This window comes from Mustela nigripes, chromosome 14 (genome assembly GCF_022355385.1).
Source record: "Mustela nigripes isolate SB6536 chromosome 14, MUSNIG.SB6536, whole genome shotgun sequence".
NCBI lineage: Eukaryota > Metazoa > Chordata > Mammalia > Carnivora > Mustelidae > Mustela > Mustela nigripes.
This window is the reverse complement of record NC_081570.1, coordinates 48348660-48419252: the sequence shown is the minus strand read 5'-3', so window position 1 is coordinate 48419252 and position 70593 is coordinate 48348660. Positions and strand designations below refer to the sequence as shown.

Here is a 70593-nt window from a genome sequence, read left to right as displayed (position 1 = left end):
ACCATCTCTCCCCATCTCTCAATGACAGACCTGGGAAGCAAGAAAGGAGATCCAGTCCAAAGTGGTTCTCAGAGGTCATTAAAGGTCAAGACCAAGAATGTCAAGCCATCACGTAAAAAAGGAGGTAAAGCTATGATACTCACCCAAAGGGGGAGAAATTAGCTGGATATGGAAGGGGAGAAAAGCAAGATCAAAGGAGAAGCCAGGAGCATCCTGAGTGACTAAGAAGAGTGGGACCCAGGCTCTGAGAGCTTACTTTTTTCTTTTTCTTTTTTTTTTTTTTTTTAAGATTTTACTTATTTATTTGACAGAGATCATAAGTAGGCAGAGAGGCAGGCAGAGGGGCTGGGAGTGGGGGTGCGCGGTGAAGCAGGCTCCCTGCTGAGCAGAGCCCGTTGCGGGGATCAATCCCAGGTACCAGGATCATGACCTGAGCCTAAGGCAGAGGCTTTAACCCACTGAGCCACCCAGGCGACCCTCCTAGAGCTTACCATTAATGACCAGAATTTCCCAGTGCATAGAGAGGCTAGAATGGTGTTTAAGAAGCAGGGTGGGCTCATTCACATGTTTCTTCCTTCAGTATTAGCTAATTAACTAATACACTAGACCTCATGCTATATGATCCAGAAGATAGAGAGGCAAATAAGAAGCAACCCTAGCCACAGGGTTCTTTCAGGATTAAGTAAAAACCAAAGACACTGAAATACTAGACACTCACAAGTGTCTGATTTAGTTATATGAAATAGCGACCAGTTTTTTGTTTTAGTTTTTTAAAGTGAAGGACCTTTAAAGAAATGCCATGGAGGGTTGAGTTCAAATGCTATTTCAAGGTTAGAATAATAGATAAGGTCACATCTTTTTTTTTCTTGGGCCTTGAAAGCCACATGGAAATTGGACACACAAACACATAGTCAGGAAAAGCCTTAGGGATAAACGAAAGGAAACAGGTAAGGCAGTATTGTGTAAAGAACATAAACGTAGGGGTCAAATTGATGGGGGTCAAATTGATGGGGGTCAAATTAATGGGGGTCAAATCTTGGCCCTGCACTTCCAGTTGAGTGACCTTGGGAAAGTTATTCAACCTCTCTGAGTCTCAGTTTTCTCAGCTAGTGTGGAGACTGTTTTCAAAATGTGGCTGTAATGTTCCCTCCCCTACTCCCTATAAAGTATCTTTGCCTCTCTTCCCTTCTTAAGGAGCCAAGAGAATATGGCAAACGTGATCCTGTACCAATTAAGGCTTAGGCTTCAAGAAGCCTTGTGGCTTCCGCTTTCTCCTCTTGGAAGCCAACCATCAGGGAAAGATACTCAATCTGGATGACTGAGTGGGGGCTGACCACATGGAGAGAGAGGCCATGTGGGTGAGAATCAAGGTGCCCTAGCCGACAGCCAGCATCCATGCCTCTGGTGGTAAATGACACCATTTTGGATCTCCCAGTCTCAATCAAGCCACTGCAAACAGCACGACATGGAATTGAGATGAACATCCTTGCAGAGCTCGGAAAGCACAACGCCCTGACCCACAGAACTGGGAATGATGAAATGCTGTTCTTCCAAACCCCTGTGTTTTGGGATGATTTAGATACCTGCTATAGCTGGCTAACAGCCCAACTATCTAACTCGTTCCATACACCTCGATACCACAAGAGGTGGCTGAGTGTGGTCATTAAAACAGACTCAACTCCACATACTCTGACTCTATGGGAGTAAGGACTTGGGCATCCATTGCAACAGCTAGAGGAGCAAATGTCAGGGAGAGCGAATGTCACTGAAGGCTCAGCCTTGCATATTGCAGGGGTGGTTCTAAAGAGCTCAGCATAAAGCTGGTACCGATCTCTGGGAAGTTCCCACTAGCTGTGTCAGCCTGTAGCAGTAAAGCAAATGGTGCCAAGAGCTTGCAGGAAAACCTCTAAGAACCCCTAATCTGCCCTGGCTTGTGGCTGCAGCTGACCCTTGTTTCTTCTTTTGCTTGTCCTTCCAAATCTCCTGCTAGTGCCTCTCACTGGCCAGTTCTGACCTGAAACCCCATAGGAAGAGGACTCCAGCAAATGGAGTCCATAGCTGCCCAGGGTCCTTGGAGAGCACCTGGGACACAGAACTGACAACAGAATGTGCAGCCCAAGATGCTGGTCCATAATGGTTAGAAAGTCTTACTTGTCCTTTTTGGTTTCTAGAACTGGACCATGTCCTTCCCCTCTCCCCTCAAATCCTCTCAGGTTAGGTGATAGAGAACATGATGAAAGAAAGAAAAAAGAAAGGAAGGAAGGAAGGAAGGTGGAGGAATAGAAAGAAAGGAAGGCAATGGTGTAGGGAGGGTTGGAGAGGAAGGGAGGGAAAAAGGGAAAGAGAGAGGGAGGAAGGATTTGAGAGGAAGGGAGGGAGGGAAAGAAAGAAATGATCACCACACAGATAATAGCAGCCATCCTAGGGCAAAACATAGACAATGGAGCAGAATACTCCTGGGTGACTAGGGCCAGTATGAAAAGTCCCTGGCAAGAAATCTCCTGCAAAGGAACGACATATCAGATAAAGGACTAGTGTCCAAAATCTATAAAGAACTTAGCAAACTCAACACCCAAAGAACAAATAATCCTATCAAGAAATGGGCAGAAAACATGAACAGGCATTTCTGCAAAGAAGACATCCAGATGGCCAACAGACACATGAAAAAGTGCTCCATATCACTCGGCATCAGGGAAATACAAATCAAAACCACAATGAGATATCACCTCACACCAGTCAGAATGGCTAAAATCAACAAGTCAGGAAATGACAGATGCTGGCGAGGATGCGGAGAAAGGGGAACCCTCCTACACTGTTGGTGGGAATGCAAGCTGGTGCAACCACTCTGGAAAATAGCACGGAGGTTCCTCAAAATGTTGAAAATAGAACTGCCCTATGACCCAGCAATTGCACTACTGAGTATTTACCCTAAAGATACAAACGTGGTGATCCAAAGGGGCATGTGCACCCGAATGTGTATAGCAGCAATGTCCACAATAGCCAAACTATGGAAAGAACCTAGATGTCCATCAACAGATGAATGGATCAAGAAGATGTGGTATATATACACAATGCAATACTATGCAGCCATCAAAAGAAATGAAATCTTGCCATTTGCGACAACGTGGATGGAACTAGAGCATATCATGCTTAGCGAAATAAGTCAAGCGAGAAAGACTACTGTCATATGATCTCCCTGATATGAGGAAGTGGTGATGCAACATGGGGGCTTAAGTGGGTAGGAGAAGAATCAATGAAACAAGATGGGATTGGGAGGGAGACAAACCATAAATTACTCTTAATCTCACAAAACAAACTGAGGGTTGCTGGGGGGAGGGGGATTGGGAGAAGGGGGATGGGGTTATGGACATTGGGGAGGGTATGTGCTTTGGTGAGTGCTGTGAAGTGTGTAAACCTGGCGATTCACAGACCTGTACCCCTGGGGATAAAAATATATGTTTATAAAAAATAAAAAATTTAAAAAAAAGAAAGAAATCTCCTGCAAAGGAAGAGTAATGATATCTTTTACCACAGGAGATTAAGGTGTCTCACTACAGAGATTAGGATCTGCCTCTCCCGTGATTGGAGGTGACTGAGGTTTACTCATGATGAAATTATTTGGGAGACATATGGAGTCTGCAGACTTCATGGTAGCTATTGGCATTCACTCATTCACTATAAAACCGTTTTCGGAACTCCTCCCATGAACTAGGAAGGTTGTCAAAGATAGTTTCTTCCCTCATCTTGCAGAAAACTGGGCAAAAAAAATCAAACATCTATAACACACACACACAAGTGTGTGTACATATATGTATGTATATATCTGGGTGGGGGACAATGTAAAAATGTTATCTAAGCACCAAATGAGGAAGCAATTGATTCTAGGGTTCAGGGGTGGAATTTGGAAAAGCTGAAAGACAAATGACTTTTCTATGCATACTTTTGAAAGCTGTCTAGAAACTCACCACAGACAAAGGAGGTCAAGGGCACTTCATGCATATGCAAAAGCATGGAAATGTGCAAGTGTGCGGTGCCACCTGGGACCCAGAAGTTGTCCAGAAGGTCTGAGATCAAGTATTTCAGAGGAGACAGCCTTCAGAGTCAGGGTAGAAGAGTGGGTTGTGTCAAGCTTGAAAGACTCCTGAAAGCCATTTTGGAGAGTTCAGATCCCATTCTTTAGGTCAGCAGTTTCCAAATAGATTTTCATTCCAAATAGATTTTCATTCCCACCAAGTGTTGCACAAGACTCTCCACTGGGATACTGAAAAAATGTTTGAACTTCTATTATTATTGATGACAATAGCCATGAAATGGAGTCCCAATAAACCAAAACAGAATAAGGTGTTGAATAAAAAATTTCAAAAATAATCAAATATAACCAATCATATTGCTCTCACCATGAAATGTGACTATTAATACAGTGAGATGCTTTATAATGCTAATTAAAACATTATAAGAATTGTTCTTATTTTAAAGTTTTATTTTTATGTGTTTCATAACATATATGATTTATAACTATAGTTGTACCTAATAGGGTTTATAAATAAGTAAATAAATCTGTGTTGTGGGTGCATGCTGAAAAGAATTTTACTAATAAATGTGCATAATCAGAATATTCAAGGGGCACTCCAGCAAGTAACGGAAAGTCGGCAGAGAGTTTCATGTTACTTAGTAGCTGATATATGTCAGTTTTTGGACATTTCACTCTGGCAACTGTTCAGAGAATGACTGAAGGAGGAAAAAAAAAAGAAGCAGGGAAACCATTTAAGAAGATATTTCAGTAGTCAAAGTTGGAAGTAAGGGTGCCTGAATTAGTTCTTTCCATTGTTTAAAACTCTTAGGAAAAAATGCAGTTAAGACTATTTGGAAGCGAGGGCACCAATTTGCTTAGTGGGTTCTGTGGTGCTAGGTTCCAGGTTATGCAAGATCAAAGAAGCACTCCATCCCTTAAAAATAACTCAGGCTCTTGGTAGCAGGGACACAGGGGTCCATTGGAATTTTTTAACTGGGTTTTGAGAGGTTATGGAGATTTCCTCTATTATAAAGCGAGGCAAAGGGCTTTCCAGGCCATGGGATCACACATTCAAAAGCCCAGAGTGAGGAGTGTGCCTGGCCTGTGCAGAGAAAACAGAAAAATACCCTTACATGGAACCAAGGATAGAAAGGTTAGCTGGCCTCAGATCACAGAAGGCTAGGAATGCTATGCTCCCTACGGAAGTTTTATCTTGTGATGAATGTAAACAAGGGACGTTCTCTGAAAAAAATAGTGGCATAGCTAGATTCTCCCCAGTAGCCTTCATCAGGGAGCTTCGTGGGTGGAAGGAAACCAGGACAGAGCAAGAGTTCTCCCAGCAGCTGAACTTCTGTAATTTCACCGTATAACCACAGGGGGGCGGACTCAACCCATTGCATGTCGGATGTGCTCGGGCTCAGCTCAGAAGAGCCTTCCCACTGCACCTGAGCATCCCAAGAATCACGCACTCTCGAGCAGTTCTGTGTTGCTTGACTTGGGGAAAAAGCACTTTTCAGAAATTATGGGTGTTTTTAGGATTCTCGTGAATGTCCTTGGGATTCCTCAGCCCCAATTCTTCTCTGTTCTTTTAGCTTTCAAAGTGCACAGACGACATCTCCTAAGACTGGGTGTTGCAGCCCCAGACAGACCTCATAACCACCACTTGCTTCCCAAAATTCAGGACACCACGTAGCCTTACCCCATTCCCTCTATTTTCTAGATGAGAAAGCTAAGTCCCAAGCAGGGCCGTGACCAAAGCCAACAGTACAGGTGGGAAATGCACGCAGCTGGAGAGACAGAACAATAAGAAAGATCACGGGCGCCTGGGTGGCTCAGTGGCTTAAGCCGCTGCCTTTGGCTCAGGTCATGATCTCGGGGTCCTGGGATCGAGTCCCGCATCCAGCTCTCCGCTCAGCGGGGAGCCTGCTTCCTCCTCTCGCTCTCTCTCTGCCTGCCTCTATGCCTACTTGTGATCTCTCTCTGTCAAATAAATAAATAAAAAATCTTTAAAAAAAAAAATAAGAAAGATCAGGAGCACAGGTCATCTGGGTCCCATCCTGTCTTCTTCTCTTACAGATGACTAACCTGCGGCAAGCTCCCTCTTCTCTGTTCCTCCGTCTCCCCATCTCACCGTCCTCCAGTTAAATTAGTTTCTAAAACTCTGTTCAAAATGCTTCCAATGATGCCAATGTGTTTAACAAGTACCACATGTACCAGGTGTTCCTACATGGAAGATTATGTTTCCATGTGGAGAAGTTCCATTGGCGCTAATGGAAATAGAGCAGGGTTTTTGTTTTGTTTTGTTTTGTTTTGTTTTGTTTTGTTTTGTTTTTTTGCTATGTGTGAGAAATGTTATTTTTACCTTATGAGAGCTAACCTCTTCACTATCTTTTTGAATATTTGACCTACCTACGTTAATGTCTCCTTCAGATTGCTTTATTTTCTGTACTTCCAAAGATGTGAATTCCTCTTCTTCTCCTCCTCCTCCTCCTTCTTCCTCATTGCTGACACAGTCAGTCAACAAATACTTATTGAGCATCTATTATGTGCTAGTCACTAATGATATCACAGTGAATGAAACAGAGGAAGAGAGCAGAGGAAGAGAGAATAAGCACAAATAAGAGTATACAGCATGAAGAATGAGAATTTGTGCTTTAAGGAAAAATGAAACAGGAAGGAGAGAAGTTGTCATTTTACACAGGGAGGTCAGAAATATCCTTTGTGAAATGATAGTTTCTGAGCAAAGACCAGAAGGAGGTTAGGGACACAGCTGTGCAGGTGTCTTGGGAAAGAGCTTTGAGGGCAGAGAAAAGAGCAGGTGCAAAGGCCCTGAATCAGGAGTGTGCGTGGCACATTCACAGATGTTAGCATGACCACAGCAGGCTGAAAGGAGGCAGGTGACAGAGAAGGGCAGGGAGATGAGAAGAAGCAGATGACACTGGGCCTTTTAGGACATCACGAGGCTTGAAGCCGGTCAGCTGCTCTCCGAGCGACTGAATGGTATGACCTGATTTTGGTTTTTAAAGAACTGCTCTGGGCACAGTCTCTCCCTTGCAGTCCTGCCCACTGCTCCCTTGCAGTGTATTCAATAAACTTCCATCTCCTTTGTTTTGCCTTGAGTGAGTTCTTTCGCCGCCCATACTGCTGGTCTCCACCCAGCCCGGTCCCCCCACATTTGGTGGCCCTTACAGGGACCTTCTGCCATCCCCAGACTTTGATGGGATTCGCCAGGAATTTCTCATGTCTTTCCTTGGGTGGACCAGCCCTAGGACCCTCCGGGGGAGCTGACTACTTCCTGCCGAGCTGACTCCTTAGCCAGGATCGGAAGCCCCAGGGGGGACCAGCCCCACCAACCTTGCCTGAAAGGGTGAGGGATTTCCCCTCTGGCCATTCACAGGGACCCTTCCCACCCCTCCTTTCTGTTTACAGCCCTTTGGAGGCCAAACCCTAGTCCAGTTGGAGATCTCAGACAGCTGGAGATCTCTGGCCAGCGTGTGGAGGTCTGAGGGTGAACACGCCAGACGGCCCATGCCTGTGATGGTGAAGGACCCCTTTCCTCTCCTCTCACGCTCTGTCCGCACTGGGGCCTCTGTTCCCAACGTGCAGCGTATTTGGCAGTGGACCCTCATCCAGGGTCAGTCTGCGCACATTATGGGCTCGACTGGGACTTTCCCTGACCCTGGCTGACCCCCAGCCACCTTGCAGCTTTCTCAACCCTCCCTTTCTACTTTGTTCCTGAGGATCCAGCGGCCACTTTGATCTGCAGCCAAACTCCGCTTCTCCACTTTTGAGGAAGCTTCCTTCTCCGGGACCGTGCAACCCAGCAATGGCTTTCCTGGAAAGAAACCTGGTCGTGTGTCACCTGGATTCTTCCCTTCTTGGGACCCCCGGTCTCAATACCCCTCCTCCTAGTTACTAGTCCCCTTCAATCTCTTTGTAGAATTTTTCTCTTCCAGAATCCAACACTTCTACATACAAGGGATGGTTCGACAAGGATCCCAGCCCATACCGTTGCAGAGTCCCCTCCCCCAGGTCCCTCAGACCTGGTCGCCAGGGGTTTTCACTCAGATTGCCTACCAGCATGTAAATACAATCCCAGACCATGCTCCGATCTGCAACTGCCCAGATGCCCTGGTGGGCCAGCAGGTGTGGGCAGGGACAGTGCACTGTGCCCCGCCTACAGCGGGCAGCTACTGAAGATGAGCCTTGCACCCAGATGCCAAAGATCTGTCACTATCCATCTGTCAGAGGGGAACCTAGAGGCCCTCTTGGGCTTGAGCCATGGAAACCTGAGTAAGGCAGGAGGCCCACAGTGACCGCCAGGCTGAAGCCAAACAGGCTCCTTCGATGGTCCACCTCCACACAGCCATAAGCCCCAGCTGACCCCCAGGCTGCTTAAAACAGGGCACGGGTACCAAAAAAGGAAAATTCCAAACATCTCCATACCTCCTCATCCCCTGCCTTAACGACAGCCCCCCACCACGGCCTCCTGGCCGTCTGTCCTTTGCTGTCCTGCTTGCTGCTCCTCTGCAGTATATTCAATAAAGTTCTAGCTCCTAAAAACCACCACCAACAACCACAACAAAAACCCCGAAAACCTGAAAGTGTATAAACACCTCAATGGCAGCCACAGAAGCAGGAAGACCAGCCTTTCTGAAGAGATGTTAGCAGCGGACGCAGGGAGAAATGATTGCCTTCTGGATGTAGTCTGGATTTCCTGATTAACATCCGAAGTATAAGAAAGAGAGAAAATGAGTTATTATTCAAAAGCTCTTTGCCTGAGAACCTGGAAGGATGGCCTCCTCACGCCGGAGAGCCAGGAAGGCTCTAAGAGGTGTGGCTCAATACAACGGAGTCAGGTTACCACCGAGATGTCCCTTGTAACTGACGAGGTCAGCGGGCTCCCCAGTCCATGATGAAAATCAAAATGGAAAGAAAAGCCAGAAAAAATATGAAATAAAAGAAAGTTGAGGAGTAGGGGGAATAAGACTAAAACTCTATTGAAGAAAATGATTAAGCTTCTATAATTTCATAAACAAAGGCTTCTACTAGTATGTGAATAGACTGATCCACTGACAGCCCACATAACGTTAAATCCGTACATATGAGCGCAGGTAGACACAGCAGTTAAAGAGAGGGAGAGAGAAGGAGTATTTTTAAAAATCTTTTTAAAGATTTTGTTTATTTATTTGATGGACAGAGATCACAAGTAGGCAGAGAGGCAGGCAGAGAGAGAGAGGGAAGCAGGTGCCCTGCTGAGCAGAGAGCCCGATGCAGGGCTCGATCCCAGGACCCTGAGACCATGACCTGAGCCAAAGGCAGAGGCTTTAACCCACTAAGCCACCCAGGAGCCCCTGTATTTTACTTTTTAGAAAAAGAGTATTTCAGGTTGGTAGGAAGAAGACAAATTAATTAGCAAATTGGATAGTCATTCTGGGGAAACATGAGGTAAGAGCTACACCTTCTTCTCATAGGAAAACAAGTGTCAGATGGGTCAAAAACATTAAAGTAAAAACCAAACCATAGCAGAAGTCAAATAAAATGTGGGGAAACTATATTATATTATCACATTTGGGATGGTTTTTCTAAGCATGACATGAAGCTGGAAAGCCCTGGGGGTGGAAAAAAATTGGTAATTCTGACTGTGTACATTTAAAAAACAAACATTTCTATATGGTAAAAAAAAAAAAAAAAATACTATAACCAAAGTCAAAAGACCAGGAACAATGTGGGGAAAATATTAACAATGTAAATAATAGATAAAGGTTTACTTCCCTTAATGTATTATGGTATACACAAGTTAGTTAAAAAGAGAGCCAGCTAACCAATCGGAAAAAAACTGGGTGAAGGTCATGATTTCATAGAAAAACAAATGTAAATGTCTTTTACAGAGATAGGCACAACATTACTTTCATTAAAAAATTTAACTTTCATTAAAAGTAACATAATTTAAAAAAAATAATAGGAGCGCCTGGGTGGCTCAGTCGGTTGAGCTGACTCTTGATTTTTGGCGAGGTCATGATCTCAGGTCCTGAGATCAAGCTCACATCAGTACGGAGTCCACTTGAGGATTCTCTCTCTCTCTTTCTGCCTCTCTTCACCTCCCCCATGCTCTCCCTCTCTCTCTAAAATAAAATAAAGTTTTAAAAAAATAATAATAACAAATAACAAAACTGAAGTCAAACACAATCATTCCTCATTAATCCAATTAGCAAATAACCATCAGCTCTAAGTTGGCAAGTCAGTAGGCGAACTGACACCCTTTTACATAGGTCACAGAGACTGGAAAAACCGGTCATATCAGTATTTAAATGAACCTCCTCTGATCCAATTAGTTTACTTGTATGAATTTAGCCCGTAGACATATTCACAGAAGAATTTTTAAAATGCAACTATATGCGCCTTCCCCAAAGCCTTGTTTATAATTCAGCTGCTAGAAACAGCATCAGTGCCCGTTGGAGTAATTTTTAAAAACTACTTAGATCTGCACGTCCTTACATAAAATGATTGCCGAGACATGTCAGTACCTGAAAATTACAGGGATCAGGATCCTATCTATGGCCAGCAGCACTGTGTCCATGAACAGGAGACGAGCGCACATAGACATACGCAGCTACACACGGAACACCGAGACCCGGGCATGGCCTCCCCTTCCTCAGCTCCTGGCCCTTCAGCATGCCCCAGTGGGGATTTCTCGCCACTCGAGGGGGACACGCTGAGATGAGCAGTGATTTCCACCATGACGACTCCAAGTGTCCCTTCTTCTTCTTCTTCTTCTTTTTTTTTTTTTAAAGATTTTATTTATTTGACAGGCAGAGATCACAAGCAGGCAGAGAGGCAGGCAGAGAGAGAGAGGAGGAAGCAGGCTCCCTGCTGAGCAGAGAGCCCGATGCGGGACTCGATCCCAGGACCCTGAGATCATGACCTGAGCCGAAGGCAGCGGCTTAACCCACTGAGCCACCCAGGGGCCCCCCAAATGTCCCTTCTTTGTTCTGGTCTGACTTTACCTCCACAGATCCTTCCTTAATGGAAGATCTTTCTTCTCATTGTCCTCTTGAGGCCAGTCCTCGGCAGGAGCTTGTTCAACCTAAAATCATGGAAAGAAATCCAGACTCGCTGACACTGTCTGGAGACTCTCAAAACGTCAACTTCTGAACGTACTGGCCCAGATTTGTTTGCCCTACTCCCAAGAACCACTGGCTCCTCTCCTTATCATCCCTGTCTCATATCCGTCTTCCTCCATGCCTATTTTCTCATGACCAATCTATACGCTGGTTTAAAAAAAAAAATGTTTCACTTTCAGAACTCTCCCAGTGCCAGCCTTTTTCTGTTATGAAAGCCTTTTTCTGTTTCTCCACTTGACTTGTCTTTACTTCAGGATGCTGGTTTGTTCCTTCTCTCTTCCACGTCTAAGCGTTGGCATCCCCAAGACCCTCTCCTGGGACCTATTTTTTCCTCCAGGCATACTCTTCCTCCGTGATATATATCATCCAATCCCACGACTTAAACACACTTCTTCACAGAACACCAGACCTGAACATTCAACTGTCTACTTGACATGTCCACTTGGGTAGTCAATAAACACATCAAATTTAACATGGCCAAAAGGGAATTCTTTATAAACCCGATCTTTCTTGAGTTTTCCCCATCTTAACAAATAACACCACTACCTACAATCAAAACATTAAGCTAGTTTTGTTTTGTTTTTTTTTTAATTGTTAAAAATTAGGGGTGCCTGAGTGGCTCAGTGGGTTAAGGCCTCAGCCTTCAGCTCAGGGCATGATCTCAGGATCCTGGGATACAGCCCCACATCAGGCTCTCTGCTCAGTAGGGAGCCTGCTTCCCCATCTCTCTGCCTGCCTCTCTGCCTACTTGTGATCTCTGTGAAATAAATAAATAAAATCTTTTTTTAAAAAATCAGATGCTTTAGGGGCACCTGATTGGTTCAGTGGATTAAGGCCTCTGCCTTCAGCTCAGATCATGATCTCAGGGTCCTGGGATTGAGCCCTGCATTGGGCTCTCTGCTCAATGGGGAGCCTGCTTCCTCCTCTCTGCTTCTCTACCTACTTGTGATCGCTCTCTGTCAAATAAATAAATAAAATCTTTTTTTAGAAATTAGATACTTTACCTTTCTGTGCCTCCATTTGTAAAATGGGGCTCATAACAGCATGTACTTCAGAGTGTGGTCATGTGGGCTGAGGAAAACACCAAAAGATCATTATTTTTGATTACTCTTTTTCTATCACCAAGCTCATCTTATCAATTCTCCTTCCGGAAAACTTCCCTGAATCTCTAGTACTTCTCTTCATCCCCCCTAGGACTCCATGCTAAGCCATTATCTACCAGTTTGCTTCCTACAATGATTTAACCAGTCTCCCTTCTTCTCTCTCACACTTAAAATGTATTTTCTTCAAGGAAGATAGGGTCATTTAACAGGAAAAAAAAAAAATCAGATCATGTCACTTTTTGATTAAAAAGCCCCGGTGGCTTGTAATCAGAACTAACATAAAACCTAAACTTCTTACCCTGGCTGAGAAATTCCTTGCCTGACATAATCTCCCTACTTCTCCCTCCCCCACGCCCCTTTTCTTCTTCAGCCTCTTCACTCTGCTCTGGACACACAAATATACCAAGATCCTTCCTATTGTAGAGTCATTAGTGCTTCTACGTGGATTCTCTTCCTGTCCCCAACCACTCGAGCATTTCAAGCTCCTTCTTAGCATCAGATGGAAACTCCCTGCTCAGGGAGAACTTCCTAGGCCACTGAGTCTCAGGTAACCACTAGTCCTGTTCTTTGGCCCCTTTGTTATCTTGTTTTTATTTTTTCTGAGTAGTGTTTTGGGCTGATTTTTTTTTTATTGGCTTATTATCATTTGCCTTCAAGCAGAACATAACATCCATGTAAGCTGGGGTTTTATCTCTCTTCTGCCTCATTGGTCAGAATAGATACTGACCCATGATAAATGTTCAACAAATAGTTGTTGAGCAATAAACGAATAAAGTTCCTCAGCACGTGCAGTACCCGCCTGCATCACCTCACCCCGCTCTGCAGTCTAGGGCAGGGTTAAAGGTCCTTAGTCCCTGGTCACTGTCAGGGTGTGTAACAAGTTTGATCAGCCACCGTATCGTTAGGCTTCACCTTGTTGAACTTCCAAAAAGAGTATAAATTAAACCAGATCAGCAAATTAGTATTATGAGTTCGTTGTGCACGTAATAAAAGTTCACAGATGGGGAGCTTTCCATCCCAGAGCTGAGGTGAAGCTCGAGACATGTCTTTGGAGAATGGCTTATGAAGTCAAAATGAGGAGGCTATTTAACTGTTACAAATGACCGGGTCTTTCAGTGGGGGGTTCCAGACAGCAGGGATAGGTAAAAGAGATTATCTTACAGCATTTCAGGACTTAAAGTTTCTTTAGGGAGTATCAGAGGCATTTACAAAGAATAACCCAAGTTAACTTTTGCTTATGTTCATGAAAGAAGCTAGATTTTGTGTTGGTCACATGACTTAAACAGTATTGTATGCTCAGGGAATTTTCAATTTGGCCTCCATTTTGTATTTTACTTTGACAACCTTTGAACGTAACTCCTAACCTTTTCTGGACTAACATTACGATAAAATTGGCATCAGACACCGATGCCAACCCTCTAGCCACATCCACCTGTGTCCTTGTTCTTCTATTTAATCCATCCTATTTTGCCATCTCTTGTTGATTCTTATCACCTGAAAACATTTGTCCTTTGTTGCATGATGCAATGTATTTACAGGAGTATGTATGCATTGTTATGTACGTCAGTGTGAAAATGTGTGTATATTTATATGTCTTTTATATGTACTACATATATAGTAATGTGTATATATGTATATATGCATATATAAAAATCATATATATATATCTTATAGATATAACACATATATACATAAAACTTTGGAATTTTCACATCTATTATATTTATATCTTAATAGCACCTGATTTTCTTTTGGGAAATTACAACTTCTCCATGATGCAGCATCATAATGGGATTATAAATCAAGGCACCTGATCTCCCAGCAGAGGCGCAAGCTCAGGACCTAAGCCAGGCCAGCAGGAATCTCAAATTTTGAAGCCCTGAAAGATTAGGAGAAAGGGGATAGAGTTCATTCTTTCCAGCAGCAGCCCTAGATGGAATGGTGGAATGATCCGGAAGCCTAGATGCCTAGAGATGCCTTAATGGGGTTCGGGGTGGGCTGCCCTCAATGTGTCACTTTGACATATTGATTATTTTGAATGAAAATTACTGAAGAAACAGCCAATGCAAGAAAGACATTCTGAATCTCCTTTGGCCTCCTGAAAGCAGAAAATAAATGTCCCATGTGAAGGGTTCCCTTCCTGCACCTGGAGGGTGTAAGGCATTCTTAGGGCCAGCTAGAGGAAATTCAGGACCAAGAAGCCTGGATAAACAAACTTTGTAACCTTTTCACTAATTTGCCATCCCAAACACAAACCCCTTTGTTTTGTCAGTTCTTCACAAATTATGGTTTCTTTGTCTAACAGGTATAAAAGCTGACCACTTTGGTCACTTTGAGCTTAATATCTTTGGGGTTTTCCTGTGTACAAAATTTATTTATTTTTTTCTCCTGTTAATCTGGCCTCTGTCAATTTAATTATTAGGCCAATCAAGGAACCTGAAAGGGAAAAATGGGACTTATTTTCTTCCCCTACAGGTTTTAATCCAGTCCCAGATCTTGTCCTGTTTTGAAGCCTATTCTCTGAATTTTCAATTAGTTCTCCAATCCTGTCCCTTTGTAAGTTTTCTAGAATTGATTTTGGGGTTTTTCTTTTTTTCTTACATGATTGTTTCTTTATTCTTAAGAATCAAATACTTTATTCCACGTATATATGCAATATACCTAATTTTTAACATTTCAGTTTCTATCTCCAATAGCTACTGAAATAATACCTTTATCATATTAACACTTCCATCTTTCCCCCTAATTTTTCTGAATTTATCAGACATGATGGATCAATAATATTTGTAAGTCATTTCAAAACTAAATAGAAAAAAGCAAAGAACCCTAAAATAATAAAGCAAAGGTAGGCAACAACTTAAAAGTGCATGCAATCAATAACATCATTTGCATGGGCACAAGTGTGTTTGTCTGACGGAATCAATTGGAGCATTTGTTCTGGGAACTTTATGAAAGTTTCCAACTGCATAATTTTGGTGTACAGAGAATGTCAACTAAGTGCTGCAGAAAGTAAATGCTGAAGAGAGAGAAACTCCAGTTTCCCAAAACTTTCCAAAGTTTCCAAAATTCTTACAAAGAATGTAGGAATGTAAGATAAAATTATAAAGATACTTCACAGATCTTTTTCACCCTCTTTACCTCACTGGAGTTGCCCTATGATTTCAAGGAAGATAATTAAGAATTGCTGGTGTCCAATTTAGTCCTAAAGAAAGTATAGCTCAGAAAGGCTAAAGGATTTCCTGAAAACCCTACAGGAATAGACCTTGTGTCCTTAACCTTTCACCTAATTCTCTTTTCATACATTATAGTTCCCTTTTATCTTTTTTCTCCAAAAAATTTCAATCTTATGAAAGAATTGGTCATAATACTCCCTTCGAATCCTCCCCTAGATTTGCTAGTTTTTCACTTTTTACTGCATTTGTGTTCCTGTTTTCTCCCCCTGCTCTACCTCTCCCTCTCCTTCCTCCCCTCCCCCTCTCCCTCCCCCAATTTCTGTTGCTCTGAACCTTTTGGGAGTTAATTACAGGCATCATAATATCAAAAGAAATTATGGCATGTATATACTAAAAAGAAGGATGTTCCTACATAATCATAATAAATTATCACATTTAGAAAATTTAGCATTGACACAATGAAAGTTCTGTAATTTGAAAAGACTTTTCTTAGAGCAGTTTTAAGTTTACAGAATACTGAACAGATACTACAGAGTTTCTGTATATCCCTTCTCTCCCTCACTCAGTGCCCCCTGTTACTAACATCTTACATCTTGAATTAGTGTGGTTCATTTGTTACAACTGATGAATCAGTATTGATACATTGTTATTATTAACTGAAGTCCCAAGTTTACATTAGGGTTTACTCTTTGTGTTGTATAGTTCTGCCGGTTTTGACAAATACAATGTCATGTATCCACGATGACAACATCATACAGAATAAATTCCCTGCCCTAAAAATCCCCTGTGCTCTACTTGTTCATTTCCCACTTCTCTCCCCAACAAACTCCTGGGAAATTTTTACCTTGTTACTGTCTCCATACTTTTGCCTTTTCCAGAATGTCGTGTAATATCTCGTCTTTCAGACTGGCTTCTTTTACCAAGCAAATTGAAGTTTCTCCCATGTCTTCTTTGGCTTGATAGCTAATTTCTTTTTATTGCTGAATAATATTTCATTCTATCCATGTATCACCATTTGCTTGTCATTCACCTTTTGAAAAACATTTTAGTTGCTTACGGTTTGACTTTTTTTTTTTAAGATTTCATTTATTTATTTGACAGAGATCACAAGTAGACAGAGGGGCAAGCAGAGAGAGGAGGAAGCAGGCTCCCTGCTGAGCAGAGAGCCCAGGACCCTGAGATCATGACCTGAGCTGAAGGCACAGGCTTTAACCCACTGAGCCAGCCAGGCACCCCTATTTGGCAATTACGATAAAGGTATTATAAATATGTGTGGGCAGGCTTTTGTGTGCACATAAGTTTTAAGTACATTTGGATAGATACCTAGGGGTATGACCGCTGGATCATAAGGTAAGACTATCTTTAGCTTTGTAAGAAACTGCCAAACTGTCTTCCACAGTGACTATATTGTTCTGTACTACCATTGACAATGAATGAGAGTTCCTGTTGCTCCACATCCTTACCACCATTTGGTATTGTAGTTTTTGTTTTAGTGGGAGATTGTTATTGTTTTATTGTTGTTGTTTGGTTTTTTGGTCTTTTGATGATTTTTTTTGGCTTGTTTGCTTTTTTGTTTTTCCTTTGCAATAGGCTGTGTTGGTATTTTGTTTTTGTTTTTTAAGATTTATTTATTTTAGAAAGAGAGAGAGAAAGAAAGAAAGCATGGGGGGAGGGGCCGAAGGAGAAAGAGAGAATCTCAAGCAGACTCCCTGCTGAGTAAGCAGCCTAATGCAGGGCTTGATGCCCCAACCCTGAGATCACCACCTGAGCTGAAACCAAGAGTCAGATGCCTAACTGGTTGAGACACTCAGGTGTCCTCTATTGTTCAAATGTACAAAATTCCCTACTGACATACAATGTTAAGGGTCTTTTCATAAGCTTATTTGCTATCTGTGTATCTTCTCTGCTGGAGTGTCTATTCAGATCCTTTGCCCATTTTGTAATTGTGTTGTATTGTTAAGCTTTATGAATTCTTTGTATATTTCGGATATATTTAAAAGAATTTTTCCGAGTATGGTCTATGCAAATATTTTCTCCAAGTCTGTGGCTTGCCTTTCCATCCTCTTAAGAATATCACAGTGCAGTTTTTAAGTTTTAATGTAGTACTTAACTTTCTTTCATTGCAGTTGTATCTAAAATAGAATTGCCTTTGGCGGCCACAAGATGATTAGGTTTCCATACCTACCTGCCAAATCTTAAAAGTATATATAGAGGCCTTAACTAGCTTCAATCATGTATACCATCCAGATAGTCTCAATACCACTTTCTTTTAAGGTTGTATTCTTGGGGCAGCTTCCGGGAACACGGATGACGATCAGGTGTACATTCCAAGGACAGGGTGGGGGGGTGGGGGGGTAGAAATGGAATCTCCAATTTCCTGGATCCAGCTCTAGAGTCAACTGACACATCTTCTTGATGACCTCCCCCAAAAATCCATGAGGGAAGATTTAATCCCATGTCCTAAAACAATTGCCCTTGGCCTGGCCTTTGATGTTTGGGCAGAATTTCAGCACATATCCTAAGCAGAAAGATTGGAGGGGAAAAAAGTAAATGGTAGGATAGAGCATGATACAAAAGTATAGAACATCACAAAGCAAGTAGGACTTAAATTGAGGCTTGAAAGATGAATAGGATGTTTAGAAGAAGCAGAAAGGGCACTCCAGGCAAGAGGTAAAGGTGAAAATAAATATGACTTGTAGAGAAAAGCGTGAAGTCAGGCTTACCTGGAGCCAAAGTGCATTTTTGCAGGTAATTGGACTCTAAATCAGATGGGTTAGGCTGGATAGGAAGGAGGCTGGCAAGAAGTCTGGAGGCTTTAGAAGCTGAGAATGAGTGTTTACAGGTGATCCAGGGAAGAGGAACTCCCTCCTGACATACAGTTCAGGAAAACAACACTCATTCTTCTCTCAAACAGAGCTGGATTTGATTTTTTGCTTTGCTACTCACTGGCATTTTGAACTTGAACAAGCAATTTCACATCTATAAACTTCAGTTTCCTAATCTGAAAAGTCAGGACAATAGCACCTACATCTCAAGTCTGCTAGAAGGATTCAATGAAATAATCGTGTAAAATGTCCTAGTAAGGTGCTTTGCATATAGGCAACCAGAGGATTAAAATTTTTATTTCGGGATTAGAAGACTTAAATGCCAAGGGTGTGGTGTGTTCCTTTAATCTAGCCACAAGATTAGAGTCACCATGGGGTTTTTTTGGGTTTTCGTTTTCCGTTTTTTGTCTTTTTTTTTTTTTTTTTTTTGGTGACAGTATTTAATATTCTCAGAACTTAGCTCATACCCTGCCAGGGAGCAGTGAAGGAGCCAAGCTGAACTACCAGAGTCTGAGGGCATTATGTGAAAACTGACAAGCAGGCAGACTCTGAAGACGATATAGTTAGTAAGATGATCAAACACAAGAACAAAACTCAGTCCAAAAACAGCTAACTTAATCATTCTTGGAATTCTGGTTCCTGAGTAAGGCCAGGAAGAGTGCAGCTTGGTTCAAAAAGCATGAGACAATCCGGAGTTTTATAAGCCAGGGTAAAATTTACCCCTGGGTAAGAGATAATGTCTGGAAATTGTCAGAGGACAGATTGCTGTGTAATATTTTGTTTCCTTTTTATGTGTTAATTATACTGGATGTGTTAGCTTTATGCCGACTCATTGAGCTGTGCACTGAGGATTTGTGCACTCTTCTGTGTGTATGATAGACTTCAAAAAACTGTAACACTTTTTACACTACAAGCCCAGGCCAAAAGGGTCTACTCACCACACATTCACATAAATGAGAGAAGCATTGTAAATCTGCCTTGCTGTAGAAAAATGGTCAGTTTTTGTGGAATTAAAAAACTGAATCTCAATCATTAGAAAGTTGTGTGTAGAGTATCCTGTAATACGGATGGTTTTATCTTTTATGAAATGGAACCTACCCATCACCTGCAAAGAACAAAAAATAAGAGCAATTTTTTAAATGGTATGTAACTATATTCCACACTCTGTGTTTTCCCTGGAGAACCCATAAAATCATAGAATCTCAGAGTTGGAGTGTCTGAAAGTCCTTTTTAATGCAGCATTCCACCTGACATGTATATTTCTCTCCAGCAATCCTGTTCTAATTTCTCTTTGAATGATTCCGGTGACAAACAACTCATTAGTGCCTGTTCCGCAGTTACTGTAATCAATTTTCTCATAGGTTATATTAGAAAATAATGAGTACAGGTCTTTGAATGAAGACTAGAGTTCTTATTTTGACTGTGTCACTTATTCTGCCTTTGTAAGCTCCATCAAAACACTTCACTGCTCTGAACTTACTGGACCATCAGTAAAAAAACGAATGATAATTTCATTTTATTTTTTAAAAGATTTTAAAGTCTTTTTAATGAGAGCGGAGAGCAGGAGAAGGAGAAGGAGGGAGGAGAAGCAGGCATCCTGCTGAGAAGGGAGCCTGATGGAGGGGGAGAGCAATCTCAGGACTCTGAGAGCATGACCTTGGCCGAAGGCAGACACTTAATGACTGAGCCATAATTTCTCTTTATAGAGAGGGTTATGAAAATTAAGTCTGATTCAGCCAGAAGTTCCCAAATATTTAATACCTACCAGGTTTTCAGTAAAGTATGGAATTTTACCTGCACTGATCAGTGGATGCATTCCACCGAAGCTCTTAACTATAATTATCTGAACACTAATTATGTGAAAGGAATAGTGAATGCATTTTTTTCTAACTCTCAAAAGTGTACTTTCATGTAAGTATGAAGATACCCCTCTGTTTTCTTATAGAAGCTTTATAGTTTCAGGGCTTATGTATAATTCTTTAGTCCACATTGGGTTGACTTTTGTATATGATGTAAGATAAGAGTCCAATTTCATTCTTTTGCAGGTAGACTGTTTTCCTAATGTCATTTATTGAAGAATTGAAGACACTGCCCTTTCCTCATGTGTAATCTTGGCACCCTTGTCAAAGATCATTTGAACATATGCATGTGGAGTTGTTTCTGGGCTATGATGTTCCATTGGGCAATATGCATGCTTTTATGCCACATACTATTATGATTACTAAATATGTTTTGAAAGCAAGAAATGTGAAGCCACCAGCTTTTCTCTTCTGTGTCAAGATTGTTTTGGCTACATGGGGTCCTTTGTGTTTCCATATGAACTATAGTATTATATTTTCTATTTCTATAAAAAATATTATTGTGATTTTGATAGGAATTGCACTGAATCACTTTAGGTAATATGAACTTTTTAACAATATTTAGTCTTACCATCCATGAACATGGGATTCTTTCATTTATTTGTGTCTTCTTTAATTTCCTTCAACAGTGTTTTATAGTCATCAGTGCATAAGTCTTTGCCTCCTTGCTTGTTTTATTCTTTTTTAAGAAAAACTAATGTTATTTCTGTTCATAATTGCATAATCTTACATATAGAAAACCCTAAAGATTCCACACCAAAATAATAAACAAAACAAAAAAAACAAAACTGTTAGAACTAACAAGTGAATTCAGCAAAGTTGCAGGATACAAAATCAACATAAAAAATCAGTTGCATTTCTATACACTGACAAGAAAAATTTGGGTGTCGGGTGGCTCAGTGGGTTAGAGCCTCTGCCTTTGGCTCGGGTCATGATCCCAGGATCCTGGGATCAATCCCCGCATCAGGCTCTCTGCTCAGCAGGGAGCCTTCTTCTCCTCTTCTCTCTCTGCCTGCCTCTCTGTCTACTTGTGATCTCTGTCTCTCAAATAAATAAATAAATTTTTTTTTTTAATCTAAAAGAGGTCTTTTTTTTTTTAACACTCTGACACTCTTGATTAGTGTAGTTAGACCATTGACATTTGAAGTGATTATTGATATAGCAGGATTAATATCTGCCATATTCATTACTGTTTTCTACTCATTTCTCTTGATTTTTGTTTATCTTCAACTCTCCTTCTGCCTTTTCTGGTTTTAATCAAGCACTTTAAATAATTCCATTTACCCTTTTGTTTTAGCATATCGATTATAGTTCTTTTTTTTTTAATTGGTTGCCGTAGAGTTTACAATATATATACATGTCCAACAGATCCAAATCCATTTATTTTTTTTTTCTTTTCAGCATTACAGAATTCATTGTTTTTGCACCACACCTAGTGCTCCATGCATAATACCCACCACCTGGCTCCCCCAACTTCCCATGCCCCGCCCCTTCAAAACCCTCAGATTGTTTTTCAGGGTCAATAGTCTCTCATGGTTCACCTCTCCTTCCAATTTCCCTCAACTCCCTTCACCTCTCCATCTCCCTATGTCCTCCATGTTATTTGTTATGCTCCAGAAATAAGTGAAACCATATGATAATTGACTCTCTCTGCTTGACTTATTTCACTCAGCATAATCTCTTCCAGTCCAGTCCATGTTGATACAAAAGTTGGGTATTCATCCTTTCTAATGGAGGCATAATACTCCATAGTGTATATGAACCATATCTTCTTTATCCATTCATCTGTTGAAGGACATCTTAGTTCTTTCCACAGTTTGGTGACCGTGGCCATTGCTACTATAAACATTGGGGTACAAATGGCCCTACTTTTCACAGTAACTTCTTTCAAGATATGTCTCCAAAGGCAAAGGAAACAAGAGCGAAAATGAACTTTTGGGACTTCATCAAGATCAAAAGCTTCTGCACAGAAAAGGAAACAGTCAACTAAACAAAGAGGCAACCCACGGAATGGAAGAAGATATTTGCAAATGACAGTACAGACAAAAGGTTGATATCCAGGATCTATAAACTTCTCAAACTCAACACACACAAAACAGATAATCATATCAAAAAATGGGCAGCAGATATGAACAGACACTTCTCCAAAGAAGACAAACAATGGCTACCAGACACATGAAAAAATGTTTGTCATCACTAGCCATCAGGGAGATTCAAATTAAAACCACATTGAGATACCACCTTACACCAGTTAGAATGGCCAAAATTAGCAAGACAGGAAACAACATGTGTTGGAGAGGATGTGGAGAAAGGGGAACCCTCTTACACTGTTGGTGGGAATGCAAGTTGGTACAGCCACTTTGGAGAACAGCGTGGAGATTCCTTAAGAAATTAAAAATCGAGCTTCCCAAAACCACTTTTAAATAACACTGTCCTGCTTTATTGGTAATGCAAGTATTCTTTAATAGTTTTCCTACTTCCTTCTCTTAAAACATTTCATCAGTTATATCACTTATTTATAAGCTATAATCACTGAAATGTTATTTTATTTTGATCTGTTATTAGATTAAGAATAAGAAAAACAAAAGTTATTTTACTTTCATTTATTTCTTCCCTAATGTTCTTCTTTTCTTTATGCAGACCTGAGTTTCTGACCTCTATGGTTTCCCTTTTTTCTGAAGAACTTATTTTAACATTTCTGGTAAGGCTGTTCTATTGGCAGCAAATCCCTTCAATTTATGTTTGAAAACAATCATTATTTCTTCACTAGAAAAGCTTAATAATTATATTTAAGATTTACTTCTATATAAACATATCAGCAAATATTAAACTGTTATACTTGTAATTTGAATACTATAATATAAACACAAGACACAAACTACCCAATGTTAAATACTGATCTCCTCTGCCTGACTCTGTAAATATTGAGTATTTTATATTTTATTAAAGGAACTTTTAGAGTCTTGTCAATATTTACATTATGTACTATTATTCCTCACCAAAATCTTCATGAAATCTAAAAGGCTGGTATTAAGGTAATTATTTTTTTTCTTCTTGAATATTTTAAAACATGCCAGTTTAGATTAGACTTCAGATTTCCAGGACACTATGGATATACTAACACAGGACACATGGCTATTTTTTGCCCATTTAAGTTTGTTTGCAATATGACAGAAATGCCTTCAAATTTCAGATAATGGTAAAAAAGCATCCTAAGCAAATAAAAAAGATACAATGGGTCAAATTATATCTTAGTAAAAACAATGCCTCATATCAATCGATTTTTAAACTAAATCCTTAAAATCATTTGAAAACATTTGTGTCTTCTAATTGTCCATGTACTTATGTCATGGAAGAAGATACAAGACAAGTAATAGAAGTTTTAAAAATCTTAAACTATTCTAATTTCTAAAATAAAGAATTTTCCAATTAAGAAATTATCATGATTGTTTAGAAAATAGGCCTTATGCATAATCTCAAATTCACTTTAAATGCTTGACATGTAATTTAATACCTAAAAATATTCTAGCTGAATAACTTATTAATATTTATAGAGTGTTCCTTCTTTGGATAGACAGGATTCACAACAGCTTTCAACTAATGCTGAAAAAAAAAATCACTTGATAGCTATTATCATAATTACCGATTAACTTACTAGTTCCTTATCACTTTATTCAGGAATTTATTGACATAAGGACCAATGAAGAGAATAATTTGAAAATTTCTCATTGTGCAACTGTGCCCATTAGTAAAATTAAGAATTTGATACATCATTATATATATTATATTACTTATACTTAGTTGCTTTACATGTTTCCATGTGTGTGATCTGACCAAGTAAAAAAATGATTTGACCAACAACAACAACAAAAGCCACATGTCAAGCTTTTTCCTTTTTCTTGCTTTCTTTCCTTTTCTTTTTTTTAAGAGCAAATCAATGATTTGGAAGATTTGTTAGTACAAGACAGAACACAGGAGAAAATCACAAAGTGGCACTGAACGCCAATGCCAATAATTATCTCATGTGGTTATACCTAAGGATATTAATAATGTTTGTGTTATTCACTATTCTTTATTTTCTTTCTTTCTTTCTTTCTTTCTTTCTTTCTTTCTTTCTTTCTTTGGTAGACAGATCACAAGTAGGCAGAGAGGCAGGCAGAGAGAGAGAGGAGGAAGCAGGCTCCCTGCTGAGCAGAGAGCCCGATGTGGGACTTGACTCCAGGACCCTGGGATCATGACCAGAGCTGAAGGCAGAGGCTTTAACCCACTGAGCCACCCAGGTGCCCCGATTCACTATTCTTTAGAACAAAATCAAAGCCATTAACTTGAACCTAAGATATACACAACTTATGCAAAATACTTTTAACAAGTTATGTTACATTTTAAAACATTAGGAACAAAATACCTGTACCAGTTTGTATTTTGACTTAATGGAACAAGAAGGGAACAATACTCAGCTACGGAAGGTTATATTAATAGTAATAAGTTCTTAAAGTTTAAAAATGTCTTCCTTTCCCTTTATACTTTCCACATGCTACACAATGCCCTGAAAGTATTCGTTATAGGAAAACAATGTCAATCATAGACTTTAGACTTTGCTTTGGAAAGTGATGAGAAGCAAATTAGAAGGTGAGGTTTCATCATTGTTTTTGAATAAGCAGTCTTAACTTTTCTTCTCATGGAAATTTAAATCAGCTTATTATAAATCCAACTAAACATCAATTTTTGTGGCTTTCAGGTAAAGTCCAACACTTCATTTATATAGTCTGTGAAAAGAGGTCCTGATTTTGGAAAGATAGAAAAGAGACTTCAATTCTGTTCTGTTCTGTTCTATTTTATTTTATGTGACTGTTTATCTGTATGTTAAAACTATGTGTGTATGCTATTCCACTTCAAAACTGTGCTTCATGATTTGAGTCCCTGACAGATGGGGAGACACAGGATGGCAAGGAAGGTTGGAACCTGGGGCTCTAACACTGTTTGGGGGCTTCAGAGGAGGAATCTCACATGGCAAACCAAAAAGGAGAAGGAAGACACCTTCTTACAGTGTTAATTAAGCAACTGTTAAAGACTAGGCTCAGGGCTAGGGGCTTTGATGTAATGCTTTTTTAAATTAAAATTTAATTTATTAATATATTTATACATGTATACATTTATTTATATACATATGTGTGTATATACATTTATTTATATACTTAAGTGTGTATATACATTTATTTATTTATATGTTTGTTTGTTTGAGGGCAGGGGGCAGAGGAAGAGGGAGGGAGAGAATCTTAGGCAGGCTCTACACCCAGCCCTGAGATCTGAACCTGTGGGCAAATCAAGAGTGCATGGTTTAACCGACAGAGCCACCCAAGCAATCCTTGATGCAACGCTTTTCAATCTTCAAAAAGTTACAAATACAGTATCTTGCTCAGATGTGTGGCAGACCCGTGGATTTATTGATTCACCACCTATTTGCCACTTAACATTTAGGTCTCCGTTTCCTCAACTGTAAGATGGAGCTAAGAAGAGCATTTTCTGTCTGCTTTTGTCAAAATTAAGTGATTCATGCACAGAGGCGAGTGTGCCGCCTGGCATTTAGTTAAGGCGCCCAAGAAATGCCTGGTGCTGCTGATAGCATCACTGTTTACCTGGCAAGATTCCAACTGTGAGATGAGGGAGGGTGATTGAAAAACACAGAGCTCAAAGGCCTGCGGTGCTCTCAGAGATGTGGAAACGCTCCGTGGTCTCAGAGACGAGCTTCGTCAACGGAAAAGAGCAACCCTCGGAGCCTGGCCTTTTCCAAGACCTCTTCTGGAGGGCAGCCTGGCTGACGTGGGGTGTGGGGTCCAGGGAAGGAAGGAGGGGAGAGGGAGGCTCTCCAGGCGCTGCACGCGGCGGCTGGGGCGAACAGCTAGGACGGAGTTCCCACCCGGGGCGCAGCGGGGAGGGCGCCAGGGGCGGGGCAGAGTGGGGGCCGGTGGGGAGAGGCGAGTTGGGCGGGGCGAGTTGGGCGGGGCCAGCAGGCGGTCCTGCAAGCTCAGCTGCCGGGACCCGCAGGGACGTGGCCTGCTCAGAGCTCGGCAGAGCAAGAGGAAGAGAGAGCTATGCTTGGGGCGGTGGGCTCCCTGGTGGCCACCGTCTGGGCGGTGCTCCACCTCCGCACCCTCCTGCTGGGTGCCGTCGCCTTTCTGTTCTTTGCTGATTTCCTCAAAAGACGGCGCCCAAAGAACTACCCCCCAGGTCCCGTACCCCTGCCCTTCGTGGGCAACTTCTTCCATCTGGACTTTGAGCAGTCTCACCTGACGATTGAGCGGGTAGGAGCGGGCGAAGGTGCAGGGCTGTGCCGGGACCCTGACTTGCAGGACAGGGGCTATCCCGGGGATCGAGGGCGGGAGGCTGGGTGGCTGTGCAGCGAATGCAGGTTCCTTGGTTTACCTGGTTTCTTGGTTTATCCTGCTTTGAGCCTCGATTTCCTCGCTGTCTACTGGTATGATTACACCTGTCCTTTCTAGAAGTGAAATATTATTCACTGATTACTATTTAAGGGTGCCAGACATGTTACAGTCTCTAGCCCATTTAGTTGGGTATCTTGTTAAGTGGTATTGCAACATCCGGTTTATAATAGGATCACTTTGTCCTCTTTAATATTTTTGTCGTGGGGGTGGGGGTTTGGGGAAGCGGTACTTACCTTCTTCGCTGTATTTCCTGAGTGTAAAATGATACAGGACTCCCTAAATCCTCACCACTTGTCAGTAACTTAGCCCCTCCCTTTCCGTCTCCTCTCCCTGATATCGGCGCTCACCGAAGTAATTTGTTTTAAAGTGTCCCTCTGCTTAAATATTCTTAGCGCTTCCTACTGCCTTCCAGAGTTAGGGATCCACTTGGAACTTCTTCTTCTTAGGGATCCACTTGGAACTTCTTCTTCTTCTTCTTCTTCTTCTTCTTCTTCTTCTTCTTCTTCTTTTTTAAGATTTTATTTATTTATTTGACAGAGAGAGAGATCACAAGTAGGCAGAGAAGCAGGCAGAGAGAGGAGGAAGCAGGCTCCCTGCTGGGCAGAGAGTTCCATGTGGGGCTTGATCCCGGGACCCTGGGATCATGACCTGAGACGAAGGCAGAGGCTTAACCCACTGAGCCACCCAGACTCCCTGGAACTCTTCTTAACTCAGCCTCTTTCAACCTTTTTATAATCATGTCCCACCAGGGTTTCCTAACTGTCCTCTCTGATTTCCTTCAAATTCCCTCCAGCATCCAGCCCTCTCTCAAAAATCCTCAGCTGGTTTCTTGTCACTCAGCTAGGTACTTCTGTTATCTGTCACTACCTAGCTGAGTGACAACACTGTGGTAGGTAGGTGACTGTGAAGGTTAAATAAAACTATCAGTGATCAAACATGGCTTTTAGTAGGTGCGCAACAAATATTTGTTCCCCCTTTCCTAGAGGTACCCCGGGCACTTTAAACACATGCTTCTATACTCAAATACAGGTGGAGAAGGTTTTATCAATTTCTTGGAGAAACACCCAATTGGGAACACTAAGTGACAGGAAACACTAAGTGACAGGATTAGTAACAGAATTTTAAAGCTAGGCTCCTAAACCTATACCCTTGTTTAAGAAATGTGTTGGGCGACTGGGTGGCTCAGTTGATTAAGCAACTGCCTTCCACTCAAGTCATGATTCCCGAGTCCCAGGATTGAGTCCCACACTGGGCTCCCAGCTCCATGGGGAATCTGCTTCTCCCTCTGACCTTCTGTCTCTCATGCTCTCTCTCACTCTCTCTCTCTAAAATAAATAAATAAAATCTTGAAAGAAAGAAAGAAAAGAAAGAAATGTAGATGTTGCTTAAGGGTGCCTGGCTGGCTCAGCTCAGTCAGCCGAGTATGTGACTCTTGATCTCAGGGTTGTGAGATGGAGCCTGAGTTTGGGTGAAGAGATTACTTAAAATCTCTTTAGGAAAGAGAAAGAAATATGTTGTTTAATTTCCAAGTATTTGGAAATTTTCCTGCTTTCTATTAATGATTTCCAGTTTGATGTCACTATGGTAAAAGGACATATGCTATATAATTTCAGGTCTTTTAAATTTGTTAAGGTTTGTTTTATGACCCAGCATACAGTCCCATGCATGCTTGAAAAAAATATGTATTCTGCTACTGTTGGGCTGAGTATTCTGTATGTATCAATTCGATCTCAACAGATGATCCTGTTGTTTGGTTTTCTATGCCCTTCTATACCCTGACCTCTTACCTATTGATTCTATCAATCACAAGGAGAGGCATGTTGAAGTCTCCAACTATAATTACAGGTTTGTTTATTTCTCAATTCAGTTCTGGGAGTTTTTCCTTTTTGTATTTTTCATCTCTGTTACTTGGAAGATGCATGTTAAAATTAATATATCATCTTGGTGAATTGACTCTTTTGTTATTATGTATAATAACATATGTATAATGTATAATATATCTCCTTATCCCCGGTGATTTTCATTGCCTAGGCTTTTGCTGATATGATACAGACACACCAGCCCTTTGATGATTATCTGCATGGTGTATACTATATTCTTTCACTTTTAACCTATTTGTATCATTCTATTTGAAATGAGATAGTATATAGGTGGACCATTTTTTAAAATTTTGCCAATCTCTTTTATTTTTTAAAGATTTTATTTACTGATTTGAGAGATAGAGAGAGAACAAGCAGAAGGAGCAGTAAGCAGAAGGAGAGGCACACTCCCTGCTGAGCAAGTCCCCATATGAGACTCCATCTCAGTACCCTGGGATCATGACCTGAACTAAAGGCAGATGTATATCTGACTGAGCCACCCAGGTGTCCCAATCTCTGTCTTTTAATTGGTGGATTTAGATCATAATAGTTAATGTAATTGTTGATAAGTTAATACTTAAGTCTGCCATTTTGTTATTTATTCTCTATTTTTCCCGTTTCTTATTCCCATATTATTCCTTTTCTGTCTTCCTGTGGGTCACTTCAACTTTTTTTTAAGAATTCCATTTAATTTATTTATACTGCTTTTTAGTATATCTCTGGATTGTGTTTAAGTGTCTGCCTAAGGATTATAAGAGGCACATGTAGCTTAATACAATCTACCAGTATTACCATTTTACCACATCAAGTATAATATCGATTCCTTACAACCAGTAGGTACTTTGGTTCTCCCTGCTTGATAATTATCTTGAATATTATTTCTATATATATTGAGAACCACATCAGACAATATTATAAACTTGCTTTTAACTGTTAAACACACTTTTTTTTTTAATTCAAGAGGAGAATAGTCTATTATATTTACCAATTTACCCTTTATGTTGCTCTTCCTTCATTCCCAAAGTTCCTAATTTTCTACCAGTATCATTTCCTTTTTACATGAGGAATTTTCTTTAGCCCTTCTTCTAGAGCTGGTCTGCTGGCAAAAACTCCTCTTAACTTTCCTTTACCTAAAAATGCCTTTATTTCACCTTCATTTCTGAAGTATATTTTCATTTAACGTAGAATTCTAGATTGACAATTTCTTTCACTCAACATTTTAAAATGTCGTACCACTTCTTTCAGGCCTCTGTGATTTCAAATGAGAAAATTGCTGTGATTTGAATTGCTCGTCCCCAAAAGTAATAAGTTGTTTTTCTCTGCCTGATGTCAAGAAGATTTTTTTGCTTTTATTTTTTTAAGATTTTATTAGGTTATATCTTTTGTGTGAGAGAGAGGGAGAATCTGAAGCAGATCTGTGCTGAGTGCAGAGTCCAACCTGGGGCTTGATACCATGACCAAGATATCATGATGTGGGCTGAAACCAAGAGTCGGACACTCAACTGACTGAGCCAACCAGATGCCCCAGTTTTTTTGCTATTAGTTTTCAGAGATTAGATTATGGAATGTCCTGGTGTTGATTTCTTTGAGTTTATTGGATTATTAGATCTGTAGTTTGATCTCTTAGCAAATTCAAGAAGTTTTCAGTCATTATTTCTTCAAATTTTTTTTTATTCCATATCCTTTTTCCTCTCTTTCTGGGACTCTTGGATGGTGATGGTGCAAATGTTACATCTTTTCTTATTCTAACATAGGTCCCAAAGGGTCAGATTTGTTCTTTTTAATCTATTTCCTCTGTGTTGTTCGGGTTGGATACAGTCTATTGATCTGTCTTCAGTTTCACTGGTTCCTTTCTCATTTCTGTTCTGCTGCTGAGTTGCTTTATTGAGGTTTTTGTTTGGGTTATTTTATTTTTAAGTTTTAATTTTTCCCTTTGGTTCTTATATATATCTTTTACTTCTTTGGTAAGATTTCCTAATTTTTTATTTTTTAAAGATTTTTTAATTAAGGAAGAGAAGAGGAGGGGAGAGAGAAAAAGAGAGAGAAAGAGGGAGAACCCAAGCAGACTCTGTGCTGAGCATGGAACCTGATGGAGGGCTCAATCTCATGACTCTGAGATCATGAACTGAGCAGAAATCAAGAGTCAGATGCTTAAGAGACTGAGCCAGTGAAGTGCCCCCCAATTATTTTTAAACTTTTAAAGAATATTTGTAATTGTTTATTGAAACATTATAGCTGATTTAAAATCTTATTCCTATAATTCCAACATCACTGTCATCTCAGTATTGGTATCAACTCATTCAAACAGATTTTCTTGGCTCTTGGTAAGGTGAGTAATTCTGGAATATGTCCTGGACATGTTGTGCTTTATATGACTTGGGACATGTAAATTCTTCCATTGTGGTAGAGAGTCAACCTGTTTATGGTCAGAAGCTCACTTTTGTGGATTGTGGCTCCAATGCCAATTTAAATTATAAACCCTCTTCAGCACTTCTAATCTTTCCCTCTTATGTGTTATCCACGCACAGAGGACTCCATTTCCACATTCTCATCAGTACAGGCTAGGAAGAATGAGAATGGGGACAAAAGACCACCCCCTCCCCCAGTTCTGGGTAGGGTAGCCTCTTCCTTACTGTAGGGAGGATGGAAGTCAGAGATCTATCCATATATGCTCCATGGGGAAGGAACATCTCCTTATTTCTGTAGATAAAGTGTAGAAATAAGAATTCTTCCTCTTAACCCCTCTAGTTCGGGGGTGAAATTTACAGTTCAGCTCACAGACTGGGCAAGGGGCATCACCTCATTACTACAAAGATCGGTTGGGTAAGGACAAGTTCCCATCCATGTTTTCCACTTATGCAGCACCCATTAGGGGGTGGGGGAGAATCACACCTTTTTTCATGCTGTTGTCTCCAGAATAGGGACGGAGAAAGGTTAAAAAGTTTCTGTCTTATCTGGACAAGCTTTTTCTGTCACTTTGGCTAGAGAAAACAGTACTTTCTTGGAGTTATTTTTGCTGTGCTAATTAGAGTAATGATTAGTAGAAGTAAAATGGAAATTCTTTTACTCAATCTGGTCTGGAAGGGAAATTTGATCTGTGCCCTTTTTTTACCATTAAGATAGAGCTGATTAGAAAGGGTAAATGATTTACCTGTCATAAAACTGGCTAGTAGTGAAACTGAGGCTAGGATCTCATCCATGGTCTGGTGTTTTCTCATCAAGTCAGACTGTTACATTTTACTCCATATAGGTTCCCATTTCTTATATTTTTGGTTGTAAAACAAATGGAGTCAAATGGTTCATTCAGTTACAATGAATTTTACATTCCAACAATTTGGAAACATTAAGTCCCAACGATTTGCTGGGCCTTGTAGCAGGATTTAGATGTTCATTTTCATTAATCTTCACACACACACACACACACAAAAAACACACAAGTCAGGTATTCTCTTGTGGTGGGTCCATTTTGCCATTGAGGAAACTGGCTGAAAATAATAAAGTTTTTTGCTTGAGTTATTCAGCATAGATAATGGCAAAATGAGAAATCTCTGGAATCCAAGGCTTCTTGACTCTTACACCTATCCTCTACTTATACCACTTGACTTTTCGTGGTAGAGGATAATGGATTCATTGATTCAACCCACATTTATGAAGTACTTACCACAGGACAGCCACAACACAAAACAGTGTATGATGAAATGTGTGGTGTAGACTCATGGTAACCAAATGAGGTATCAGGAGATGAGATCACAGAGAGTGGGGAGCCCTAGAGACAACCTCTTGTAGAATGTTGGGATAAATTGGGCTGAGCTTTTAAATGCATGTCAGGCAAGTGGCCATGTGGAGTTAAGGGGACAGGAGATTTTTTTTTAAACCCGAGGAAGTGGCATGAGCTAAAACATAGCAACAGTACAGTGAGGAAACTAGCCTGTTTAAATGGCATGATGGGAACTTTTTGTGTGTTATTTCCCCTATTTTCTAAACTTTCTCTATCATAGCTATATGACCTATTAGATGAGCATTTATCAAAATAAGAGAAAACTGGACTAAGGTGGCAGAATGGTAGATAAGGTGGATAAATGAATTAGTTAAGATACACATTAAGCTGTTTATAACAGAGGCCTAAAAATACCGTAATGTAAAAAAAGATGTATAAAAAGTGTAAAAAAGAGACTTACTTTTATTCCACAAATGATTTCAGATGTAGGCAGGAAGTCAAGGAGCGAGAGGCTGCTTTATATCTCAAGGTCATCCAAAAACTCCAGTTCCTTCTACGTTGTAGCTCTGGTCCTGAAACCCCTTTGTATCTGAGTTCTGCTCTGTAGAAAGGGAAGTAAGGAAGGTGGTGAGCAAGCAGCTTTCATTTAAGGCTGAGACCCAGAAGGGGAATATGTGTTCTCCATCACCACTACTCCTGTACCATTGTCTACACCTGGAGAAGCTGGGTAATGTGATTCTTGATTGGGAAGTCATGTAGCTCCTTAATTCTTAGGGAGTGCCATCACTCAGAAGAAGGGAGAATATTCATCCTTCCATTTAAAGATGAAAACTAAAGAAAGAGTTAGAAAGAGCCCAAACTTTATTCCCCCAGTGCTAAATCTCTGTGCCTCCTTTTCTGAAAACTGAAAATGCTTTCTAGGATGGTTAAAAAAAAAATCACATAACCCCATGAACATCAGTTTGTTGTCAGAGTGCCAAGCATTTGATGCTTATTTCTGTAGCTATACCACTCTTCCCTTTTTTAAAAAAATTGATAGCAAGAAATTAAAGGAAAGCCACTGTGTTGCATAGCAGGCATACCTTCTCTGGCCTCCTCACTGGATGGGCTCCATTATCCCACTCTCTGGCCTCTTCCCCTTCATTGCTTTGTCAGTACCTTACCAGAGTCCCTTTGCTAAAATATGATCCCAAATATATCAGTAACAATACAGAAGTTGATTATTGATATTAGTATTATGGCTAATCCTGCTATAACCTCCATTTTATGGATTTGGAAACTGAGACACAGAGAAGTCAGATAACTTGCCCCTAAATCACACAGAAACTCACAATTGGATTCAAACATTTGTAGGACTTCACAATCCAAGCTCTTAAATACTCAATTCTATTGTGTCTCCTATTCAAACATCTCCAGAATCTCAGTTACAAACAGGACTTAAACTATTTCAGCTGGCATGAAGGGCCTCCTCCATCTAGCTCAGATCGCCTTGCCAGCTTTGTCCCCTATCTCCTTACTCAAACGAAGAGCCTTGTCTTCTATCTCCTTTCTTTTCCCAGGAACCTGTCCTGGCGCCTGGTCCCCCTATGTGTTTCCTAACTTGGCCCCATTGAATGACTTATTGTACAGAATAGTAAAAAGAACTGATTATAGTCCTGTGTGCTCCTTTAGACTGTGGAGCTTCTTTAATATAAGAGCAGATCCATGACATATACTAGATTTTTTAAAAAAAAATTTTATTTCTTTTCAGCGTAACAGTATTCATTGTTTTTGCACCACACCCAGTGTTCCATGCAATCTGTTCCCTCTCTAATACCCACCACCTGGTTCCCCCAACCCCCCACCCCCCTCCCCTTCAAAACCGTCAGATTGTTTTTCAGAGTCCATAGTCTCTCATGGTTCACCTCCCCTTCCAGTTTCCCTCAACTCCTTTCTCCTCTCCATCTCCCCTTGTCCTCCATGCTATTTGTTATGCTCCACAAATAAGTGAAACCATGTGATAATTGACTCTCTGCTTGACTTATTTCATTCAGCATAATCTCTTCCAGTCCCGTCCATGTTGCCACAAAAGTTGGGGATTCGTCCTTTCTGATGGAGGCATAATACTCCATAGTGTATATGGACCACATCTTCCTTATCCATTTGTCCGTTGAAGGGCATCTTGGTCCTTTCCACAGTTTGGCAACCGTGGCCATTGCTGCTATAAACATTGGGGTACAGATGGCCCTTCCTTTCACAACATCTGTATCTTTGGGGTAAATACCCAATAGTGCAATTGCAGGGTCGTAGGGAAACTCTATTTTTAATTTCTTGAGGAATCTCCACACTGTTTTCCAAAGTGGCTGCACCAACTTGCATTCCCACCAACAGTGTAAGAGGGTTCCCCTTTCTCCACATCCTCTCCAACACATGTTGTTTCCTGTCTTGCTAATTTTGGCCGTTCTAACTGGTGTAAGGTGGTATCTCAATGTGGTTTTAATTTGAATCTCCCTGATGGCTAGTGATAACGAACATTTTTTCATGTGTCTGGTAGCCATTTGTATGTCTTCATTGGAGAAGTGTCTGTTCATATCTTCTGCCCATTTTTTTTATGATTGTCTGTTTTGTGTGTGTTGAGTTTGAGGAGTTCTTTATAGATCCTGGATATCAACACTAGATTTTCAAAGGATTCTGTGACTCAGAATAGAGTAGGAACCCATCGTTAATGATGCTTTATTCCTTATTTCCTTAGGTCTGTTTTTCATTTCTTCTTTCTCTCTTTCATTCTTTTTCTTTATCAGATAGAAATATTGAACTATAAAAGCAATACAGGGATGGCTAGGTGGTTCAGTGGGTTAAGCGTCCGCCTTCTGCTCAGGTCATTATCCCACAGTCCTGGGATAAACTAATGCATGGAACTTCTTGCTCAGCGGGAGCCTGTTTCTCCCTCTCCCTGCCACTCCCCCCAGCTTATGCTCACACTCTCTCTCTCTCTCTGACAAATAAATAAATAAAATCTTTAAAAAATAAAAATAAACAAAAGGAATACAAACACATTAAGAAAATATTTAAGAATACAATTTAGTGAGAGGGAGAGAATCTTGCCCCTCCTTATGCCAACCCAGCCCCCATCACATACCCAAACATGCTGAGTAGCCGCTCTATAAGATTTGGTATATATCTCTCCAGACTCCTGTGTAATAAAATAAAAATATTCCTATTTGTAACTTTTTACTAGAGCTTCTACCAATCAGTGAGTAAAAAAGCTGAACTTCCCAATTAAAAAATAGTTAGAAGAGATAAATAATCTTTTTAAAAAATAATGCATATATTGGGGAAAAGGTGTTAAACCTTAGTAACATATAGAAACAGCATGCATTGTTTTGTCTATTAGAATGGTATGTGCATTATGAATGAAACCAGTTTTAGAATATGCATTCAAATAAACCAGTTACACTCTATCTTGTCTTCTCTTTCGAATTTCCTTGGGATTTCTGAGTCATCAGAAATTGAGAACTTTGGGGGAGATTGGGTGCTCATCGGTTAAGCATCTGCCTTTGGCTCAGGCCACGATCTCAGGGTGCTGGGGTTGAGCCCCACATGGGGCTCCCTTCTCAGCAGGGAGCCTGCTTCTCCCTCTCCCATTCCACCTGCTTGTGCACTCTCGCTCTCTGTCAAATAAATAAAATATTCCTTTAAAAAAAAATAAGAATGGTATGTGCATTTGTGCACACATGTGCGTGTGCACACACGTGTGTGTGCATATACACACACACACTGCTCAGGGCAGGTCATATTTGGAAGGAGTCGACCTTCTCTTCTCCTGCCTGGGAAATGAGAATTGCTAGACTTTTACTCTTTTTCTTTTCCTTTGTGTCTTTGTTCTGTGGGTTTTTGAGTTTAAGAACTTAGAAGAAGTGGAATCTTCCCAGTTGTCTGCCTCGTGGGTATCAGGGTTCAAGCTGTTATCTCACTAACCCTCCCTTCTCATTTTTCTTCCTTCTAAAAATTTATTTTGTTCCACCTTATTATGTAAGTACTTAATCCCACATTTGGAATTTTGACCATTTGTCTTAAATTTCCCGTCTCCTATTACTTTCGTTCACCTTTTATAGTTCCTGGGTGAATTCTTATCTCTTTTCTATCTTCCTTTCTGATATTAAGCCTATTTTAGCCTCCTGAATCGTATTTTTAATCTCTTTTGTTCTGTTGTTCTCTTGTTTGGGTAGTGACTTGGTGATTGTTGTACATTGGGCAGCATGCTCTACACTACAATGTTCTCAGGTGCCCAGTGTGTTACACATTTACCTCCTGTAAAGTGATCAGCAAGATTATGGGCACAGTGCACGTGAGAACGAGAGGCAGGGGTAGGGTCTACTGAGAGTCATCTCTTGAAGGAACAAGTCAGGAAATACCTTGATTAGTAGCCATTCACTCTCATCCAGCTCACTTGCACATACCTGCGTATTTGTGCATACTTGTGACACACCACACACTCTTCCGTTCTCTTCCTCCCACTCTCTCCCTCCCACTAAACTCTAAGGGTCTGGTGCCTTCTCAGGCTTGAGAAGCAAATCTTACATAATGCCTGACAAATTCCCTTCACCACCCAACAGCTTTGTTACCTTGGTGACATTACTTGGGCTAGGACTCTTTTTCCTTTTCTGAAAGACAAGGAAGATCATTAATGCCAGAGGGTGGTTTTAAGATTAAATAAAACAAACAGTGAAAAGGGCCTCACATGGCACCCTGTGTCTATGTGCCTTCCTCCAGCACATCACCCATGTGCTCTCGTCCTCTCTGTTGCCATGAGTCCAGTCATTCCTCAGAGACTCAGGCAGCTGTGCGCCAGGTACCAGAAAACCAAGTGCCTTTCACACAGTTATTTTCATTCTTCCTCACCAAACTCTTTGAGGGAGTTTGTTTTGTTTTAATTTTTCCTTTCTGTAGCTGAAGCTCAAAAGAAAAAAGAAAAGTGAAACAACTTTCCCAAGAACCCACAGCTAATGAACCATAAAGCTAAGGTGCCCACATTAGTCAGGAACTAGAGTGCTTTTCTGCACAGTTGGTCCCAGCTAAGACTTGAATTTTCAAGTTGAGGAAAGGGATATTGTCTTCTACTTCAACACTTACGATTTACTAAAAAGTCCATGATTGCAACTCCAGTCTTACATTAACAATATCAGCCTTCTTTGGCCTGTCACATGTTCTGAATTATCTCCCCTCACTAGACTCTAAGCTAAGATGCTCCTGGGTTAGAGACCTTGTTTGTTTTATTATAGTTACATCTTCATGCCTTGTTCTTAGGAGAGTGGTGTAGGTTGAATATATGAATAAATATTTATAAAGAACATACACATCCTATAGTGAATTCAATCCAACTCTAGTAGAGAGGAGGAGAAAGGGAAACAGAGAAGAAATGTTCCCATCATGCCAAGGTACACATAGACTCTCCTCAGTACAAGATCTTCCCCAGCTACACAAACCCCCTCCATTCCCGGACACACAGACATGTACATATTCAGTTGTGACTATTTTTCAGTTTGTGAAGAAATATGGAAACATTTTTAGCATGCAGCTTGGTGACTTACCTGTAGTTGTCGTAACTGGATTACCCTTGATCAAAGAAGTCCTTGTCGACCAGAACCAAATCTTTGTGAACCGCCCTGTGACTCCTGTCCGAAGACGTATCTTTAAGAGCAATGGTAAGTTTCTTAACCAATGTAAGGTGGCTGTGTTCAATAGTCTATGATCTGTTAAAGATGCCTCTGTGGCTATAATTCTCCAACACTCTCATGGAGCAGGCCCATTATAAAATTTCAGAAATTAAAGAACGCTGGATGCTGGATGCCCACAATTCTCTACTGAAGGCATCTCTTAGAGAACCTGGCAGGTTCTGTCAGGGATTTAGAAGAAGCTGGGTCTCCTGCCTGAACTCACTCTGGAAACACTGATGAACAAGTAATTGCATTACTCAGTGATGGCAGAGAAAGAGGCAATGCATTTTCTTTATCTCTTTCTGCTTCCTGCTCCAATCTCTTCCCCTAGGCAAATCGATGCAGCTCTGCTTCCTTCTGATGCTTATGTAAGTCCCTCTTCTTGCCTCTAGTTCAGTGCTTTCTTGTTAGGGCTGTTACAGCATCTTAAGCCTTCCATTCTGTGTTAGAACACTTTGGCAAGAATACTTAAAATCGTCATTAATAGATATAAACACTACTGTATGTTGGCTAACTGAACATAATAAATGAATGAATGAATGAATAAAATCTCTGTAAACCCCCCAAAAATAGAAAATAAATGTTTTTTCAGTTTCTTTATTGGCTATATATATTCAAGTTTTTGTGTTATTTCTTAAGTTACTTTCAGTAATTATTTCTTGGAAAATTCATTTTAAAAAATAATAAATGCAAAACATTTAAAAATCTAAATGGATAACTCAAATCTATTACTCTACCAAAGCACCATTTCTTTCAGTTGCTTTCCAATTCCTTTTTGATATAGTTAATCTTCCAACACTACCAGGCACTACCTACAGGCACTACCAACACAACAGTTAGTAGTGCAGATAAAATATGTGTCCTTAGGTAACTTACATTCTATTCAGAAAGACTGCATCAATTCGCTCTCATAACTTAAAGTCTTATTAAGATATGTACAGGATGCATTTATTAGTGGCATCTAACCTAATCCTTGGATTCAAGGAAAGCTAATGTAGATAAATGACAATCAAGTTAACAAAATGAAGAGGCAATCAGGCATATAGACTAGAATAGAAAAGTTCTTGAGGTGGGAAGAAGATCAGTGAACTTGAGGTAGTAAAAGGTAGCCAGTGTGGCAAGTGCAGGGATTAAATGGAGATAACGGAAGGAAGATGAACCTCTTGAGGTTGGCCAGGAATTGTTCACACAAGTTCTTGTTAAGTGTGTTGGGTTTTATGCTAATAAAAATGGAAATTCTTGGTTTTAAGTAGATGAAGGAATCACCATATTTATGTTGTACATTTTAAAATCTTGTGTAGTTTGCCCCATAGAAAATGGCATACAAGGAGCAAGAGACTATGGTAGGATTTTAGGTTAGAAAAGGTCGCAGTGTAGACTAGGGAGATGGCAATAAATGACAATAGAGTAGATTAGACCAGGTTAGTAGCAGTGAAGATTCACGAATTTGAGGTATCCAGGGGGGTAAATCCAATAAGATATGATGACCTACATGGAGATGGAAAGCTGAATGAGGTGATGTAGACACCAAGTGGGTAGATAATAGGAGGAATATTTGGAGTAGGACAGATGTTTAGCTTGGGTGTGGAGTTGCATGGAGAACATCATGGATATGCTGAGTTTGAAAGGCGTTTATGTAGTCTAAGCCAGTCAAACAGTGGTGTATGTTTGGAGCTCAGGGACAGAAATAAATATTCACTATCAATAGATGCTATTTAAAAATTTAGGAGTTGATGAGATTGGCGTGGGGTTTTGGGGAAGAAGAGGCTTTATAGCTTATCTTGAAGAACTCCATCATTTCAAAATTTGATAGAAGAGGATGAGCTAGCAATAGATATGGAAAGGAGGAAAATCTGTAGGGTGTGCTGCCTTGAGCACCTGGAAGGGAAGGCTTCAGGGGAAAAGTCCTCATACTGCTGAAAGGTCAAGAAAAGTAAGGTTGAAAAGTTCCCCTGGATTTGACAAAGATGGCTATCTCATGCAGATTGTGGAGGCCAAAGTCAGGCACTCAGAGGAGTTGGAGTATTCTCTGGAGGTGAAGAAAAGAAAGGAGGGTGGCCTTATCTGTGTCGTAAAACAAATGAATTTTTGAATATAACAAGATTTTTTTTTCCTTTACTTTCCCGTGTGCTATTCTTTCTGCATGGAATAGTCACTCTTCCTTGCTTTCTTGAGTCATTCCTTATCTTTCAAGGTCCAGTTTAGATAAGATGTTCTTGGAAAGCCTTGCCTCCTTATGAGTGTGTATTTTATCTTATCCATGAGTGCATTCTTAGTATGTAACATAAAACAAATATTTCAGTATATTTATGTGACCAGTAATCAAAGCATGGACTTTGGAATCCAGCAGACCTGAAATGCCTCTTCAGCTGGTTATTCTGACCCTGCAAAGTAAGGGTTATACCCATCTCATAAAGTTTCTGTTAAGTGCTAACTTACATAATGCAGTAAAAACACTCATTTCTCTGCACTAGCAGCAATGAGGCTAGCCACTATATCCACTAGTTTGGGATTATTTCCCTGAATAGTTTTCAAGTGGCTTAATGCCCTTCGTCTTCCCACCAATACATAGTCCCATACCATTTGCCATATATTTACATAACAGAATAAGAATATCATAATGTTGGCTTTTTCATTTCCAGGATTGATCATGTCCAATAGCCAAACATGGAAGGAGCAAAGAAGGTTTACCCTGGCAACACTAAGAAACTTTGGTCTAGGAAGAAAAAGCTTAGAGGAACGCATTCAGGAGGAAGCCCATTACCTCATCCAGGCAATAGAAGAAGAGAATGGTGAGTTGTTTCCTAGGACAGATGCAGGAGATTGTGACTCATTCATTCACTCACTGAACAGATACTTACTAAGTGCCTAAGTACCTACCTTGTGCACAGCACCATGCTAGGCACTGAGAATATTACAGTGACCAACCAATCATGAACCTGCCTTCACGGAGCTCTAGGGTTATGCACAAGAAGACTGGTATTAAACACATTCCTGATTTTAAATGCTGGTCGTTAGTATGACTTCCCAGGTATTAACCGAGTTCTTATTATATGTCAGACCCTGTGTAGGGGGCTGTGGTCAGAACTTCACAGGCAAATCTATACTCAGTATGTTAAATGTCATGAAGAGCAGACTCTCAGTAGAAAACAGAAACAAGCGAATCAAAGGATTCATCTCTTCTTCCACCTCCAGGACAGCCTTTCAACCCTCACTTCAAGATGAACAATGCAGTTTCCAATATTATTTGCTCCATCACCTTTGGGAAGCGCTTTGAGTATGAGGATGAACAGTTTCAGGAATTGCTGAGGTTGCTGGATGAGGTCACGTGTCTGGAGGCATCAATGAGATGCCAGGTAAGGGGTTCTCTTTCTGCATCTTGGACAAGAATACTGGAGCTGATGTCAGACACAGATGGGTTCCAACTAAATATCATCTTTTTGTTTAAGCTAAAGTTATCACCTTTTATAATTGACTTCAACTCAAACTTATTTGAAATCAATCTGTTGACTTTAGTGTTTTTTGATAATATTATTGGATATTGACTATATACAAAGAACATTTCTAACATGCATGCAAAGAATAAAATGTCCATGTTATATATTTATACATCCATGTCATTTTATCTAAAAGCAAGATATTGCCACTGACTTTGGGTCCCGCCCCTCCATGTCCCTCCCTAACCCAGCCACTCTGCTGGCCCCAGAAGTACTCTTCTGTGCTTGGCTTCTCCCTTGGCAGGTTGTTTGCAGATTATCTGTGTCAGTTGCTCTTTTCTTTTTAAAATTCTGAATAGTATTTCATGGTATGAATATGCCACTGTTTGTTGCTCTATTCTCTATTGATGAACATTTGGGTTGTTTCCAGTTTGGGGATGTTATGAATAGCTGCCGTGAACATTCTTGTACCCTTGTTCATGTGACATGCCCACTCATTTCTCTTGAATTTATACCTGGACGTAAAAGATGTCTAAAGGTTTCAAAAGCAGTTACACTACTTACCTGCCCATCCACACTTGACATTATCAATCTTCTCATTCCATATAGACCTTTGGGGTTCAAACATCACCCTTTCCTTGGCGGACCCTGCTCTCCATTTTGTCCCTCTGGGTCTGTGAGTCTGTCAGAAACTGCTCAGCTTCTTGATCTCTCAACCACTTTCCTGGATTTGGAAGAGACTTCTACGGGAAAAGTGGCCCTGTTAAGGCCACCTCTCTAGTACCTAAAAGTGGATTTATTTTTATTTATTCCTGAAAAATATCTTTGCCTGGAGCTTTATGGACCCATCGCTTCAAAACCAATAAAGCAGTTAGCTTTTAGCAGTTAGCAGTTAGCAGCGTGATTCCTGACACATTTGAAGTATGCAATGAATGTGAGCTATTATTATTGTCAAAGCTATTTTGAATTCCTTGTTCTCATTTCTAATCACAGCAGTCCCAGTTCAATAGTTCCATGTTCTCCAGTCCTATTAAGACAGAAAGTCATAAGAGTTAAGTGGGTACCCAGCTGATGTTCCCCAAGGAAAAGTAATTCCTGAGAGGGTAAGAAGGGGCAGTAGGGTAAGGTTATTAAGTATTTCTTGGAGTCTCAAAATAGGCCAGGCATCTTGATGGACAAATATAAACTTTATCTGTTAATTAAAAAAAAAAAAAGAAAAAAACCCTTTAAAAATGAAATGACACATCATGGTGTATACAAGCAGACCTGGGAATGTGTAAGTAAATCCAGATAGTGGTCCACTGGTTTTGTGCTAGGTGCTATATGGATCTCGTGTCATCCAGCCACCAGAATAATCCCAGGGCCCCACTGGCAGCTATTTAAACTAAGGAGCAACAAATTGTATCATCATCATCATTACCACCACCAAAATATTATAGTTAAAAAGCAGCAGAGCTAATGGACCTATATCTGTCTCATTTTAAGTCTAGGTGACTTTCCATTTTGTCATGCTCCTTTCTACCAGATATTATTAGAGAAAATATTTTTAAAAGTGCTTTCTTTCAGTAAAATGTCTTACCTACATGGAGCTTATGTCATAGCAGGGCAGGCAAATACATACACATGAAACACATATATGTATCCTACACACACACACACACACATATGAGTGATAATTCTCCTTATGAAGGAGAATAAAACAGGATAAGGGAATGGAGAGAGGGTAGCAGGGGTGCTTATAGGATCATTAGGTTTTAAGATCCCTCCAGGGTGGTGATATTTGGAGCAGCACTTTAATGAAATGAGGAACTAGAGTTCTACAGATTTCAGAGGAAGAGCGTTCTAGCTGGAAGGAATAGCAAATGCAAAGACCCAAACAAGAACATCCTTGATGGCATCATAGAGGCCAGTGGTGCTACGCTGGAGTGAGTAAGAGAGAGTAAGATGGCAGGGAGTGATAGCAAAGGGGGAGACGGTTGTGTGGGGGGTGGGGCAAGGAGGGGTTGGCTGGTGCATGCAGAGCTTATGTCAGGAGAATGATGTAGAGTCATGGAAAGTCACTTGAGGATTGAGAGCCAACAAGGAAAATGATCTGATTGAACTATTAAACGATGCCTCTGGGAGCTCTGTGGGGAGTGGGTTAAGAATGGAATCGGTGAAGCTGATGGAGGCTGTGACAGCACCCACGTAAGAAATGCTGGTGATTGGTACTAGGGGACAATATCGCTGGGGCAGCGGGATGTGGATACACTTCGGATGGAGTGCTGAAATGCTTTGCCAGCAGGTGAGAAGAGAATGAGAGAGAAGAGTTAAGGTGACCCAAATTTTAAGAGCAAATAAATGAAAGACAGAGATGATCAATTATTTTGTCTTAAAAAATGGGCATCAGATTGTCTCTATGAGTGTTTTGTTTTTCTCAATTAGCTCTACAATCTTTTCCCATGGATTATGAATTTTCTTCCTGGACCTCATCAAACACTCTTTAGCAACTGGGAGAAACTGAAATTGTTCATTGCTCATATGACTGAAACCCACAGGAGAGACTGGAACCCTGCTGAACCAAGAGATTTTATTGACGCTTACCTCAAGGAAATAGAAAAGGTGAGGGAACCAAACTTGTTTCTTTGTTCTTAAAGAACAAATGGGGGTATACTAGTCTCCCATTGCTGCTATAACAAATTACCACAAACCTGGGGTTTCCGAACAACACAGATCTATTCTCTTTCAGTTCTGGAGGTCAAAAATCTGAAAGCAGTTTCACTGGGCTCGAATCAAGGTGTTGGCAGGGCTGGTTCCTTCCGGAGGCTCTAAGAAAGAATCTGTCTCCTTGACTTTTCCTTCTAGAGGCTGCCTTGATTTACAGCCACTTTGTCTATCTTCAAAGCCAGTATGTAGCCTCTTCTCTGCTATCATTCTTACATCTTATCTTTATGAACCCCTTGCCTCTTTCTTATAAAGACTCTTGTAATTACTTTGAATTATCCATAATAATTGTCCTGCATCAAGAATCTTAACTTATGGGGCACCTGGGTGGCTCAGTGGGTTAAGTCTTTGTCTTCAGCTCAGGTCATGATCTCAGGGTTGTGGGATTGAGCCCCGCATCAGACTCTCCTCTCAGCAGGAAGTCTGCTTCTCCCTCTCTGCCTACTTGTGATCTTTCTCTGTCAAATGAATAAATAAAATCTTAAAAAATATATATTAATCGTAACCACAAAGTCCCTTTTGCCATATAAGGTAACATCCACAGGTTTCAGAGATTAGGATATGGATACCTCTGTGGGTCATTACTTAATTTACCATGGGGCAGTCAATATAGAGGCAGCCTTTCATAGAGTATAAGAGCAGCATTTACTTAGGATTGACAAGGTAAGTAGAAATAAAGATAGGGGTTGAACAATATTTGGGTTGAGGCCTTGAGGATGCCCAAATACTACCTGTTCATCTTCTGTTCTCCATGCTTTGCCCATATCTGAAGGAGCTATATATAAAAGGAAAACTAACAAATAATCTTCAAAGGACTCTTTCATTTTTAGCTGGACCTGTGCCCAGTTGACTGTCCCTTCCCTTAGCCCCCAGCGCAGAACACAAGAAGAGCTAAGCTGGATGCCAGAGTTCAAGCTCAGGGCCCGGGTGGGACTTTTGCCTTCCTCCCTGATCTTCCTACCACTCACTTTCCAATATTATAGGAAAGACGCAGGGAAAAGCCACATTGGGGGGACTGCCTTCAGCACAGTAAACCCTGTGGTCAATGAACATCCAGGCATCAGTGTCATAATCTTTCACTCATTAGCTTAGTTGAGCCTCCTCTTGGCGTTGATAGATTGGTGGATTTCTATCCACCTCCTCTTTTATTTCACCATATTGGATAACATTAGTAGAAGCACTGATCTCTCCCCAGAGGAGGAGACTTTCCTTTCTATATGTTGTTCAGGTATGGGGCCACACATTGAGAGGTCGGTTGACAGATTGAAGCTTCCAGGGAAAGGTAACAAAGATGATGGAGGGCTGTGAGGTTGATGGAATCAAGCTTTCTTGGTTTCACCTAGAAAGGAAGAGATTAATAGGGAAATATGAGAATTGTTTTACATAAGAGGAGCTCAGTTTATTCTTCCTGGTATCAGTACAAGCATGTGTTGAGTATTTGTTACGTGCTCTTTATATCTCATGTAATTCATAATGCCATCTTAAAGGGCACATGTATTTCATTACTCTTTTTTGAAACAGGAAACTGAGGTGCATAGAGATTGACTTGCCCTCGGTCATGCAGATAGTTCACAACGATATAGCTAATATTGGAATCCAGGTCTGTCTTTCTATTAAGCTGTTTCTCTTTCCACTGTACTAATAGATTCTCCCAAATTATAGGCATAAACGAAAAAGTTATCTTGATTTTCATCCACCAAAGCCAACAAAAGCTTCCAGCATTTGGGGCAGGAGGATGCTAGTGATATTGCATAATAAGCCTCTACCTCTTGAGCTGGCCAAGAGGGATCTTTTCTTTCATGTTCTCACCCTAGGGTGAAGCCCCTGTGTATTGTAGCAATCAAGAAACAACTGAATAAACCAATAAACATTGTGCTTTCTAGAACAGGGACAATGCTACATCAAGTTTCCATGAAGAAAATCTCATCTATAGCACCCTGGACCTCTTCTTCGCTGGAACCGAGACAACTTCAACCACACTGCGCTGGGGTCTGCTTTACTTGGCCCTCAACCCAGAAATCCAAGGTGAGCATGTCAGGGAGTGTCCCTGGGCCCGGACAGAATGGTACCTCTTGGAGCATACTTCCCCCTAGCTGGGGCTAGAAGATAGCATGGTAGAATGAAAAGCTAGGACAATCATGAGGTGATACTTGAAAACGGGTACCTTCTTCAGTTTTTCTGTTGGATTCGGATGGGTTCACATCACAGCAATATAACAAAGTCCCTGCCCTCAAGAAAACCCAGAGTCTAGAGGGGAGTCAATGGAGTCAATTGACATTGTGGTGAGTCCCAGGAAAAGACTGACATTCTTACATGAAATCTGAAATCTGGTTACAGCCTTCCGTCCTTGTAAGTAATGTATTCTGTTTCCCTGTGGATAATGTTCAAACTCCTTAGTCTGGCATATCACACCCTCTGATGTGCCTCCTTCTGTCTGTCCAGCCTCAGCTCCACCCACCCTGCATGGTGGTCTCACTAAATTACATGGTTGTTTTTTAGTTTTTGTTTTGTTTTGGTTTTGGGGTTTGGGTTTTTTTTGTTTTGTTTTGTTTTGCACTGTCCTTATTTATGCCTCTGCCATCAGAACTGCTCTTCCCTTTACCACTTATGTAGTTCCACAGTTTCTCTATATGGCAAATCTCCAGATGGCGCTTGAAGAAATCTGCTCAAATACAACCTCCTCTAAGATGTTCCCTCATGCTTGTAGGAAACTACTTCCTTTAAAGATGACTTTAGGATTATTAGGATTATTTTCTTCCTCTAGAGATGCCATAATATGCCTCCACTGCTGTGCTGATTGCACATTATTCATGTATCTTCCCCAAAGACTATTGTCCATTCAAAGCAGTGATGGTTGCAATCTTCTTCTTCTTCTTTTTTTTTTTTTTTTTTTTCCTCTAGGACCCAGAACAGTTTGAGCATAGGAGAGACTGGATATTAGGATACAGTTTTTCAAACTGTGGGTAACAGTTTGTTAATGGGACATAAAATCAATTTAGTAGACCAAGACCAACATTTTTTCCTAAAATAAAAATAGAATAGAAAAGATCAGAAAAGATTTTCCCATGTAGTAAGGATAAATTTGTTCATGAAACTATTTCTTTCCATAATTCTACATAGAAGTATGTTTCACATGTGTGTATATTTGTGTTTATGTGCCTTTAGTCATGATGTAAAATGCTTTTAGAACTATGAATTATATTTTCTAAAAAGCTGAAAAGCTACCTCATTAGGTTATAGATTTGGCTTCTGTAATAAGGTCTCTAAAATAACAATAGCTTAAAATGATGGATGTTTATACCCATCTTCATAGCAACTTTATTCACCACAACTAAAAGACAGAAGCAACCCAAGTGTCCATCAATGGAAGACTGGATAAACAAAACTATTCAGTCTTAAACAGGAAGGAAATTCTGACACATGCTCTAACAGGGATGAACCTTCAGGACATTATGCTAAGTTAAAGAATACAGTCACAAAAAGACATATACTGATAGTTCCATTTACATGAGGTTTCTAGAGTGGCCAAATACATAGAAACAGAAAGTAGAATGGTGGTTTCCAAGGGCTTCAGGATAGGAGAAAATGAGAAGTTATTGTTTAATGGATGTACAGTTTCAGTTTCTCCAGATAAAAATTCTGGAGATTGGTTGCACAATGTGATTATATATATATATATATATATATATATATATACACACACACACATATATAATATTTCATATATAATATATATTATATGTATATTTTATATATAGTATATATATAAAATGTATATTTTAAAATATATTGTATATTATAATATATGTATATTATAAAATATACATTTTATATATATATAAAATCACATTGTGCAACCAACATTGTGTGTTTATATATATATATACACACACACATATGAGTATATATATATATATATATATATAAAATCTTTAAGCTGTATGCTCAAATATGGTTAATATGGTAAATTTTATGTCACATATGTTTTACCACAAGTTTAAAAATGTTTTAAATGGCCAGTGAGAAAGAAATTCACTTTATTTCTCTCTAAAGTAAAAAAGCCTGAGCTGGACTCTGCAGAGCCCTCTGGGCTCTAAGGTCCTCTCAGCATGTTGCTCTGTTGTATCTAGAATGATGCCCTTGTTTGCACTCTCAAAGATGGCTCACCTCAAGGGCTGCCTTTCCTCGAAGAAGTAGGGAAGAAGGGAAGAAGGAAATGCATACCCTTCCTTTAAGGATATGTTTTAAGTATTAAACATCCCTTTTACATAGAGTCTGTTGACCAGAACATAGTCATGTGGTCACACTTAGTCACAAGGGAATCTGGGAAATGTAGTCTATAGCTGGGCAACCAGGAGTCCTGCTAAAATCTCTACTATTGTAGAAAAAGAAAAAAAGAGGGAAAAAAGGTATATTGGGGCACAGTTAGCATTTTCTTTGACTTGCTGGGTGCTCACCTAAACTAGTTCATGTAAATCTCAAGATCTCCTTAAGAGGAATGTAGATCATCCTCACTAAGAAGAGAAAACAGAGGCTCAAAGAGTTTCAGTAACTTGCAGCAGTAATGCTGCAGAGCAAGACTTTGCAACCAGATATATCTAAATCCAGGCCCACTTTTCACTCTGAAATATCTCCTGAAAAACCAGAGTCTATAATGCCTGCTATAGTTTTAGCCTTTTTTCTTTCTTTATTTCTTCTTTTACTTTTGTAGATTTTTTTTTTTTTTTTTTTTTTTCCCAGCTATAGACTACATTTCTTTTAGTCATTTTAATCCTGATTGTTCCGTTCTTCAGCTTAATCAGGCTTAAGGAAGGTTGTGGAATAATAGAATAAAAATCTTTCTTTTCCAGAAAAAGTCCAAGCTGAGATCGACAGGGTGATTGGTCAGTCACAGCTGCCGAGCTTAGCCACTCGAGAGGCCATGCCCTACACCAACGCTGTCATCCACGAGGTACAGAGAATGGCAAACATCATCCCCCTGAACGTGCCCAGGGAAGTGACAGATGATACCACACTTGCTGGATACTACCTGCCCAAGGTAACCAGGGACTCCCGGCCTCAGATCCTCAAGCCCATCTTTTTAAATGGTAGAAACTGTGACCAATACCCTTGTCCTAGGGAATCGCTTACATGAGAAGAGTGCTGTGTTACACCGGAGATAATACTGGCTTTTTTTCCCTATGTGTGGTCTTTGGAACGTTAATTCAACTAGACATTAACAGGTATTAAGCTGTATGCTCAATACCTGAGGGGAAGGGGGATTCCTATGATTAGGCAAAGACTGGCTTTTCTTTGCTGTGGGATGTCTCAGTTTTTTTGTTTTTTAACCATGTGATGTGCATTATGGATCTTTGTGCGGATCAGCAAGCAGCAATTCTCCGTCAGACTTTGTCGTGTGGCCCTTTGCTTTGCCAGGGTGGAGTTTCTCACAGCACTAGGGACCTGCCAGGCTTGGAAAATTTTGCCTCATAATCATGGGGTTATAGAATATTGAAGAATGAAAGGACATTTGAGACCATTTACACCATCTAGTTCCATCCATGTTGCTGCAAATGGCAAAATGCCATTCTTTTTGATAGCTAATATTCCATTGTTTATATATACCACACCTTTATCCACTCATCTATTGACATCTGGGCTCTTTCCATATTTTGGCTATTGCGAACATTGTTGCTATAAACATTGGGGTGCATGTGCCCTTTCAAATCACTAGGTTTGTATCCTTTGGATAAACACCAGGTAGAACAATTGCTGGGCTGTAGGGTAGCTCTATTTTCAGCTTTTTGAGGAATTTTCATAGTTTTCCAGAGTGGCTGCACCAGCTTGCATTCCCACCAACAGTGTAGGAGGGTTCCCCTTTCTCTGTATCCTCACCAACATCTGGTTTCCTGAGTTATTCATTTTAGCCACTCTGACTGGTGTGAGGTTGTATCTCATTGTGGTTTTGATCTGTATTTCCCTGATGCCCAGTGATGTTGAACATTTTTTCATGTGTCTATTGGCCATTTGTATGTCTTCTTTGGAGAAAGGTCTGTTCAGGTCTTCTGTGCATCTCTTGATTGGATTATTTGTTCTTTGGCTGTTGAGTTTGATAAATTCTTTGTAGATTTTAGATACTAGCCCTTTATCTGATAAGACATTTGCAAATATCTTCTCCCATTCGGCAGGTTGCCTTTCAGTTTTGTTGACGGTCTTCTTTGCTGGGCAAAGCTTTTGATCTTGGTAAAGTCCCCATAAAGCATTTTTGCTTTTGTTTCTCTTGCCTTTGGAGACGCGTCTAGCAAGAAGCTGCTGCCGCCAAGGTCAGAGAGGTAACTGCCTATGTTCTCCTCTGGGATTTTGATGGGTTCCTGTCTCACATTGAGGTCTTTCAACCATTTTGAGTTTATCTTTCTGTATGATGTAAGAAAATGGTCCAGTTTCATTCCTCTACATGTGGCTGTCTAATTTTCCCAGCACATTTGTTGAAGAGACTGTACTTTTTCCATTGGATATTCTTTCCTGCCTTGTTGAAGATTAGTTGACCACAGAGTCATTGAAGGACCATTTCTGGGTTCTTTATTCTGTTCCATTGATCTATGCGTCTGTTTTCGTGCCAGTACCATGCTGTCTTGATGATGACAGCTTTGTAATAGACCTTCAAGGCTGGCATTGTGATGCCCTAAGCTTTGGTTTTCTTTTTTAATATTCCTCTGGCTATTTGGGGTCTTTTCTGGTTCCATGCAAATTTTAGGATTGTTTGTTCCAGCTCAGTGAAAAACGCTGATGGCATTTTGATAGGTATTGCACTGAATCTGTAGATTGCCTTGGGTAGCATAGACATTTTAACAGTATTTGTTCTAATCCATGAGCATGAATGTTTTTCCATTTCTTTATGTCCTCCACGGTTTCTTTCATAAGTGTTCTATAGTTCTCAGAGTACAGATTTTTTACCACTTTGGTTAGACTTGTTCCTAGGGAAGTTATGGTTTTTGGTGCAATTGCAAATGGGATCCTTAATTTCTCTTTCTTCTGTCTCACTGTTAGTGTATAGAAGCGCAACTGACTTCTATGCTTTGATTTTATATCCTGTGACTTTGCTGAATCCCGATGATCAGTTCTAGCAATTTTGGGGTTGAGTTGTTTGGGTTTTCTACATAGAGTCATCAAGCCATAGGCGAAGAGTGAAAGTTTGACTTCTTTGCTGATTTGGATGCATTTTCTTTCTTTTTGTTGTCTGGTGCTGATGGTGGGACTTCCAGTACATTTTAAACAATAGTAGTAAGAGTGGACATCCCTGCCATGTTCCTGATCTTGGAGGAAAAGCTCTCAGTTTCTCCCTCTTGAGGTTGATATTTGCTGTGGGTTTTTCGTATGTGGCTTTTATGATATTATGTTCCCTCTATCCCTACATGGCTGAGAGTTTTTATCAAGACAGGATGCTGTACTTTGTCAATTTTTTTTCCCTGCATCTATTGAGAGGATCATTTGGTTCTCATTCTTTCTCTTATTAATGTACTGTATCACACTGATTGATTTGCTGATGTTGAACCAACCTTGCAGCCCAGGAATAAATCCCAATTGGTCATGGTGAATAATCCTTTTAATGTACTGTTGGATCCTATTACTAGCAACTTAGTGAGAATTTTTGCATCCATGCTCATCGGTGATATTGGTCTATAGTTCTTTTTTATTATTATCTTTGTCTGGTTTGGGGATCAAGGTAATGCTGGCCTCACAGAATGAGTTTGGAAGTTTTCCTCCTATTTCTTTTCTTTTGAGACAGTTTCAGAAGAATAGGTATTAATTCTCCTTTAAATGTTTGGTAGAATTCCCCTGGGAAACCATCCAGTCCTTGACTCTTGTTTGTGGGGAGATTTTTGATTACTGATTCAATTTCCTCACAAAGGAAACTTTGTTCTCAAGCTGCCCACCAGTCTTAAGATCTCCACGACAGCTCGGCCCTCTGGTGTCCTCTCTGCACACTGCACATACAGTTCCTTTTCTTTCTCAAGGTCTTGGCCTGCTTCTGTGGATCCATTCCAATTTGTCTAGGTCCCTTTGCGTGTGCCTTATCTGGGGACAGAACCGGAGGCGCTTACCCATTCCTATGCCTATTCCTACAGCTGTTTCCATTCACTGTTTTCTTACTGATTGCCATCTTTTGGGTGAAGGCTGAGGTCTAAGTTATTTCACAGGTACTGTTTGCATTTTTCTAGCAATTCGTTTAGCTCAACAGAGTCGTTCTACCCCTGATTTTTAATATCAGCTTTAATAAAGACCATGGGAACTGAGAAATCTCACTTACTGTATCTTTTTTTTTTTTTTAAGATTTTATTTATTTGACAGACAGAGATTAGAAGTAGGCAGAGACACAGGCAGAGAGGAGGCTGAGAAGAGGAAGCAGGCCCCCTGCCGAGCAGAGAGCCTGATGTGGGGCTCAATCCCAGGACGATGAGATCATGACCTGAGCCATCCAGGCGCCCCTCACTGACTGTATCTTATAGAAGCATGGAGCCATGGCTTTGACATAAACTAGACCTTGAACAAATCATGGCTCTACCTCCTTCCACTGTATGACTCTGGGCATGTCACTTCATGTCTCCGAGCTTTGACTGACTTATCCGTACAACTTTAAAACTACTCCAGAGGTGGAGATAAAATAAGATCATTCATGTAGTGTTTAGAAAATGCTCAAAATAGCCATTATTTCTTAAGTAATTTAATAAATGTCCATTAAGCATCTAAAATGCCCCCATCTAGGAAAACAACTCTGAATAAAGTAATCATGCAAGTATGTACTTATAAACCATGATAAATGCTCAGCTGGGAGAACGCGCTGGTTTCCATAAAGATATTTACTAGGAGTAAAGGGCTTCCAAAGGGAAGTGTTTGAGTTGAGGATTAAAGGATGATTGAGAGTTAGATCAGTGATAGAGAAAAAAGGCATTCCAGGCAAGGTGAAGAGCTTGTAAAAGGCCCTGGAAGTGAGTAGGAACATAGCATTTTTGAGAAACTGAAAGGAGGCCTCTGTAGTGTGAGCGCAGATGAAGGAGAGCCGTCCGAACTGGGGGAGGGGGGGGGGGGGGGCGGTCAGCAGATGGGGGTGTGAGGGAAGGGGGGGGGGAAGCTACTGAAAGGTATTCAAGATGTGGGTATGTGGATGGGTGGGGCATCACTAAATCCTGTTCAAAGCTCACTCTGCTTTTAGAGTGTGGAGCAGTCCCTGTAGGAAGATCCCTTCTTCAGACAATAGAATCTACACTTCCCTGGTCAAATGCCCTGCAAACCCATCACTTTAAGCTGTCCCATCACAAAGAGCAGGGGCCAGGGTAGGTGGGAGAGGGACTGGGCTCGAAAGACAGTGAGTTGGGGAGGAGGAGGGAGTCTGTGGGGTGGGGTGTGATCAGCCCCTGGTGTGGGAGTCAGGGGACTGCTACTCTTCTGAGTAGGTGTGTTGTGTGGGTCAAGCCTTGCCTGAGTCTTTGCTGCCTTCTCCAGGGGACCATGATCCTGACCAATCTGACTGCACTGCACAGGGACCCCGCAGAATGGGCCACCCCCGACATGTTCAATCCGGAGCATTTTCTGGAGAATGGACAGTTTAAGAAAAGGGAAACCTTTCTGCCTTTTTCAATAGGTGAGTTATAAACAAATAGGAGTGTCTGAATCTAGAGTCTTTCTCTTAGCCCTCCCCCTCCTCTTCTCCCTGCTACACGTTACACAGAGCCCTCACTAATGGAATACACGATAGTCTGCTTATCATTAACTTAAAAATAAATAGAAATTGAATTTGTGGTCCACTGTCATTTTGGTGATGACACTAAGGCTTCCAAGGGGAGGAACTGGAATTTGAACCCAAGTGGTATGCCCTGAAGCCCAAGGGGCATACCACCCTGAGTATACCTGGACGGATTCTGATTAGATCTTTGTCTTACTTCACCTCATTCTATGTCATCTTTGCCCATATTGGACAAGTCCTCCCTAATAGGAAAGCTGCTATGAGATGTAAGAATATCTTCCAGTCTTCTGTCTACAGTAGCTTCAAAGTTTGTATTTCAGTACCAAGTCCCAGCTGTAAATTTCAAGGATTATAATTATTCTTGCCTCACTGGTGCTCTGCTATTGAGAATTTTATCATACCCTCTTAATTACAGACTTCATTTGCAAGCACATGATCTCACTTAATCTTTGCAGCAACCCAGTTATTAATAATTAGACGGGAAAGTGAGCTGTATTTCCATTCTTAATATGAGCTGTATTTCCATTCTTAATATGAGGAAATGTGAGCTGTATTTCCATTCTTAATATGAGAATAAGGGAGAGGTTTCTTATCCAAGATCCTGTGCCCCAGAAATTGGCAGAAGAGGGGCCCAAGACTCAAGGTTTTATACTTCTGGTCTACTGCTCTCTTTACCACAAACTGGAATCTAACTCATCTTCCCACTTAAAGGCCCTTCCACTTTGATTGAGAATTCATCCCACAGCTATCAGTTAGCATACGCATGCATAACAGTCCACAAACTCAGTGGCTTAAGACAATAAGTTATTAAAACTGTAGTATTGCTTATAAGTCTATAGTTCAGCTAGGTAGCTCTGCTGGGTCTTAGCTGAGTTTGTTTGTGTGTTTGGGAGGTCAGCTGGCTGAACAGCTGATCTAGGATGACCTCAGCTGGAACAACAAAGCTTTCCACATTACCTCTCATTCTGTAGCAGCTAGCCTGGTTTGTTTACATGTTGGTGTTAAGATCCCGAGAGAAAGAATGGAAGCATAAAATGTCTCTTAAGGCTCAGGCTGGGGACCGACATTCTGTCGCTTCCACGGCATTCTGTTGGCCAGTGCAAGTCATAAACTCAGTCCCACCTAAGGGAGTGGAAAATACTATAATTTTTGGTGGGAAAGGGTATGAAGTCACATATGAGTACATGGAGAAGAGGGGAATTAGAGCTGGTTTGCAGTCAGTTTTATCCCCGTGATGGAGGAGAATGAAATTCAAAGAAGGCAAACAATTTGGGGATTCCCACAGGAGGGATGACAGAATGAGAGTTAGCTGAACAGAAGAAACAGAAATCTAAAAAATCCAATGAGTTAAGAAAATGCCAGCACACTGTTTTTTTCTTTCCCACCCCACTCCCATCTTTGGCACACAGTTGCTTTTCCTGCTTCTTGGTCTAGCACTTTCTGGAGACAGCGTCCCTAAGAGAGATATGGACGGCCCCTTCTTTTTTCTTGGGAAAGAAGATCATGTGTGAAATTACTACTTGTACATAACCAGGGAATATTGTGAAGCTATTTTGGCAAATTCCTATTTTCTTTTCTTCACTGAAGTCCTTCCAGGTTGATCTGACATGGCAGCAGGCAGCTTCAGGAAAGGCAAGAATTTGGTTCCTTATTTTTCAAATAAGATCGTTTGGTCACAGAGGATGAGGTTAGGAAGAACTTTGCTCACTACCCACAGCTGGTTACTACTGGTTTCTGACTATCTGGGTCTGGTTTTGTCATCATGAATGGATTCTTCTAGGAGAATCTTAGTACTCACAGGACAGCTGACTAGGTACCATTTTAACAAATTTGCTCATCATGCTACGTGTGATGGGTAGAGAGAAAGACAGAGGGAACAGAGATGAATGAGACACATGTTGGTAGGAAACACAGGCCCCAAATAATGTAGTAGCAGCATAATTGTGCTGCACGTTCACATTTACTAAACACTTCCGCAGGTGTTACCTAATTTTATTTCCTCAACAGCCCCTTCTAGGCAAAGGACAAAATGAAGGCATGCATACATTAATGAGTTTAAGAGTATTTGATTACATGGGAAAATACAAAGTAGCACATGCAGCACAGAGAATTATACCAGTTATAGTTTCCAGGGGGATCCCCATAAGGACCGTGAGGAAATATGTCAGAATGTTAACAAGGGCTCTTGTAAGGATTATGGGATTACAACCATCTTTTACATCTTTTATCATCTTCTTTATACCTTTCTTTTTCGTGCATTTAAAAAAGAAGTCTGTGATGAATATGTATTACTTAGGGAGAAAGTAAGTTATCATAAGCACACACACACAAAAGAGATGGCAGAAGTGAAACTGCAGGAGGCTGTTGCAAGGAAGAGGAGAGTAGAAGCCTAGAGTGGGGGTCAAAGCACAAGTGAGATGAGGGGGGGTCTGCGCAGCGTGGCTGTGGTGGTGATGGGTCGTATACAAGGGATACAGATCCAAAAAGTAGACCTACTGATAATAATGGGAGGAAGTTACAAATAGGGAAAAAAGAGAAGATAGAATGAACTCTGGTGTTGAGTTGGAACCAGAGGTTATCGATATGAACTCAGATTTCTGATAGGTAGGTTGGCAGATATAGAAATATAGATGTAAACATGGATACATATACATATATTTAAATATATACTCAAGTACATACATACAGATTCCCCAGCTCTAGCCTCTGATGTGCACTGACAGCAGCACAACCCTGATATCAGCAAGCATGCCAAATGCCCAGATCTTGGTTTCTAGATATCATTATCCACTAAAAGGAATTTGGACTTCTAGAAAGATGGCTGATTCTAGGGTTGGGAAAGGGTAAGATGAGCCTGAAACACACTGTTGTGCCCAAAAGTTAAGGAAATACCAGCTTGAATGGGCAGCTAATAGCCAAATCTGGAACACCTTGAGCATCAAAACAAATAGTGATAACAAATTATAACCCTTTGAATAAAAATAGGAATCTCTGAACTCATACTGATATAAATAAATGGGTAGAAAAGTGGGTATGAGTGAAAGAATTTCCTTTAGAAGAATTCTAGCTAATAGATGTGGAAGGAATGATGGAATTTTAAAGCTCATGACTTGGCAACCATCAGAGTAATAAATAATTTAGCCAAGAGACAGCAATGGAAACTAGTGGATGAAAGGTCAGTGAGGAATGGCTCATTAACATAGTCTTAAAGTATTTACTAGTTACAAAGAGAAAAATAATCATTTTACAGGGGAAAATTTGGTAGACACCACCTTAATTGAGTGACCAAAGTTAACACCACCAATAACGGGACAAATCAAAACTGTGTACCACCCAATAGAAGGAAATGAAAACACAGCCTCACTTTGGTGTTACTCCTATCAGAAATGCATGACCTCACGACCTGAATCTAATCATGAGGAAACATGAGAGGCATTTATCAAGTAATCTGTTTGTTGTCTTCAAAAAAGCCAGTCATATAGACCTGGTGTGGATACACACACACACACACACACACACACACACACACACACACGAATAGCATTCAGCCATAAAAAAGAATGGACTCTTACCATTTGCAACAATATGGATGGCATTAGAGAGTATTATGCTAAGCGACATAAGTTAGTCAGAGAAAGACATATACCATATGATTTCATTCATATGTGGGATTTAAGAAACAAATGAGGAAATGGAAAAAAAGAGGCAAGAGACACAAACCAAGAAACAGACTCAACTATAGAGAATTCATGGTTACCAGAGGGGAGGGAGGTGGGTGGTTGCCTGAAATAGGTGGTGGGGATTAAGGAGCGACTTGCCATGATGAGCACTGAGCAATGTGTAGAACTGTTGAATCACTATGCCGTACATCTGAAACTAATATAATACTGCACGGAATTAAAGTGAAAAGCTCAGTAAGAAAAAAAAAATGTCAGACATGGCAGCTTGTCACTTGCATGACAGCCAAATGCACCAGTTGATACTCAACTGGCCCTTTTCCAATAAAGGGCATTATTGGGACAAATAGCAAAATCTGATTGGGGATCTCGGGGGCAAAATGGTAGCAATGTGTCAGTTTGCCTGAATTGGTGGTTATACTGTAGTTATGTCAGAGAATGTCCTCGCTTTTAGGAAATCCATACTAAAGATTTCATAGGTAATATAGACAAGGCACTTTCAAATAAATAACTCAGAAGAAACAAGTTCTTTGTATTATTCTTGCAAGTTTTCTGTACTTCAAAAGTGTTTCAGAATAAAAGGCATGCTATGGAAAGTATCACAGTAAAGAACTGTAATATGCAGAAAGCTATTTTAGTAATCCCACCATCCAAAATGTTTTTACTGAAAGGTAGTCTTGTGATAGGCATTAAGGAGGGTACATATACCATGGACCACTGGGTGTTATTTGCAAACAAATGTACTGTATGGTGACTAACATAATATAAAAAAATATATAAAAAATAAAGGTAGTCTTTTAAATTGTATTCTTCCATTTTTTGAGAATTAACCAGAGGAAGTTAATGCTAAACTATTTTATAGTAGAATGTTTATTATTATCTAGGTGATGTGTTAAGCTAGTTTGTTTTTCAATGTAAGTTATTAAATTCTTTGATCTATTTGGATTCAGTGTATAGCCCACCCAACACATAAAATAAGGTTCCCATTTTTAGTGTGTGGGTTTATTTGTTTTGTTTTGTTTTTTTTTTTTGTTTTATTTTGTTTAAGGAGTAGAGGACAGAGGGAGAGAGAGAGAATCTTAAGCCCAACACTGGGTTTGATCTCATGACCCTGAGATTATGATCTGAGCTGAAATCAGGAGTCTGACACTTAGCTGACTGAACCACCCAGGTGCCCCTAAAATAAGGTTCCCATTGTAAACACACACACACACACACACACACACACACACGCTCCCCCTGATGCCCAAATCACATGGCTAGAAGGCGCAAGGAGTTGAACTGGATCTCCCTCTGCCTCCAGTTCCTCCCTCACATAACAAGGAGTGAAATGGTGCCAACTGTGGGCCAAGGGATTCGGCAAGGGACACGCCCCCCTCGTTAGAAGCAAAATCCCCACTGGAGAAGGACTGCTATGTTTAAGGACTATTCAAGGAAAGAGCCTGAGAAAACTCCAATGTAGAGGGCCATCCATGGCCATGAGACCCGCAGTCATGAGGGAGGAAAACATGACATAAGGGAAAGACATCTTGCATTTTAGAAACTCTGCTCTGAACTTTATTGGCTTATACTTTTCTACAGTCTTAAGGAATGAATAAATTAATCAACACAGAGTTTTTTGTTTTGCTGTCTGCTAATGTTGTTTGCTGACTGGTTTTTGAAAAGCCTTTCAGCTAACAGTTCCACTTTTGAGGTCAACCCAGGCCTCCCTCCTCTTTTGTCCTACACCCTGTGCCTTCACCCTGTGGGGCAGCTGCCTGACCCCTGAAAGCATTGGGAGTTTTTGAGTCCAGACTTACACTTTGGCCTGGACGGTTGTCAGATTAAATGAGCCTCTGTACATAAAGCTCTGGGACCTATCAGCCCCTTCTTCTGCTTAGGTTTTGCAAGAAGTAGGAGATATCAGTTCCGGGTGGGCACCCACACCAGACGGAAAGATGATTTGTCTTATGCTTTTGCCTTTCAGGAAAGCGGGTATGCCTTGGAGAACAGCTGGCCAAGTCTGAGCTGTTTATTTTCTTCACGTCCCTTGTGCAAAAATTTACCTTCAGGGCCCCCAACGATGAGAAGCTGAGCTTGAAGTACAGAACGGGCATCACCATCTCCCCAGTCAGCCACCGACTCTGTGCAGTCCCTCGGTCCTGATGTCGGAAGTCGCCGGGCAGGGAGAGGAGAAAGGAAGGCAAAAAGTGGTGCGCCCTTGAAGGCACTGGCACCTACTCAGAAGGGAGGTGATGAAATGGAACGTGACTCTAAGGGACAGCCATAGGAATTGAACTCAAGAGGAAGCACAATCCAAATCCCAGCCTTGCTGTTTTCTCTGATGGAGCCTTGAGCAGATCTGTTATGTTGTGAATGATTTACCTTTTCATCCAGGAGATGAAAAGCAGATAATGATTCTTCCTCTAAAGGAATGGACTTTGAGTGGTTTGGTAACCATACAGCTTATCAGAAAAGTTAGAGCTGAAATCTGCCTTTTTCCTGCTTGCTTCTTTAGACATGGATTTGCTTCTAGCCTGTGGTGGTGGCTCAGGTCACAGTGGTCCCAAATGTTTGGTAAGAGTTAGAATTTGGACCCTGGGGCAGCCAGAGGCTGCCCTCAAACGCTGTCACACTTGGTGGCACTATCCAAGCTTTACCTTGCTCCCACCCTAGAATGGCCCTCTGGGAAGTCAGCTAGGCAGCTAGTACTCCCTATTTGTATGCAGGTTTCTACAAGGAAGCAGTTTCTGTAGTTTACTTAAGGGAATACTACACTGGCTGTGGAATCAGGACCAAGTAGAGTGTGACCACTACCAATTAAATGCGGGGAACATGTTTGGGAAACAATGTGGAATTTACCTTCCATCCGTAAGAGTATCTGTTTGCCTCAATTCCTCTATCAGGCATCTTTCCTCAAGGATTTAACTGTTTCCTTTTCTGGCAAACAGATGGTCAGCTTTTGAATGGTTAAATATTACCAGCCTAAACTCACCAGAGCCCTGGTACAGTATTTTATAGTAGGGAACCAGAAATGCCAGAATCTTGCTCAGTCCTTCTGCATGTAGTTGCTGAGGGGAGACAATGGGAAGAAAATTGAAGGTCAAGTAATGGACCATCAGTAACGCTGATGGTCCATGGAATTTGACGTCAAACCCCAATACAAACAAACACAAAAACCCCTGCCAAACTGGACTAAACCATATGGGAGGTCTTTTTCCCCAAGTTGGAGACCTTGTGTGCTTCTGCCTGCTCCTCTGGAACTCTGCTACCACCATGTAAACAAGCCTGTGTAACCCGATGGAGGATGAGAAACACACTCTAGTCATTGCTGTTGCATCCCTAGCTAACAGCTGGCTGACCCCCAGAGCTCTGCTGAGACCATCTGAGATGAGCTGGACCCAAGCATATCCAGCAGCTGAATGCAGATGCATGAGTGATCCCAGCTGAGACAAGAATTGCCCAGCCGAACCCAGCCTAAACTGCCACCCAGAGCTTTAGGAGTTAAATGGTTATTGTTTTAAGCCACTGTGTTTTCAGATGCACTGTTACACAGCAGTAGCTAACTAATATATTCCTTGAGGGCAGGAACAGTATCTGTCTTTTTCAGGAACAGTGCCTGGAACATGATAGGACTCAAAAAATAGTGAATTAATAAAATAAGGTAGAATCATTATGGGCGGGTGCTAGATTAGACCTATCACTCCAAATCAGATCTCTGCCACTACCCCTCTGTCCTTTTCACCTGATTCCAATGACCTGTTTCTCAGTCCTCATGCCAACTTCTGTTACAGTCCTTCAGGAACAAGGTAGGAGGAGTGCAGGCTTGTTCTTACCTCACTGTGTCTGTTCCATTTCCCAGGTGGCTTTCTGAAATGGGGCCACCTATTCCTTTCCCCATGCTTATTTCTTAAGAATAGGCTGATGTCCCTGGATGGGTATTTTATACTATTTGGGTCACACTGTGTTTTTGTGCATTCACCAACTGCTGTGTGTTCTGCTCTGAAAAGTTAAGAACTTTTCCCCCTGCTTTTAAAGCAGATAAGAAATTAAGCAAGAATAAAGGGTCAAATGGAAAGGGCCACTTTCAGGGGCTGGCACGGAATCATTGATGATGCCTGTTGCAACAGTCAGGGTCAGAACAGAGGTCTCTCTTAGCCCAAGTACATCAAAGGTCCAAAGAGATCACAGGGCTCTGAGGTACCTAAAACAACATTAAAGATTCAAGGGGGTGGACTGCAGGCCATACCTAAATTCAGTTCAAGGTTTTACCATTTATTAACTTCTGCCTGTGAATTAAATAGGGTACTTTACTTTCTTCAACTCGTATCCTAATCTGAAAAATAGAATTAAATAATACCTACTTTGGTAAATTATGAAACCGATCAAAAGAGCCATTATCCCTCTCTGGGTTGTCTCTCCTTGTGGTACTCGGCTCCATGGAACAGTTATGGATAACCGTCTTGATGCATCCAAGAATGGCCATGTCACTTGCTCAATAAAATAGCAGAAGTTCCACAAGCTCAACATGTTTCTTTCTTCTCTGCCACGAGATCAGCAATGTCCCAGATAAAGTTCTGTCAGCTTACATCCAGGTGACAAAGACATAATGCAGAGTCCCAACTGATTCATGATGGACATGCAATAAGACAAACCTATTTTGTTGTGAGCCACTAAGATTTGGGGATTTTGGGTTATGCAGCGTAAGTTATCCTCAACTGTCTGATACATCAGCAATTTAATTGAGAGGACCATATATATTTGTTTGTAGTTACTATGAATACCAAATATGCATGTGGGTCTCTCTCTATATATACATGTATATACATATAATATATATATACCATATATATAGTACTGTATATACATATATATATATGTATATACACACACACACACTACATACACTTGGCATGTAATAGATTAAATTGTAGTTGTAATGCTGTTACAGTCCTTTCAGGCAAAAACTTGTGATTTATACAGTTTTTCTTCTAGACAATTTGATCTTTTCCTCGCTGGATCACAGAGCAATAGATTCTCCCTATTAACGATAAGATCATTATAAATCCTCTGATGGGCTGCCCAAACTCTGCAACCCCTGGGCCTTCACGGGCAGTCTAGGGGAACGGCGCCCTCTGTGTGTGGACTGTGCAGGGCCCTTATGTGTGGACCTGCTCCTTGGCCGGGCGTATGATAAACTTTTGTGATCTGAAACCTGCTTGCTTCATCAGTCACATCTTTTAATGTTTTTGCCCAACAAGTGAGCTCCTCTCAATCTCCTAGACGGACTAGGTCCTTTGTCATTGTCATGTTTTTAAAGATGCTTCTTTTTTCTGTAAGAAGTATCTCATGACACAGGACAGAACTAGTCTGAATGTCAACTCTTCAGTGACATTTTTCTTGACTCTCAGCCAGTTGGTTGCTCCCTCCTCCATTCTCCAAGGAGTTTATTCAAAAGTTTTCATTTCCTTTATCCAAATAATCTCCCAGTTACACTGAGATTTTTGGAGGCAGCTGTGCCTTGCTCACCCAGGCTCCATCCCTAACAGTTTTGGGGCAGAGTCGATGCTCAGTAAATGTTTGTTGGACTTATAGAATGGGGAGAGCAGCTGAGGGGCTGAGGCAGAGCAGGAGCACCAACGGTCCAGTGTCAGACATTTCCTGTGGCTACGTAGCGAGTCTCTGGGCTCTCTGTGCCCTAACCGCACATTCAAAGACTGTACACTAAGGTCCCTTCTTGTTCTAGAAATCTCACCTGTGCAGAGAAAATTCTGAAATGGCAAAGTGAGGACCTCCAAAAAGCCACTCTTCCACAAAAGCATCTAGAAAACTAACAAAAGTTGTCAAAATCCATATTCCCAGAACTCTGAAAAGTAATCAATGTCTTGCCATAATCTGAGCATTTGTTTAAGGTGGAAAAAAAAAAACAAAAGAGCTGGATCTCAGTAAGAACAGCAAGCTCTGTGGCATTTAACTTACCCTAGTCCCATTCTCTTCTCCCCAACTCTGCAGTCTCCTTAAAAAGCAGCAGCCTCGCTACCACAGAGCTGAGAAAACCAAGCGCCAAGGAACCACTGGAGGGGGCAGGATGGGTTTGGAGAACCCCAAAAGCCCGTGCCCAGACAGCTGTCACCCTTTGACCTGTCTGGCAGTTCACCGAAAAACCCCATTCTCAGGGCTTGTCTTTATTTGACCTGACTCAAAGTGGAGTCTGTGTGAAAAAAGTCTGTATTTGTTGAAAAAAAAAAAAATAGGTAACAATTGTGCAACACTATGGTAACCAGGGTGGGGATACCAGTTGGTGCTAACAAGAGGATTACAAGAGAAAACTGGGGAAGGAGAAGTCCATGGGAGCTTCCAACGGCTCTGACACATCTCTGGGAATCTAAAAGGCCAAGCACATGGAAGGACTCTGTGCATGGCCAGGAAGGATCTGAGAAGGCCTTAATATCTCATTCTGGCTGACCTTGAGTCTCTGCATGAGCAGCAAATTAAATCTAAGAATTGTGAACTACCTGCTAGCGTGTCCAAGACGTAACCTGCCTCATAGGCAGAGCCTCGAGAGCCTTACTGGTTTCAGGGCATTTAAGGAACCCTCTGTTCGAACCTGAGCTGAACACGGTACTAAGAGCAGAACATCCAGTCGCTGCACATGATGAAAAACAGAAATTTTGCAGAATCCGTCCCAGAAAGTCACCAAACAAGAAGCAACACAAACTACAACAGTAATAATAACAGACCTACAACAATAATAACTACCACCTCAGGGTGGTTCTTGATTTCCAGAATTTCCACATTATATCATTTAATAGGTCAAATTTTTAACAAACCAATTATACACCACATAAAGAAATAGCAAACTATGTTCGGCACACAGGACACACAGTGAACAACAGAAGTTCCCTGAAGACACACAGGCACTGGATTTATGAAACAAAAAACTTAGGATAAGTTATTCTTAACAACTTAAAATACTAGTAAATTCTAATACTATTTCAATTGAAAAGCCTTTAATAGGAGACATTTTTGCATATACTTATAATGTAGAACTTCTTTTTATATGTAAGGACGCATTGTGAAAAAAATCACTACAATCAAGCTGCATAACTTATCCATCATCTCTATAGTTAATTTTGTTGGGAGGGGGGACAGTGGGCAGGGGGTTAGGAGCTAACCTTTCAGAAATTTCAAGTATGAAATGCAGCATTGTTAACTGTCATCATCACGACGTATATTAGATCTCCAGAACTTACTCATCCCACATGACTGAACCTTTGTACCCTTTAACGAACACCGCCCCATTTCTCCTACCCTCCAGTCTCTGGGCAACCACAGTTTTACTCCGTTTTTATGAGTTCAGTTTCAGATTTCACACTTAAGGGACATCATGCAGCATTTGTCTTTCACTGTCTAATTTCACTTAGCACAATGTCCAGGTTCACCCTTGTTGCCAACGGCAGTATTTCCTTCTTTTTTCAAGGTTGAAAAATGCTCCTGATTTTTTCTGGTTGCCATAGGAAAGGACTGTCTTCCATTTCTATTAGCACTTTACTTTCTAGCCTGTTTTATTCTTTCTTATGGATAGCACATAGTCCTGGGTTTTTTTTTAACCCATTCAGCTGCTCTGTACCTTTTGTACTAATGTACATTATATATTAGTGATGTTGATAAGTTTAATCAATTTTCATTTAAAACAACTATTGATACAGAAGAATTTATTATTACCCTTTTATTAAATGATTTTATCGTTCTTTTTGAAATTCTTCTCTCCTGCTGTCTTCCTTTGTGTATTTTTTTTAATTGATAGGCTTTGATTTTTTCCTCATTTTATTTTATGTAAATTCTGTATTTTTTCTATGGAACTTAACATAAACTATTTTTTCTTTTTTTAAGATTTTACTTATTTATTTGACAGAGATCACAAGTAGGCAGAGAGGTAGGCAGAGAGAGAGAGAGGAGGAGGAAGCAGGCTCCCTGCTGAGCAGAGAGTCTGATGCGGGGCTCAATCCCAGGATGCTGGGATCATGTCCTGAGCTGAAGGCAGAGGCTTAACCCACTGAGCCATCCAGGCACCCCAAGAGACTTACATAAACTATCTTAACAGTCAGTTTCAAGTGGGTAATTTCACTTATAAACAATTCTGTACACTTTTACCTCTCTTTTCCCCTAACATTATACATTAGTGATGTCACAATTGACATCTATTTATATTGTGTGTCCCTTAACATCATTTATAGTTATTAATATTCTGCCGCTTACCCACCACTGTGAAGTAGTATCACATTACATTTACCTTGGCCAATGACTTTCATGCTTCCTATGCTCTTGTGCTGCGTTTTAGCATTATTTCATTTCAACTTTAAGAAACCCTTTAATACTTCTTTTCAGGCAAGTCTAGTGGTGATGAATTCTTTCAGCTTTTGTTTATCTAACAATCTTTACCACCCCTTTATTTTTGAAGGACTGGTTTGTCAGGGTAAGTATTCATGGGTGGTGGGATTTTTTTTTTCTTTCAGTTTTCTGAATTTATCATCCCTCTTCCTTCTGGACTGCAGGATTTCTGCTGAAAAATCTGCCCATAATCTTAAGGGAGTTTCCTTGTGTGTAACATGTCATTTTTCTCTTGTGTCAAAATTCTGTCTTTAACTTTTGACAATTTGATTATAATGTGTCTTGGTGTGAGTCTCTTTCATTTTACTTGGTATACTTTGGGCCTCGTGGATCTGGATTTCTATTTTTTTCTTCCAGGTTTGGAAAGTTTTCAGGTGTTACTTCTTTGAATAAGCCTTCTGCCCATCTCTCTTTCTTCCTTGTGGGACTTCCATAATGAGTATCCTCTAAGTCTCATAAGCTCTCTTCACTTTTTCATTCTTTTTTCTTTTTGCCCTTTTTACCAAATGATTTCCAATGACCTTTTCATTTGTTAATCCTTTCTTCTGCTTAATCTAGTCTGTCACTAAAGCTTACTTTTGAATTTTTCATTGTAGTTACTGTGTTCTTCAACTCTGTGATTTCTGTTTGGTACTTCTTAATATTTTCTCTTTGTTGACATTCTCACTTAGCTCATGCATTATTCTCTACACTTCAGTGAACACCTTTATCATCATTTTTTTTAGTTCTGTTAGATAAATCAGAAATCTCCATTTCATTAGGGTCAGTTTCTGGAGATATACCTAGTTCTTTTATCTAGAACAGATTTTCCTCTTTCTTCATTTTCCTTGAAAGTGCACATCAGATAAAACACCCACCTCTCCCAGTCTTCACAGAATGGCCTCAAATAGGAGATAAGCTTCACTAATCAGCCTGGCCAGAGACTCTGAATGCCTCTCAAGCCTTCCTGCTTGTCCAAGCTGTCACCTTTGTTTTTAGTGGCCCCCAAGAGAATAGAGTATGCCAAATCCTGTCAGTGCTCAAGACAGATAAGATAAAAGCCAATTCCCCCGAATAGCAGCTGGAAAAGTTTGGAGCACTAGGTGCAAGGTCCAATTCCTTCTCTTCTCAGGGAGAAGCTGGAAGCAGGAGTTCATCACTCATCTGCTCTACACTGAGTTTGGAGAGGAGTTGTGGCAAATCCCTCTCTCTCATGAAGACCATACACTCTTTCAAATGGCTCTTTTGTTCTCTGTTGCCCCCAGGGTCCTAGCAAGTGCTGGGTCATGCTCACTTTCATAGATAACTGGGTTAGAAGCCAGTCCATTGTTAGCAGCTGAAAAGCCTGGGGGGGAGACAGCCAAAGTGTGAAGTTGAACTGCTTCTAGGGAGAAGCTGGGGACTTAGTTTTATTACTAGATCATGCTGGGTATAGGAGCTGTGTGAAGTGCGCATACACTTGTACAAAAATTCCAAAAGATTGGAGAGGAGTCAAGATGGCAGAAAAGTAGCAGCCTGAGACTACTTCAGCTAGCAGGAGATCAGCTAGATAGCTTATCTAAAGATTGCAAACACCTGCAAATCCATCGGCAGATCAAAGAGAAGAAGAACAGCAATTCTAGAAACAGAAAAACAACCACTTTCTTAAAGGTAGGACTGGCGGAGAAGTGAAACCAAAGCGACGGGAAGACAGACCCCGGGGGGAGGGGCCAGCTCCCGGCAAGCAGCTGAAGAACAGAGCACAAAATCGGGACTTTTAAAAGTCTGTTCCGCTGAGGGACATCACTCCAGAGGCTAAACTGGGACGAAGCCCACGCGGGGTCAGTGTGGCCTCAGGTCCCGCGGGGTCACAGAAGGATCGGGGGTGTCTGAGTGTCACAGAGCTTGCGGGTACTGTAACGGGAAAGCCGGCTACAGAGACAGAGCCGACAGTAAGCTCACAGCTCGGGGTTACCTTGAACTGGTCACAGGCTTGGTGAGCTCGGAGCACGGGCGGAAGTCAGGCAGACGGGAGTTACTGGGCACTGTTCTCTGAGGGTGCACGGAGGAGTGGGGCCCTGGGCTCTCAGCTCCTCCGGGCCGAAGACCAGGAGGCCGCGATTTATATTCTCGTCCTCTGGAACTCTAAGGACAGCGCTCAGGGAACAAAAGCTCCTGAAAGCAAACCCGAGCAGATTACTCAGCCCAGCCCCTGGTAAGGGCGGTGCAATTCCGCCTGGGGCAAAGACACTTGAGAATCACTACACCAGGCCCCTCCCCCAGAAGATCTACAAGAAATCCAGCCAAGACCAAATTCACCTACCAAGGAGTGCGGTTTCAATACCAAGGAGAGCAGTAGAATTCCAGAGGAGGAGAAAGCAAAGCACGGAACTCATGGCTTTCTCCCTGTAATTTTTTAGTCTTGCAATTAATTTAATTTTTTTCTTTTTCATTTTTTTCTCTTCTTCTGCTAAAACTTTTTTTTAACTTTTACCCTTTTCTTTTTTAATGTTTTTAAACTAGTTTATCTAATATATATTTTTTCTTTTTTATACTTTTCTTTGTTTTCTTTTTTTAATTTTTTTTTCTTTCTTTCTTTCTTTTTGAACCTTTTTATCCCCTTTCTCCCCCCTCACAATTTGGGATCTCTTCTGATTTAGTTAAAGCATATTTTCCTGGGGTTGTTGCCACCCTTTTAGTATTTTACTTGCTCCTTCATATACTCTTATCTGGACAAAATGACAAAGCGGAAAAATTCACCACAAAAAAAAAGGAACAAGAGCAGTACCAAAGGCTAGGGACCTAATCAATACAGACATTGGTAATATGTCAGATCTAGAGTTCAGAATGACAATTCTCAAGGTTCTAGCCGGGCTCGAAAAAGGCATGGAAGTTATTAGAGAAATCCTCTCGGGAAATATAAAAGCCCTTTCTGGAGAAATAAAAGAACTAAAATCTAACCAAGTTGAAATCAAAAAAGCTATTAATGAGGTGCAATCAAAAATGGAGGCTCTCACTGCTAGGATAAATGAGGCAGAAGAAAGAATTAGCGATATAGAAGACCAAATGACAGAGAATAAAGAAGCTGAGCAAAATAGGGACCAACAGCTACTGGACCACGAGGGGAGAAATAGAGAGATAAGTGACACCATATGATGAAACAACATTAGAATAATTGGGATTCCAGAAGAAGAATAAAGAGAGAGGGGAGCATAAGATATACTGGAGAGAATTATTGGGGAGAATTTCCCCAATATGGCAAAGGGAACGAGCATCAAAATTCAGGAGGTTCAGAGAACACCCCTTAAAATCAATAAGAATAGGCCCACACCCCATCACCTTATAGTAAAATTTATAAGTCTTAGTGACAAAGAGAAAATCCTGAAAGCAGCCCAGGAAAAGAGGTCTGTAACATACAATGGTAAAAATATTAGATTGGCAGCTGACTTATCCACAGAGACCTGGCAGGCCAGAAAGAGCTGGCATGATATTTTCAGAGCACTAAACGAGAAAAACATGCAGCCAAGAATACTATATCCAGCTAGGCTATCATTGAAAATAGAAGGAGAGATTAAAAGCTTCCAGGACAAACAAAAACTGAAAGAATTTGCAAACACCAAACCAGCTCTACAGGAAATATTGAAAGGGGTCCTCTAAGCAAAGAGAGAGCCTACAAGTGGTAGATCAGAAAGGAACAGAGACCATATACAGTAACAGTCACCTTACAGGCAATACAATGGCACTAAATTCATATCTCTCAATAGTTACCCTGAATGTTAATGGGCTAAACGCCCCTGTCAAAAGACACAGGTATCAGAATGGATTAAAAAAACAAAAGCCATCTATATGTTGCCTCCAAGAAACTCATTTTAAGCCCGAAGACACCTCCACATTTAAAGTGAGGGGGTGGAAAAGAATTTACCATGCTAATGGACATCAGAAGAAAGCAGGAGTGGCAATCCTTATATCAGATCAATTAGATTTTAAGCCAAAGACTATAATAAGAGATGAGGAAGTACACTATATCATACTCAAAGGGTCTGTCCAACAAGAAGATCTAACAATTTTAAATATCTATGCCCCCAACGTGGGAGCAGCCAACTATATAAACCAATTAATAACAAAATCAAAGAAACACATCAACAATAATACAATAATAGTAGGGGACTTTAACACTCCCCTCACTGAAATGGACAGGTCATCCAAGCAAAAGATCAGCAAGGAAATAAAGGCCTTAAACGACACACTGGACCAGATGGACATCACAGATATATTCAGAATATTTCATCCCAAAGCAACAGAATACACATTCTTCTCTAGTGCACATGGAACATTCTCCAGAATAGATCACATCCTCGGTCCTAAATCAGGACTCAACCGGTATCAAAAGATTGGGATCATTCCCTGCATATTTTCAGACCACAATGCTCTAAAGCTAGAACTCAACCACAAAAGGAAGTTTGGAAAGAACCCAAATACATGGAGACTAAACAGCATCCTTCTAAAGAATGAATGGGTCAACCGGGAAATTAAAGAAGAATTGAAAAAAATCATGGAAACAAATGATAATGAAAACACAACGGTTCAAAATCTGTGGGACACAACAAAGGCAGTCCTGAGAGGAAAATATATAGCGGTACAAGCCTTTCTCAAGAAACAAGAAAGGTCTCAGGTACACAACCTAACCCTACACCTAAAGGAGCTGGAGAAAGAACAAGAAAGAAACCCTAAGCCCAGCAGGAGAAGAGAAATCATAAAGATCAGAGCAGAAATCAATGAAATAGAAACCAAAAAAACAATAGAACAAATCAACGAAACTAGGAGCTGGTTCTTTGAAAGAATTAATAAAATTGATAAACCCCTGGCCCGACTTATCAAAAAGAAAAGAGAAAGGACCCAAATAAATAAAATCATG

At 40.7% G+C, this 70593-nt stretch overlaps 1 protein-coding gene across 1 annotated transcript; it reads left to right on the top strand.

Moving 5' to 3' along the window:
* Positions 1 to 26099: 26099 nt before the first annotated feature.
* On the top strand, positions 26100 to 61850 carry LOC132000940 (cytochrome P450 2J2). The gene is made up of 9 exons (XM_059374924.1): positions 26100 to 26398; positions 37638 to 37800; positions 40455 to 40604; positions 41008 to 41168; positions 43674 to 43850; positions 45836 to 45977; positions 48803 to 48990; positions 53433 to 53571; positions 59317 to 61850. Exons 1-9 carry the CDS (start codon positions 26189 to 26191, stop codon positions 59493 to 59495), a joined length of 1509 nt encoding a protein of 502 aa, XP_059230907.1. The 5' UTR covers positions 26100 to 26188; the 3' UTR covers positions 59496 to 61850.
* The last annotated feature ends 8743 nt before the right edge of the window (positions 61851 to 70593 follow it).

Coding starts and splice junctions, on each gene's coding strand:
- LOC132000940 (XM_059374924.1), top strand. CDS start 26,189: ATGCTTGGGGCGGTGGGCTCCCTGGTGGCCACCGTCTGGGCGGTGCTC. Junction 26,399..37,637: donor CTCACCTGACGATTGAGCGG/GTAGGAGCGGGC, acceptor ACTATTTTTCAG/TTTGTGAAGAAATATGGAAA. Junction 37,801..40,454: donor ACGTATCTTTAAGAGCAATG/GTAAGTTTCTTA, acceptor TTTCATTTCCAG/GATTGATCATGTCCAATAGC.